Genomic DNA, 72,089 nt, shown 5'->3' on the forward strand with positions numbered 1-72,089 from the left:
TTACTTCTCTCGTCGACAGACCTGTTAAACAATAAAGCAGAGCATAGTTTATATCATGGTATGTTAACAAAGAAGTATATGTTATAGTAAGACAAAGTATTATAAAGTATAGAAATTATTTCTCTTTAAATGTTGTTTTATTTCTTTCTATGGTTGTATGTGACTGTATATGGTATATTTGATCTCTTTGTTTTTACAATAATACGGACCGTCTTTTTAAAAGGACACTTGACTTAATTTTGAACTATTAATATGATTAATACAAATCTTAATGAACAAATCATCGATTAAATATTTAAAATTAAATACGTGATAAAAGTAAACACATTTTTTGTTTAAATCACTAAAAAATAAAAAAAAAGTTCTCATTTCAATAACATGTTATATACCACAATTATAAAGCATACATGTACTTGATTAAGCTAAAAAGATATTTCAGACGCTGTTTTACAAGTTAGCTTGTTTTTATCTATCAAAACTCGAACAGAGATACACACAAATGAATTTGAATAACTATCTAAAATTCTTATCCCAGTTTTCTCTCAAAGTTTCATATGCAGATTTAGCTGTACAATAAACTTGCATTAGCTAAGCGAAACATGTCTTTTTCATTTTTTAAAAAAAATATCCGTTTGATCAAAACTATTTCGTATGCCTTATTAACGCAGCAAAGAAAAGCAGTGAAAAAAATATCAGGTGCTTTCATCTTGTATGGCTATCATACTTTTAAAACCCTAGAGTTTGATATCCCGACAAAAAAACCAATATGACTTACTTATTTTAACAAATTGACAATTCTAAGAGAAAAATACTGACAAACACAATATACAAAATAAGCAATAGAAACCGGAGACTAAGCCACTACAACCCAACAGTCAACCATGTACATATGTCCAACGCTCTGGAAAGGGATCATTTCCCACATTGCGCACACAAAGCGCTGTTCTTTTATTTACACATTTTGATAAATGTCATTTGTGTATACACCAATTGGTGAAAAGAAGACAAATCGTATTGGCTGTCGTATAATTATTACTTGGCATTCTTGCATGAATTGCTTTCATGTGCATTCTGACAGGGAACGCAATCCCTGAAAGATTGTCTAACTTGAAAATACATACTCAAATTGTAGGCATTTGAAATATTGCTACAATAATGGAAAAAAAGTAAACCATACACTATAGAATGTCAACAAAACGCTTTCGTCTGTTGTTAAACACATTGACAATTAAACTTGTACAAAAAGTAAGTAAGAAATGAACAATATATTTCATTTCGTTGGAAATCGGGGGTTTTCTATTGATATTTTTTTTAACAATTCATAGATTGCATCTAGTATATCTAGCAAAAGGAACCGGTCAAGATTCTGAAGATGGGGATTTCTTGTACTACATAACGTTTGGCATTGATATGAACTAGTCTCGAATGTGATCGTAGTTACGTCGAATCGAGCATGTTGAAATAAGTGACTTTACTATATACAGCAACTTTACTAAATTTCTGCAACGCTGATTATATGTATGTTTTTACAGGTTTCTTAATAAGTATTTGAAGTCATTGGTTTTCAAAATGCAATTCAAAAACCTGTAAGTTTGTTTGAAAAAAAAAAGATATATCGCAAGAAAAAATGATATTTTACTGGAAACAACTAGTTATATTTATGTAATTGTTTTGTTGAAAGCGAATTATATTAAGAGTAGAAATGCATTTAAATTCTGACTAGCAGGCGAGGAAGAATCTACCTACAATTACAATTATGGCTTCAATAAATTAACTTAAAATAGCAATTGTTAATAGGAGAGGTTTAAATAAGACCACAACGATGAATGATAATCTGTAACCTAACAATATATCAATGTTTGATTGATCCGATCAGTTTGCCGCACTTGCAATAAAGTTATTATTATGACATGTACATGAAATATCTGTTTGATGGATATCGACATTTATTAAGTCTGAATGAGGGTCTCTAATGAAAGGATATCGTGCCTACCTTCATCAATTCTGTCATTTCATCCGTGATGTTTAATAAATAATATTTGTTACCTTTAATATTTGAATTTTCCCTGAACAAAACACTGGATTGCACTAACGTCTGACTTGTGTATGATACGTGTTGTGAGGTTAATGTTGGCGCTTCCACAGTGACTAATGAATAAAAATTAGTAACAATGATATTAACAAGTCGATCCTAATTTTGAATGTTATTAGCCGACTATCAAACCAGGTTCAATACATCATTTTTTTCATAAGAAGATGTTGTTGCTTGTAAGAAGTATTTCAATTGGTATCCATTTGTTTGATGTCTTTAAGCTTTTTGCCATTTGATTATGGACTTTCCGTTTATAATTGTTCTTGGGGGTCATTTGTTAATTGTAAATTTATAAAAACCATAAAAATATTTGCAAATTGTAGGCATTTCGTTAAGGATATTTGTTGATTATTTGGACATGGTCTTGAAGACATTTGATCGATTAACAATAGTTTACGAATGTTTAAATCCCACAAAAGGAAGGCAAATCTAGGTAGCACACACAAATCCACTGATTCGCCCGATTTAAAAAAAGAATCGAGTGTTGTTTGATATTTCATGCATCCAATATCCGCAATCTAAAGTCAATATTTGTTAAAATGTCACAATCGGTTTAAGTAAGTTAAGACAACAAGTCAGCTGGTATCAACAAATCTAAAACTCGAAAGACACACATTCTGTATCGATCATTCAACTTGTACAGGCGGTCATAAAGTTCTTAAGTATCAATTTCTATCATTCTTTGATGACTTTTATGGACTTCTTCAATGTTAATTAATTCAATGATAAGAAGTGGTATCAGTGTCAATGAGAGAACTCTCCATCTAAGTCACAATGTGCAAATATTAAAATGGAGTCCTGGCTTACACCTAACAAAAGCTTTAAAGGTTCACACAATGACTCATATAAATCAATTCAAACAGGAAAACTAAAAGGCGCCAACGTTTGTTTTAACCTAGAACATATAGCTAGATATATATAGTTATACGATCTATTTACCTTGTGCTGATGATTTGTCAAGTTCTAATACACTAGACTGGTGTTGGTTGAAACTAGTGGAAAAAACTGTGCGAATAGTGTCTACTGATGCTGAAATAATTTAATGGTATTCATGTATATTATTGCATGCAGTTAAATAAATTACAATCAATGCAATTTATATCTGGTTATATCTTAGATATCAAATTGTCATTTCGTCGATACATTATTAATATTGTTGTAAAAACATGTTTAAAGTAATCATTATGAACAATGTGAAATGAGAAAAATTCACACTGTAAACTTAGTTTTCAGAAGCTGAATGGGTTCATCATTCATCTATCCACTAATAGATTATACAGGCATAGCTATCAGTTACTGCGAGTACCCAGACATGAACTTATTGGATTTGTTTATTGTTTAATATCCATCCAAGTCCGCTCTGTGTTTTTGTTAACTGTATTTTATTTGTATCCAGTTGATGAGTTATGTCGTTATCAACTGATTTGATAGTTCATGCTCCTGTTGTACTATTACACCACTATCCAAGGTGAAGGTATATGTTTGGCACGTACGAACATGTTTAATTAATTATCAAAAGTACCAGGATTATAATTTTATACGCCAGACGCGCGTTTAACCTCATAACACATTATGTATGTGCTTGTCCAAAGCCAAGAGCCTGTAGATCAGTGGTTCATGTCTGTCATATTTGTTTTTCGTAAATTATATTGTTATAAATTAGTGCGTTTTTCTCTCAATTTAATCGGGGCCAGATAAAGGTGACCATATAGTACAAGGTTTTCTCATTTTCAAAGTCCGTATGGTTTCCCATAATTTATAACATCCTCTTAATTTGTTGGGATTTGTCTGATTGGCAGTCATACCATATCTACTTTTTATATATGACAAACAAAAAAAATAGTATATAGGATTTAATAACGAAAGATATCAATCACTAATATCAACGGTGTTTCTATGAAATAACTGATGTATTATGACTGAAAAAAATTGTTAACCAACTTTTGGAATCCAACTTTTTCCTTTATCGCGAACACTATGGTACCTCCATATATAATCAAAACAATATATTAGTAAATAAAGGCAACAATAGTAAACCGCTCTTGGAAAATCACAAAGCGATTGAGAAAAATATGGGACGATTGCAATAATGATATCATAAATATGATTTCAGATCTGAAAACAAATTGAGGTATTGCTACATAATAAGCCTATTCACACGACATACATTATTTCTCTCAAAATTGAAATATTTCATAAATCTCGATTGATTGGTATCTGCTATTCCAAAAACAAAAATTAGGAATATACTATCTTTCTTTTAGATTAATAATTAAGCAGAGTAATATATCGATAGATATATAAATAATAAATAAATATAGATAGATAGGTAGATAGATAGATCAATAGATAGCTTGATAAGTAATGAATATATAGAAAGATAGATAAATGGATACACAGACAGTGGCACAGACGGACATACAAATATTCAATCAATATATAGTAAAACGTACACAATCTGAATTCAGTGGTTATTAAATTGTCCTTCAATTGGCAACCTTCCAACCTTTCACATCTGAAAAAAAAGACAATTATTCTCTTTTCTTTAGAATATTTCCGACTGTTGTTTAATAACAAAACATTCGGACGCTTACTTTTAATTGAAAGATAAATACACTAGTACACAATACTGTCCATGCTAGGATTCTTTTTCCTACATACGTTGGGTTCTAAGCTATAATTCAATACGGACACAACATAATGATACTGAAGTAATTACTAAACCTTTACAAAAATGTTAAAAAAAACAAAATTTCAGTGATGCTCAAATATCATAAATCAATTTAAAAGATACAATAAGCGTTATAAACTAAACAAAGCACATCTAATGAACTCAAAAGAGAAGTAAACAGCTGTCTCGTCGTAGGATATGAACAACCTCATCAAAGTTATCAGGATTATTTTAAACGCCAGTAGACGCACGTTTTGTCTACAAAAGTAACATCAGTGAATCTCCTATAAAAAGTTAAAAAAACCGAATCAAGAAGCAAGTTGGAAGTTTGTGAAGTTTGTGAAGTAAAACAAAAGACCGTGAAATAAGCTATTGTTTGACCCCTGAGTTTTGGTTTGGTTTCTATGGCTCATTCTTTAGTCTTATTTACTCTGTTTTTTACACTAAAGTTTGTCTTTTCGTTCTTGTTAGTGTATTTGTGATTGTAATTTTAGTTTGCGTTCGACGTTTTATGCTGGTTCACACTATCTTATAGTTAAGAAAAGAACATAACCGGTACATAAACAGATCAGGCAAATCGTCTAATAGATTATACAGATCTAACACTACACACACTTCGCAATAAAGAACTATGAGACAGTTCAATATTTTATCGGTGGAGGAAACAGGGATATAATGGAAAAAAACTAACAATCCTGTTATAAGTAAATCAAAAGCAAACTAACATAACTGTTATATACATATGCTCTTTCATGAATCAACAGTCTGTCGATTCCTGTTTCTTGGCATTGCACATGGTAAAGTTTTTCGTAAATGTTTATGACGTCGTTACACCAAATCCATTGAAAGTTGAATGTATGCTGATTTAGTCTTAGATGCATTATTGTTTATACTAGTTGTAATTGGCATTGAACTAGCTATCAGTACCTGTCAGTACTATCAAATCTGTACTTAGTGTTTTTTTTCAACTAATGTTAATATTTTGTACTGTTACAACACTGTACCAAATTAGGAAGAAGGTTTTGATATCACTAACATATATCCTTTATGTATGTACCTGTATCAAGTCCGGAACCGGTGATATAGTGGTTGTAATTGTTACATAATTGTTTATCGTTCATCTTTTTGTACATTGATTAGGCCGTTAGTTTTCGGTTGAATTATTTTATATTTGGTGATTTTGGAGCCATGTATAGCTGACTATACGGTATGGGCTATGCTCATTGTCGAGGGCCAAACGGTGACCTATAGCTGTTAATAATTTTTTGGTCTATTGTGGAGAGTTGTCTGATTGACAGTCATATCACATTTTTTTGTATCATCCTAACCAATTTAGATTGTAGTTGACTACACCTGCACCGTGAGGAATTTGAACTCACAACCTACGTTTTGACTATCCAACGATATTGTAATGCGACTACATAGATCATTAGACACCGAAGCTATGATTTTAGTTTTTGAATACGTCAATCTAAAGAATATAAGGGAAATTAAGAAGAATTACAGTATGCTTAATCTAAAGTTCACTTATGAGTTTTAATGTCCATTTGAATTTGTTTGCCTCTATATCACTACGATGTATAAATGTTTAAAAGAGTTTTTGTTGTATGATTTTGATAGTATCGAAGTGTTTTTGTAAGTTATTTTTATTTTGTCAATTAAATCACCTACTAACAACCTGCTACCTATGATTTTTTGTACAATGTGCTTCAGAAGTGTTATCTCGATCGTATAGTGAAATCGATTATAATTGGTTTGTTACATGTATGCATTTATTTATTATTCATCTAACATGGTTTTAGTTGTAGTGCGGTATTCCTGTTTGAATATTGATAAATGTACTTCTCGTTTATTTTACAGTCACAATAATGTCCACAGTGAAAGCCATATCTTCCTCTGCTGCATGGTTGGCATGGTTGTTCATTTAAAGAACTTGTTCCAGGTTTACACTCTAAAATTGCAAACAATTATGGCAAACTCTTGATATAGTGATTTTATCACAGGTTAGCCCTTTATTCTAAGTTTTTTTTCCACGATCGATAATAAATTGTAAAATGTCCGTGGTTGATCCGATACAATACTTAGACATATATATTCTTAAGGCAAATCTTTCGGACTGACATAAAAGACGACACAAACTGAAATAGTTTTACGCTAAAAACGTAAGAACATAATAAGACAAATTTACAAAAAAATTAAACATGTCAAATGACTATGAAAATTTATTTACCAGCTTAGTGCATCATGGATGAAACTGTTCTTTAATTAGAAAAAAGCAAAATTTGTCATGGACCATTACAGACAAATATGACATAGATGGAGAGCTATTACGAATAAAGAAAATTATTTTGAATAAACATGGTCACTATGAAAAAATACGGCTAATATAGAAAAACGGGGCCATTTTCAATATTAAGGACTATCACGGATTTTCAATCGTAATCCAGTCATATACATTTCTTAGAAACACATGGAAAAGAAACCAAATTGTCAAACTAAAATTAATATAACACAGTATATGATGTGTATAAAGTTATTAAATCTATGCTTTAAACCCAGAATGATTTTTTTTTGTTTCGTACGCCATAGATTGCTTTAAATTGAACAATATGTTTACATTTTCATGTACTAGTTCAATCGCATCTCTTTAAAATTTCCTTTTCTTTAATATTGCATTTGCTATAATCAAATGTATACATACATGTTCGCTCCTCTTGAGAAACAACGATAGTCCGACGGAAAGGGAAGATACAAGGCTGACCGGTATCAAGGGAGAGCAATTTGGTAATTCATTGATAATTGATTTCAGTTGTTCATTTAATATATAGGCATCAATGATATGTTTGAAAGAATATTATTTTCAACGTAGACTTATCGAATTTTATCACTGCAACATTTGTAACACGACGCTGTATGCAACATATACTGACTATCCCGAAATAACGTTATCAGGAGTTATCAGCGTCTTATAAATACACACACTCAATAATCAAATTTTGATTTTACTGATTTTTATTCAAAGGTTGAATGAAGTACATATATGTGTTCACTTGATTATAGTAACTAGGGCATTGCAGTCATGTTCAGTCATTATGAGGAAGTTAAATATGAGGACTCGTATAGAGAGTACCACACTCGCTGCACTTTTAGAGCCATTGCAAAAGCTTGTTGAGGGGTTTCATGTTGCAGAGTTAAATATCTATCCCTATACATGCTATACAATACTAGTATACGATAATTTTCAAGTTTCAGTTCAAATTTACATAACCTCCAACCCGAAGCCTCTTTAAAATACTTATCTATTATATGTTATTGATATTGGATTTCATACTAAACATTCGTTTAAATGAATGTGATTTAAAAACCTGAAGGGACAATTCCCCTTATGTTAAACAATGTTAATATACTTGCCAGAAGTAACTGCTTGATAATTTCGAACAGCAATTGAAATATACAACTCATTATATTAAAGTGAATCCAATTCAACTCATCAGATCATACGCTAAAGTTTCCGATTTTTTTAATAATTATCATAAAGAGAGAAAAACGTTATGTTTCAACATTATCATGATAATGGGAACTTTTAGTGTTTCTGTTGATGCAATACAAACAAAAGTCATAGAAATGTAGCTTTACGTTGAAAAAGCATAACTAAGATATTGTCGAGACGACGAGAAACATTGACTTTTTGATTGAAGTAGTCTTTTTTTTTCGTCTTGACGCACATTTGTTAGCCGTTAGAAAGGATCAAATTTCAAAAGTGTCGAATTTTTTATGCATCTTTAGTTTAATACGTACCAACACAATCACCATTTACTCTTACATAATTCTCACAACAGAAACGATCAAAACCTCCTCTAAAATAAAAATTAACGTATTGAAAATCAAGTAGGTTTACATATTTTGATTTAAAAGTACTATTTAGAATCCCTACTTGTAATGGTCCAATTATCGTTATTGAATCGTTGTATAAAAAGAAGAAGATTAAACTTCGTACGATAATCTATTATCCTTATTTCCTTTGCCAGCATGTGTCTGGATGAGAGTTTTATAAACAATTGTGTGATCAACCTGCAGTATGTTTTTGTGAAAAATCATTCTTAATTTATAGTTTTAAAAATCGTTTCCTGCCGACATTTTCGTTGTTTTTGTTTCTAATTTTATACATGCTCAGTTTTGTCGTTTGTCCAAATTGTAATGTTAAAAGAAATATTTTTTAATTTCAGTGTCTGTAGGCACAAAAATTCTGCGATTCAAAATCATCTTCGTACTTGAAATAGTTTGTGTTAGTAATACAACAATATATATTAGAAATGTAAATAGGTACGATTGTATTCAATCGTTATTTTTTTAATGTAAAACTTGTATAAAGTATGCGTAGCAAGCAAAACACATTTAAAGCCCTTGATTATTATGGAATGACATAATTGTAAATAAGGTAATAGAAGTGAAGAATATAACAAAAAACATAAATTACCTAGAATTTACTCGGTAGCATTCTTTTTGTGATAAAAAAGTTCGTATACAAAGGCTGAAAATAAACAGATGATGTGTTCTCTGTAAAACCATTTTCAATCCAATTTCAAAAGTAATTAAACAAACAAAATAGTTTAATAATTTTTTCCTCATTGAATACTGACAGGAAAAGAAAAAAATCAAACACATATATGATACTTCATAAAATCAATATAAATGAAAATCAATCGGATACATTAATTAAAAAATGCAAATCAATCCTTATTTGGTTAAATGGCAAATGTAAATTTATTCAGAATGTTTACATGCATTAATCATCATTGAAAACATTTCCTACATTAATCAACTGATTATATACGGAACAGAGGGTAAAACATTATTATGCAAATTAAAATTATGGTGCTATTTAAACATACATTAAATTATCAAACAACATACGTGTACATCCATCAGGTTGACTATCCTAAGAATAGAATTTTAGGCGCTACAATTTGTTTCTATACTGGTAATATTCCCAAGTGATGTCTCTATGAGAAAAACACAGAGATCATAATTTGGAACCTGTACGTTAACACCATAACATATCCATGAGTATTATATATCTTGGTTTGAGAAACATCTTGTTTTTAACAAAATGCAGCCTTTAAAGAGATGGAACAAATTATATAGAAATTATCTGTGAAAAAGGTGTGTCCATGAAAATGTTTCCTGTGATATTTATTCAAATAAATTTTCTTTCTTCACAAGAACAAAGTTTGACTAACACTTCCATATCATATCATATCTCTCAGTGTACTTAAGATTGTTAATATAGAAAGTGGAAGATTTATGCCAAAGCTTTATATTGATCTCAATATTGATACAGGTAAAGGGATTCAAAGTTTAATCCATGTCGCATAGAATAATTTCAACAAACCAACTGTCAACTTCCGTTTTGTAGCAGTTATATATCCTCTGTTCTTTCGTATAGTTCTTAACCCACGTGTATGCTTATACTTGACGGACTTTATCATCCGGTCTGAGTTCATTGAAAGAATTAATCGACACTTAATGGGTTACCCAATTAAAGATTGGTACGATACGAGATTGTCCACATCTACCTGGTCTGAGTAGGTACCAACATGGTCGTCTGTTCAGTAAGATTGAAATTATTGTGTTTTTTCGAATGTGAAATATTGCCTGTGTTTGGATTTGTATGGCGGTAGATGAGTTAACATTTTCTATTGTGTTTGACATATTCTTGTTGAATACAGAAAGCAGCGCTAATAGTTGTCGTCTTTAAAAAGAATATTTACGTTTAGGTTTAAAACTGCTTAATTAGAATGTTTTGAATAAGTTATATATTTTTACCGACTTACGATTTAAAGATTACGCATGCAGTTTCACCATAACATTAATCTCGTTCAAATAAGAACTTGTTGTGTATGTTACGTTATTTAAACCGTTTCTTCGTTTGTCAAAGTTTACAACCTATGTTTTCATAATAATACTGATTATTTTTAAGAGAAAATACGTGTAGACTGTCACCTTTTATACAACGTTACATACACTTTTGTAAATGCAGTATGAGTCAGACATCAGAATACATGTTTGTAAATCATTATTAATTGATAAATAAAACGAATGTACTACGATTTCTATGTCAATGCTCACTAAATAGAATAGAATTAGAAAACAAGGATAAAAGAAATAAAAAATTAAGTATTGCGATTCTAATTATAACTACAACAATTAGAATCGTATAGCAACACGATGTTCAAAACATGAATACGTCATCATAATATATAATACATTGATTTTGTGATAATATGGTTAATGTTTGTGACTAAACAATATTATCAAGTATCCTGCAGTGCAATATACAGATAGTAAATGTACAAAAAAATGTGTGTGTCACATTTTAAGTCAAGACATAACCAATAAAAGAAAGAGTTCGGTCCTATAATTGAGCAATACAAATGAAATGGTAATGAAAGAAATGCTATCGTCATCTAACGAACCAAAGCACAACATCTTGTAATGCTTTTATTTACTCCTTCAAAATTATATTGATATTTTGATATTTTGGTATTTTGGTAAACTTTAAAAATTTATGTTTAGAATACATAATAAGTTATTGATCACTTTAATAGTTTGCATTTATTTTGATGTTTGACGCATATTTATTCCTCTTGCATCACTATTGACTTAGTGTTCAATAATGTAAAAACATTGACGAAACCACCACGAAGAAAAGAAAACATAAATCACTTTAATTTATAAAATCTCAAATTCGTTTTAATATGTTAAATATGGATAAATGAGTGTGTTGTGAGCAATTTCTCAGCTATGATATGACGAGAAGAAGTTATATTTGATAAAATGATATGCAACCTGCGTAGCACTATATAGACTGACACGCTGAATTTTTTTGTTTGCACACTTGACATTTTCTTCAACTCGAATCGAGTATATTAAATTAAAGCCATCTAGCCCATTTTTTTCTGACTCCATACTTCTCCGTGCAAAGCGGATGATTAGCAAATTAGAACTGTATTTATTTTTTGTTAGACATGACTAAAAATCAAAACCGATCTCTAACATGCGAAGCTAGTACGCTAACCACTACACCACACCTCATACGATAGAGTTCTTACTTCAGACCACCGCATTTAGCTGGTATACACTATCACACTTAATCGTTTCATTAAAGTCAACTTCATAGTTAGACCATCGCACTGCAGCATAATCACCATCGCACTTCAGCGTAACCACTTTCGCACTTCAGGGTAGATATCAACAAGTTAACGTCACAATGTTACCATCGCACTTCAGCGTTTTAACTAACGCATTTCAGAGTGTTAATTACCGCACTTCAGTGCACACCATCGGAGTACCATCCGAGTCCTACATATATACAGTCAAGCCTGCGTGAGAGACCAGGTGTATTAAGCAAAAACTCTGTCTTAAGATACCACTTTTTAGCTCACCCTTAAATGACCTCTTTAACATGTTTTACTGTACTGTATATAAATAAATAAAGAATTTGAATTTAAGATGACTGTTTTGCCTATGCTGTTAAGAAACATACCAACTGTAATCAATTATGAATATGGCCTTAATAAATCGGTAGATAATGCTAATGCTAAATAATTTTTCGCGACGTAAAACTGGAACATACCAGGAAAAGATGCTTTTATTCGGGTGATATAAATCGTTCGCTTGAAAACGATTATACGGGCGCTTAATTTTCTAATTAACATCAAACTTGATTATGTATGGCGATTGTTTGGTCTAATTTTTAGAAAACCGATGCGATTTTTAAGAAAGATGAATTTAAGGCAAAACATGCGGGTATTTAAAAAATAATTTTAATTATACCAATTGAAAATTATTTATTCCCAAGGAATTGTATCTTAAATCTAGATATAAAAAAGAAGAAGTAGTATGATTTCCACAAGAGACCAAAATTAAACTGAATTTAACAACTATAGGTCACCATATGCCTTCAACAATGAGAAAAGTTCATACCGCATAGTCAGCTATAAAAGACCCCGAAACGAAAATGTAAAAAAGTTCAAACGAGAAAACTAACGGCCTTATTTATATATAATAAATGAACGAAAAACGATATGTAACACTTATAATCAAACGACAACCACTGAATTACAGGCTCCTGACTTAAGACAAGCCCATACATACATAATGTGGCGGGGTTAACCATGTTAGTGGGGACCAACCCTCCTATAACCTAGGACAGTGGTATAACAGTACAACATAAGAACGAACTATAAAAATCAGTTGAAAAAGGCTTTACTCATCAGATGGCCAAACATACAAGTGGATAGAGCATACTTTTGTTAAGAAGATATTACAAATTTGAACAAATATCCAAATGTTTAAAATTTAAACCCCCTGTATCTCGATATGTAGCACACGAACGTCTATGTTGTAAGCATTAAGATTAAAAAGGTGCAAAATATCTTGTAAGAAAATGTTCACAACAAAATCTGTATCGTATGCCTTTAATTACTTCTAAATTTAAATGATTCAAATCTTATTTCAATAGCTCTGCCATTAATGATTATTTTGCAACTTTAAAATGTGTACTGACAATACAAAGTATATAATTTTATAAATAGCAAACATAAAACGTTTAATGTTTAAATATTTTGATTGTAAAATCTTACACAAAAACTTTGGTAGACCATAATATTATTTGAATAGTTGAGGCATGCCCTTTTGTGCTGATAGTAAGATAAAAATCGATTGAAAACAATGAAGATGTTGTCCGAACAAAGAACTTTAAAAAACTTAACTTTGCTAGTCTATGCATGAAAACCAATATACGCATTATTCATGTAGTCGATCTGTTACAAGGAAAATGGCGTAGTTCTGTAAAACTTCATCACAATTTTATGAAACGGAGGTACTAATCGTCATGTTATTTACATCGTACACGGTTATCTTATATCAGCACATACAGGAATGTGAGTATACTTTTAATACTTCTTATTGTCATTAAATAAAATATTACTTGAGTATATTCAAGGTTAAACATATTTGGAGAGACCCTTTCCCCTCCGAAAAAAACAACACAAAAACAAAGCTAACACATTGTATGCACACATTTATAACTCTTTGTAACACGATGTAGTCCTGCATCCATAACCGTGTATTTTTAGCTCACCTGGCCTGAAGGGCCAAGTGAACTTTTCTCATCACTTGTGGGGTATCTAGTTTGAAAAATGGGTATCATGATCCGGCCAACCTACCAAGATGGCCGCCATGGCTCAAAATAGAACATACATTGTAGGTGTTAAATGTAGATTTTGGTTTATATCTCTGAAACCAAAGCATTAAGAGCAAATCTGACAGGGGGTAAAACTGTTTTTGAGGTCAAGATTTATCTTCCCTAAAATTTTTAGACAAATAAGACAACCCACTGTTGGGTTGCTGCCACTGAATTAGTAATTTTAAGGAAATTTTGCAGTTTTTAGTTATTGGTTTGAATAATATTTTAGATGGAGATAGACTGTAAACAGAAGTATATACAGCAAAGTAAGATCAACAAATAAGTCAACATGACCAAAATTGACAGTTGACCCCTTGATGATTTATTGCCCTTTATAGTAAATGTTTAACCATTTTTTTTTTAAATTTTAGTAAACTTTTTAAAAAATCTTCTCCTCTGAAACTACTAAGACAAATTTAACCAAACCTGACCACAGTCATCATTGGGGTATCTTGTTTTTAAAAAAATTGTTCCATTACCTCGCCCACCAACCAAGATGGCCAACATGGCTAAAATAGTATATAGGGGTAAAATGCAGTTTTTGTCTCATATGTCTGAAACCAAAGTATTTAGAGCAAATATGACAGTAGTAAAATTGTTCATTAAGTCAAGATCTAACTGCCCTGAAATTTGAGACAAATCAGGCAACCCGTTGTTGGGTTGCTGCCTCTGAATTGGTAAATTTATGAAAATTTTGCAGTTTTTGGTTAGTATCTTCAGTTTATTTTAAATTTATGAGTTTGACTGTCCCTTTGGTATCTTTCGTCCCTCTTTTTCAATATTATCTTACATATAGATAGAGATAAACAGTAAACAACAATTATGTTAAGCAAAGTAAGATCTATAAATAAGTCAACTTTATGAAAATGGTCAATGGTCAACTTTATGAGTTATTGCTTCTTATAGTAAATTTTAAACAATGCTCGTAAATTAAAACAAATTGTTTTCCTTTAAAACTTCTGAGCCAAGTTCATTATAGATAGAGAAAATTGTAAATAGCAAGAATGTTCAGTAAAGTGAGATCGACAAACACATCATCATCACCATAACACAATTTTATCATGAATTATATTCTTGTCACTGTATAATTTATGTCCTTTGTTTAATATGCTGATTGCACATAGACCAAGGTGAGCTACATAAGATTTTTAAAGCCACTAGTTCCGTATAAAATTCATATTGAAAGGTTAACAAATAAATAAAACATTTTGTTTAATGCACTTGTACTTAAATCAGTAAAATAGCCATAATTTTTTTTTCATCCACCTTACCAGATATATATTTTTTTCATTGACGTACTTACAATAATGTAATGATTTTTCATGCAATTTGAACACTGACATTCAATTTGTTCAGATACATGCTTGCTCTGTTATTCAATATGTAAACCACCACAGCTCTTTCATTGTGTGCAAATTTCATAGTCTTTATTTTCAGTAAATTGAAATATTGTTTAAATTGTCTTACATGTAATGTTTTCATAAAAAAAAAAACAAGTAGATGAACCATCCTGTATCAATGAAGTTATCGGCAGACACCACAACAAAATTCAAAATAACTTCTATATAACAACTTTTATATTCTAATTGGAATTAAGTAGTAGCACCTTATCATTAATATACTACACATCACTAACGTCTATTCTATTCAAAGTAAAGCCAAAACAAATAAATAATAATGAAAGAAAATTCGGTGGCCCTCTAAACTACATATTTCTGACTAGTTAAAACGAAAAGAAGAAATAATTATTACTGTATTCTGATAAATAAAATATAACAAGTTGTATTCGACTCAGACAAGGAATTTCTCAATATGTTAATTATTTTTTCCATTTATAAACGAGGGACGAAATAAACCAGGGGGACATTCAAACTCATAGATCGAAAATAAAATGACACAACCATGGCTAAGAAAGACAAAGACAAACAGACAAATAGTAGTACAAAAGACAAACCATAAAAAACTAAAGATTAAGCAATACAAATCCCATCAAAAACTGGGGGTGATCTCACTCCACTGTTATATGTTCATCAGCATGTGAAAGGCATAACACATTTGGATTATGTAGTTCCGCAGTGAAACATTCATGACAATCCATTCTTGGCACAACTTAAGTCATATTTTTAGAAGCAGAAATAATTGACAACTAAAAAGAATCCAACATAAAAAATATCCTGATATTTTATGCACATAGATTTAAATACTAGTAGATATCAAACATTGCGAATAATATTTCAAACAGTAAGATCACATTGATAAGTTTGAAGCGATATATGAAGAATATTATTTTTTATACATGTTAACTAACACTAAGAACGGTTTTAGTTGATTTTACATTGTTTATGGCAAAATTAGATAAATCATCTATTTTTAAAGTTTGAATCAGTGAACACAAATGTATTGTTAGATTTTCTTCCCTATTAAATATGATAACTCTTGGTGAAGATAAAAAGCACATTGTTAGACCGTTTATGTGCAGATAGCCTGAAGGTTCATTCAAATTTAACAATACTTACTAATCAACTTAAATGTAGAGGTGAAAAACGACACCTGAAGCCAAGTCATAGTAATAGTTTTTTCTTATTCTTTTTCATCGACGTTTTAGCTTAGCATATACATTAAGTTACGTGTTGATGAATCAAAATCAATAATTAAAAAACCCATCTTACTTCACTGTTAACTTGACATAATCTAAGAGAAACGTTTATTAAATTAACAACTTTTTCGTAAATTTTAAGATGTCATATTTTGTTTGTTCCATTTAAAGTTTTAAGTCAAGAATACAGCAAATGCAGTAACGCCTACATCCTCTGTTGACTTACAACTTTTACAATTGACAATCATGGTCAGTTGAGAACAAAAAATATACAACAACAGCAATAATCTAAAATTCCTAATAATGAACTTTCAATTAATATTTGGCATTATCCAAGCAACACTTATATATCAGGTACATATGTCTTAGTTGATACGATATATCAGAACTTGTTTTTGTATAATTATTTCCTTAATAAAAAGGAAGCTATAGTTCAAAAAATTATAAGTGGTCAAACTATCCTTGACAGGCTTCATTTCGAGTTGGTTGACCGTTAGACAATATCTATTTCATAGATGACAATGGATACGTTCCAGTTGTTGTTACCAAAATCCGGTCAATATAATAAATGTGACCTATTGAATAAGACTTGTATTTACACGACCACCACAAAGAAGCAGGATTTGCTTACACTTCTAGAGAACCTGATATCATCCCTAATTTTTGGGTGGTGATCATGTTAACCAATCTTTATTTTTGGATGATCTGTATCGTGTGCTGTTGTTTTTTTGTTCTGTCGATTTTCCTTTTTTGTCCTAACATGATCACTTTTTTTAACTGCTGAGTTTAAATACAACCTAAGTATTTCACATATAAGAAGATGAAAAAAATGTTTTATTAGGTAATGAAATACAAACAGAACTAAGAAACAAAATTTTGGATCATTGGAAGAAAACTGTTCTGTTATAGTTTGTGATCATATACTTCATCAATAAACACCATCACAAGTAAATAAATTGGGGTCTTACATTAAAACCTTTTAGGACACTGCAATGTGTAGTGTTGTAAAATGTTCGTGATTTTCAGTTATATTGATCCGTGTATAAATGCGGCCATTCTTATTTCATTTTGAATTATCAAAAACAAGAGAAATATCTCAAAAAAACGAGAGTGTTTCCATTTTTCATTTTTGATTTCTGGAAAACCAAAAAAAAACAACAAAAAACAATGTTTTCATTTATCGTTTTTGATTTCTCGAAAACCGTTTTTTTTATTTTGCGAAAGAAGAATGCCTGTAACAAGTCAGGAATATGACTGTTCTTGTCCATTCGTTTTTGATTTGTTTTGCCATGTGATTATGGCCTTTCCGATTAGATTTTCCTATAAGTTCAGTATTTTTGTGATTTTACTTTTTTGTATTTAATTCTAATCATTTCTCGATTTACAATGTTAAATGTTTCCTTTCTTGTTTCACAGTCATTGATAGTAAACGTTGCAAATTTGAACACCAGGGTAATTTTTCAACAGAATGTAGACACAATAGACCGCTGAACTTCTGAATTGAACTACAGTGATAACGTAATCAAAGATTTTCAAATTACAATGTTTTTATCTTTGATAAAGAATAAATAATTATATTTAAATATGAAATGAATCACAAATATGAATTGTACAATATTATGTTATATAAGGAAGGTACAAATAAATAGATTGATGAAAACATCATACTGACAAGGGATAACTACTTTTAAAACTGACAAGAAACCAAGCCCGTTCGTTAAAGTATACATGCACAGCGATTGTCAGATCAACACTTCTTAAATCAAAGATAATGTCGACGGATGCAAAAGTCTTTAACAATCTGAACAATGAGGGTGCGTGAACTTTTTTTTTAAGTTTAGAAAGATCGATCTAAGAGAATCAAAATTGACGACTAAGGCCCATCTGCCAGTATTTCACGAACATCGAGGACGATAATGTGTTTTGCTTGATCAAATAATTAAAAAAATCCGCAATTTCACATTTCAAAATGGGATAAGCATTTAATGATTTTGCAATTCGGAGCCCATTCGGAAGGCTACATGGTGACCTTAACTAGAGGGCGTTGATTTGAGGTTATGGAATTGAGAACAGTGGACAAAAAAAATAATAGAGACATTGGACCAAGAAATAAATGAAATGGTAGAATAATGGTGTTAAGATATAAAGCGAAGAGAAAAATGGCCTAAAATATCGAAGAATACAGAAATTAAGAACCCCGAATCTAGACCATTATACTAGTTGCCCTAATGAAAGTTGGTTTGTCTCTGGGAGACATTTTTTTGGTTATCATCCGGTTTCTCTTTATTTCTATGTCTATTAATGCGTGCTTTCATTATTTGCCAACACATTACATATCACATTATAAAAATACAATTATTTTGCAAATTTCCATAGTTAACTAATTTCTACAGCAATACTTTTGTCTGCACAATGTGTTAAGGGGAGCTACGTAGCTGATGACTTCTGAAGAGAAAGAAATCAAGATTACTGCTCGGCTTATTTTTGTTTTAAAGAAAGGTTCAAAGTTGGGGTCGGACATCCAATCCCACCCTTTATCGAAAATATAATAAAAAATGTCCGCACTAGCTGCAAAGGGAAGCTGGGTAGCTGAAGTCTACAGTAGAAAAAAATCCAGGGTGTTGTTCTGCTTAGTTTTATTTTCTGAAGTAGGTCTTCAGTTGAGATCGGGTTCCCTACCCAACCCTTACCGGACAGTTAGTAATTAAAATGATGTGGCAATACTTTTATCTGTACTAGATGAAAAAGTAAGCTAGAGATCTAGGGCCTACCTGATCAAAATTATAAATTTGGGTATAGAACGGATTAATCGTTTTTAAGCTAACAAATAATTTCCTTGTCAATATACTTTGAAAACAAAAAATAAACCTGTCTTTCAATCAAAATTAAGGGAAATCCACTAGTTCAGAGGTAGAATGTTTTGTAAAAACATTTTTGTGTGGCAAAACAAAAATGTTAAAACATGAGTGCAACTTTCAATTCTTATAATGCAGAACAATTATTACTTTTCATGAACTATTTGACAAGATGCCGATAATATTGAAAGCTATTTCACACAATAGTGCAGTTTTGCCATCTTTAAACAAATTCATAATTATTTACGATTCTATTAACACACAAACGTGTTGAACTTACTAATGCAAACAAACTAACTAAGGATACTACCTATGCGTAAACACTCAATGCAATCGGCTGTAACGTCTTTACATTACAAGTTGCAACACCTTGCCAAATTATTGGGTTCAAATAAACGTTTGGAAAATTATTACAATGTGCTTTCCTCTAGGGATTTATGCTGAATAATTACCGGAAATCTATTATGGAAGTTTGCAAAAACCAATGACAAAATAGAAATCTAACTGAACAAAGAAGTTATTCACATTAAAAACGGTTGAAACATTGGAGGCTAAATAAGATTTCATATTTCACATTCCTGCGTGTCTTATTGTAAACAGACGATCATTGCATGTAGTGTTTACAAAGTACTTAAATACTAAGGCAATAATTAATGTAGAGTCTCATTTGTAAAATCAAGAAATTAAAGAATTCTCAAATAATCATGACTTTTGTTTCAAGTAAAATGAAAAAAACCCACAATCAATCAATCAATCAATCAATCAATCAATCAACAAATAAGGCGGGGTTAAACATGCTTTGTAAGATCTCAATCCTCCTACTAAACAACTATAGCTAGCCAATGTAGAATAAACAAACACCAAACAATATGCACAGTAAAACTCAGTTTAAAAGAAATCCGGTTTCGATGTCAGAATAGGTAACAAAATAAACTACGCAAAATGAAAATGATTCATAAATTGACAAAGGACTACTAGCAGTTACTAACATGCCAGCTCCAGATCCTTATTAAACCGATCGAAAGATAATATAGATATAAGAAGATGTGGTATGAGTGCCAAGGAGACAACTCTTCATCAAAGTCACAATTTTAAAAAGTAAACTACCCCGCCGCATTTTTGCGCCTGTCCCAAGTCAGGAGCCTCTGGCCTTTGTTAGTCTTGTTTTAGTTTCTTGTGTACAATTTGGAAATTAGTATGGCGTTCATTATCACTGGACTAGTATATATTTGTTTAGGGTCCAGCTGAAGGACGCCTCCGGGTGCGGGAATTTCTCGCTACATTGAAGACCTGTTGGTGACCCTCTGCTGTTGTTTTTTAGTTGGTCGGGTTGTTGTCTCTTTGACACATTCCCCATTCACATTCTCAATTTTATTGTCAAAGTACTATTTTCGACACGGAGCCTTGGCTCACACCGAAAAGCAAGTTATAAAGGTCCCCAAAATGAATAGTTAAAACCATTCAATCGGAAAAAAAAAACCACCGGTCTGAAGTATATAAAAAACGAGAAGCGAAAACCACACCAACAAACGACAACTGCTGAACATTACTATTCCGATGTTTTCATCACACGAACATCAAACTCAATACCTATGGTGAGGGGTTGAGCATCATACCACCATGAAATATATGAGAAGAAAATAACCCGTATCATGCTTACAACTGGCTTTAGAATTAATGTGTTTATTTCCTATGCAAAAACCTAATACGTGAATCAATAATAATAACAACATATACCATATTTAATGAGCATTCTGATGGGGTTGTTGATCGTGTGATTACTTAACTGTTGTTGTTTTTGTGATTATTTGATTACACAATGTTTAGTTCGTTTCGGTATGTGTTACATGTTTTTGTTGTGTTTCTGTTGTGTCGTTGTTCTACTTTTATATTTGATGAGTATCCCTCAGTTTTGGTTTGTAACCCGAATTCGTTTTTTTTTTCTGTCGATTTATGACTTTCGAACAGCGGTATAATACTGTTACCTTTATTCATCATCTTAGATCAACCTCTCTAAACTTTAAAGTAAAGGTCATGCACACTTTAGAGACTTTTGCATCCGTCGACATTTTCATCAATTAAAATAATAGTGATCTGAAGACTGCTGTGCATGTATACTTCACAAAAAAGTAAAATCACAAAAAACTGAACTCAGAGAAAAATCTAATCGGAAAGTCCGTAATCACATGGCAAAATCAAATGACGAAACACATCAAAAACGAATGGACAAGAACTATTCATATTCCTGACTTAGTACAGGGATTTTATGGACAAGAACTATCATATATCTGACTTGGTACAGGCATTTTCAAATGTAGAAAAGAGTGGATTACACCTAGTTTTATAGCGCTAAACCTTTCACTTTATTGACAGTCTCATCAAGTTCCGTTATATTTAAAATGATGCATGAACTAAACAGACATAATAAATAAAACAGTCACAAAATGGGTACAGCAGTTAAAAGCTGGGCTAATTTTCTTGTCAGTTTTAAAAGTAGTTACCTTTTTGTTAATGTGATGTTGTCATCAGTTTATTTCTATGTACCATCATTATATAATATTATATTGTACAATTTAAATTTGTGATTCATTTAATATCTAAATATAATAATGTATTCTTTATCAAAGATATAAACAAGGTAATTATAAAGTATTTGATCACTTTATTACCGTAGTTCAATTCAGAAGTCATGCGCTCTAATTTGTCTACATTATGTCGAAAGAACACCGGGGAATTACATTGGCAATATTTATTATCAATGACTGTGATAATGAAATAATAAAAACTAAATACAAAATTTTTGTTTTGTAAAACAAAAACCAAGAATGAAAACACTTTTGTATTCTGTTTTTGTTTTGGAGAAGTAAAAACGAAAAAACGGAAACACTTTTGTTTTTAATTATGGTTTTCTAGAAATCAAAAACGAAAAATGAAAACACTCACGCTTTTTGTTTTTTGTTTTTTATATTACAAAATAAGAAACGGATGGCAACAAATATACCCGGACCTATATTGCCCACTTTTTGTATTTATTATAAAAAAAATTAATTCTGTATCTATCGCAAACTTGAAAATTTATCTTGCAATCAGTCTTTGAATTTTGTAGCTTTTGTCAAGGCAAAACATTCAGGTATTTAAAAAAATATTGAAGAATGAATTGCCAAATAATTTTATCTCATCAAATGTAGAGCATACTTTTGATAAGAAATTATTACAAATCTTTGAACAAATATCCACAAATGTATATTTGTTATAACGAATAGGTAATGATTCCTGTCCAAAGTATAGAAATGTTGAAAATTGATATATTTTAGAAAATATCTAAAATTCATACCCCCTTTATCTCAAAATGTAGCACACAAAAGTCTATTTTTTGCGCATTTAAATTAAGAAGGTGCAAAATAGCCTGTAAGAAAATATTCACAACAAAATCGTTGATCAAAGCTGTATCGTAGGCCTTTAATTAGTTCTAAATTAAAACGATTAAAATCTTATTTCAATAGCCCAGCCAATCAATGATTCTTTTGAAGCTGTACAATTTGAACTGACAATACAAAGTATTTAACTTTAAAATAGCAAACAGAAAATGTTCAATGTTTAAATATCTAAATTGTAAAATTTTACACAAAAACCTTAGTAGACTAAAATATTATTTGGATAGTCGAGGCCTGCACTATTGTGCTGATAGTATGATAAAAATCGATTTAAGTCAATGAAAATGTGTTCCAAACAAAGAACTTTAAAAAACGTAACCTTGCTAGTTTATAAATTTAAACTAAAATACACATTATGCATGTACTAGTTGAGTTGTTACAATGGAACACACAAATAACCCTGGCGTAGTTCTGAAAAAAGTCATCACAATTTCATCAAACGGAGGCATTAATCTTACACGTTTATACTGTAACGGCACATAATGGAGTGTGAGTACACTTGCATTACTTCTAAAAGTCTTTAAATAGAATATCACTTTAGCATATTCAAAATTAAACATACTTGGAGAGATCCTTTCCCCTTTGAAAAAAAACAACAAAAAAAGCTGACACATTGTATTCACACATTTACTTCACTTGGTAACATAATAGAGTCTTGTACCCATAACCTCGTATTTGTCCTTATAATATTGATGTTGAAAGGTGAAAAAATAAGTCAAACATTTTGTTTTCACTTGTACTTAAATCAGTAAAATAAGCCAGAATTTTGAAACATCATTTTTGATCATTCTTACAAGGAATATTTTTTTTTCTTTGAAATAATGTTATGAGTTTGTATGCGATGTAAACAATTATATTTTTCTGTAAAGGCTTGCTCTATTACACGTTACTTAAACCATCACATCCGTTTCTTTGATTGCAAATTTCATACACTTTGTTTTCAGTAAAATGAAATATTTTTAGATTATCTTACATGCATTTTTAATTTTTTTATGAGAAAAAAAAACCAAGCAGATGAATACCATTTATAACTCAGACAAAGACAGTTATGGACAGACATCACAACAAAAACAAGAACGCTCATAATTAACAACTTCTATATCTATCATGCATCAATAAACTAACCACATTTTAAAAACAGATATATAAAAACTACAGTCAGGTATTGCGATTTAAATCATCAACTATACAAAATAGATTCAGGTAGTAGCACGACAACATTATATAATAAACAGAGTTAACGTCTACTCTATTCACAGTAAGGCCAAAACAATTAAAAAAGAATTAAAACGAATTCTTGATAGGTTCAAACGAAACGAAGAAGTTATTTTTTTACTGTAATCTGATGAAAAAAATATATAAAGATTTGATGGACTCATACGACGGATTTTCTAATATGTAGTTATTTTTTTATCTATAAAAGAGGAGCAAAAGATACCAGAGGGAAATTCAAACTCATAGATATGGCTAAAAAAGACAAACACACAAAATATACTCTTTAGTAAATTTGGCTGTACCTGTAGAACACTCATTAAAAATGGTATTTCACATCCTAGTATTTACGGTAATATTGTACTGAAAGCGTGGAAATCACTAAATGTATGTGATCCGTGTTAACTCATCGATTTCGTCATTAGCAAATTAAATAAAACAAAATTGTATTTTCTTTTCAAACGGGATGTAAAGAGTCACACACATGTTCATTTGTATCTATAAAGAAGTCACTCCTAACTATCCTACTACCTGTCGATACATTTATCTTTGGCATTGCACAAGTCATGTCTTCTCTGACTGTTCATGACGTTAAAATACTTAATCCCTAGGATGTGTTTTAGTTTGATTTTAGTCTCTGGTGCATGATTTTTTATTATTGATTGTTTTTGCTTTTAACTAGCTGTAAGTAACTGCGAGTACTCTCAAATTGTAAGTCCCGTTCCTTGACCTAAAATGGTTAACTTTTATAAATTGTTATTTTGATTGAGAGCTGTCTCATTGGTAAATTTTCATATATCTAAATTATAGTTCACAAGACGCACCATAGAAAAATTAAAGACTAAGCAACACGAACCCCACCAAAAACTGTGGGTGATCTCAGGTGCTCAATATAACTTTCATTTTGCGATATTGTGAAAATTCCCAAAACAATTTTTATATTGATGAAAAACACACATGAAAACTGAGATATGGATGAGAAGCTGCTTATTATTTCACTCAGTCTCTAATTGTTTCATTGGTGTGTTTCCTTCTGATTGAATAACGATATTCTCACATCTCTACATTCAGTTTGATTTACCAGGTATAATGACTGCATTTTCATGCTTTCTGGACCTTGCATTGAACATTGATTTTTTTCTTTGTTGTCTCGTGTACGAAATTCCATCTTGGTAATCGGTTTTTTTCAGACATTTCAATCAATTCCTTTTAATGTATCAAACATTAACAAACTTAGATCTAATACACATTTTTTGAAAGATGTCTTTTTCGTGTCAAAATACCCGAAAACTAGCTTACAATTTTAACAATGTGCACAAGCCTCGTTCACAATGACAATTTAATAAAACTTATATTTACACATAATGCAAAATATGATAACAAGGATAAACATAAATATATATATGCCATATGTATCGTTTTGAGGCAAAGGATTATTCTATATCACCAGTTCAGTTAAATTTTCATGTATGAAAGCTGTTATACATGTATTAGGATAATAGTGGTATAACAAATGTTTGGGTTCAAATAACACATTGTACTTGAAGTCAAGAAATTTTTAAAGCGAATTGATTTAAGTGTAAATTCAATTTTTTTTCTTTCTTATTGTCAAACTATCTTGCAAAAAAAATGCATCAATGACAATATTCTGTTTCTTTAAACTGCATGCCTTTAATAATCTTAATATCTGTGAAAAAGTTAATTTCTTATTCTAGGAGTCTACCTGGTAAACAGATGAAATGAAGATTGGGCTTATAGTTCTAGTATTGGTTCGTAATTAATTGTGCAATTACTCAAACATATTGTTCATGTGTCGTATTTAAGATATAGTTACACCTTATATAAGAACGCCGGAAATCTCTCTCTGTCGTAGCATTTGTTATTTTGGATATTCCTTATTTACCTTCGCGAGCTCCTCCCCGCTTAAATTATTCGGAACTTTTCTCACTGTATCCCGATTATTAAGACAACATGGTCAAGCACTATTGAGTTTATAAACCGAAAAAATGTCAGATATATATATATATATATATATGAAGTGGAAAAAAAAGTTTATACAAATGCACGATTTAATGATGGAATGACAATGACATTAACACATAGATACCATGACATTACAAAATGACAACACTAACGCGTGCATAAAAACATGCACACTTCCCGCGATACTACGATTTCCATTCACCTGTACAGACAGTTTCAATCAAAATATATTCGGTGTAGTTAAACAGATATATCATGTTTTTGAGGGGTATTCAAATACCAGTCTTGGGACCAAATTTCCCTTGCCTAAAAGCTTTGGAAATTTCACAGTCCTGATTTTTTCGCAAATACTTCTCCATAACATGATATATCTGACTACAATGTATAAGCGATCAACATGGAAATGATAGCTTGTCAACGTACTAACTCTTCTCCATTTTGTCTCGTATTTTAGATATAATTGGGACGACTTTTCTCAATTATATTCTACACTAACGGAATTCAGATAACCACGTTTTTAAAAAAAAATGTCTGAAACTATTTTACATGACAACGTGTTCACAAAAACGGAGCCGCTGAAAGTATTGAACAACACAATAGTGTCATATATAATGAGTACTGAATACTCTTTCATTTTAAAAATGATAGAACAAAATCTTGTGAATTATCTGGATACCCATATATACTGAATATGACGTTAATATTGTAATTTTGTAAACTGTTACAAATTACTCCTTTGTTGCCATTATACAACTCATCGGTAAACTAATCAATTAGCTTTTAAATGATTCTGAGCACTACAACCACATTTGGATAATCTCGACCATTACTCATTAAGTTATATCAATAAGTTTTATGATAGAACACTAAACGTTAAAAAAATCACAGTTTCGCAAACATAGAATTTCAGTTTGCGGAATTTAATAGCAAGTGTGACGACCTCTTGCAGCAACCATAGCCTCACACCTACGACGCATAGATCTGATTAAATTCGAATTCATGTTATATTGTGGTATATTGTTTCACTCCTGTATGAGAGCTACACGCTAATCTTGTAGCGTTTCCAGTGGATTTTTGCCTTTCTCGAACACGTCTACGAAGTTCATCCTATAAATGTTCTATAGAAGAAAGAACCGGTTGAAATGCTGGTCACGGAATAACTCGAATATGATTTTGTTCAAGATACTACATAAAAATCTTTGCTACATGACATCTAGCGTTTTCCTGTAGGAAAACATAGTTGAAACTGCTTTGTCGAGTAAAAAACAGAACAATAGGGCAAAACCTTCATTCCTATATCTCAACGCGTTCAAAATACAATCAATGATTTTAACTTTAAGCGACCGTTGTAAAATATTTCACCTATATCATCACATTTTTGCTTCCAAAGCGATATATTTCCATGACACAAGGATAAAAAATGAATTCCAAGCACTCTAAGTCTTCGACGAACCGTCTGACCCAAAATTATGCTGTTGTGACGAGCGGGAGTTACTCGGTCGTATTTTCTGCATTTAAAGTACGGTTGCGCAAATGCAAACGACGTATATTGGTCTTGATATTGTGACGTCGCACGGAGTCAGCCGCTATGTTGTCTTTCATTTGTTGAACCAGTTTGCCTCAGACGAATTATCAGTCTCGATATTGTTATTCTTGACACATAAAAATGATTTGATACGTAAGCGTGCGTCATCCCACCTCTGACTATGCCAACAAGTTGTTCACGCTGATTGTGAAGTAACCGTGGACTTAATTTCTGGATTTGTTTCCAATTTGCTAAAATGGCAGATCATTTACCTGATTCAGTAGCCTAACTATTGACACAAAACAATTTAAATGCTTCATTTATTCACAGTGAACTTGATTACCGACTTTCTCGATTTTTGTCGTATTCGTTTTAAAATTTAAAAAAAAAAGAAAAATAATCAAAAATACATTTTGGCGTTCAGTAATGTTATTTTAACCGTTTGAAGTAACTGAATTAGATTGGAGTTAATTTCTTCTAGTTGTCTATCCATAGACCGGTATTTGTACTCCCACGATTCATGTGATATAAACATTCAGCACGACATGGCCTACTCGATTTGACGTGTTTCCCACTTAATTTTTTTATCTTGCTTATGTGCATTTGTTTGTTGTTATATTTAATTTTAAGGTTTTGATTTCAGTAGTAATTATAAATTATTGACTATATATTTTTCGACATGATATTATGTATCATAATGTACCTTAAAAATTTAGCACAAGGCACTGTCGTATGGTTATTTAAGGTGCACTTTAGATTGGTATTTATTAGTGATATGTGTATATAGATTTGTAGTTTATGGGCGTTTGTAATTGTAGAAGAACAGGATTAAATTTATACAGACACTTTAAATTGAAAATATAAATTTTTGAAAAGTTTCATCCTGTTTTCGTTTGTTGACTAGTACATCACGAATATAAGACCAAAGAGACTAAAGCGGTGTAAGCATTGTTGAGACATGCTAATATTTCTTTCTTAAAAAGAAAATAAGACCGGTGCACTTATATCTGAAATCAGTCATCTCAAATTCATTTACGTAAATTATACTATGCAAAATTCATTTAAACTGAGGATAAACATGTTAAAAATTGTGTGTTTGATAAGAGTGTCAAACAAGCACTGTCAGAGGTTAGACTAATTATTGACATCACGTTAGATTGATACTTACATTTTGTTTGCAATGTTTATAATTGTCTGTATTTTTTTTCTATCAAAAATGATGCTGAGTTATTTGTAATCAAAGTTCTAAATGTATCTAGGTACGCTTTTTTAATTTAATTTTGATTAAAATATCACAATGCTATCAGGTTACTTAACTTTGTTTTGCGTTGAATAAGAGTGTACTCTTATTATAAATGAAAAGAGGGACGAAAGATACCAGAGGAACAGTCAACCTCATACATCAAAAACAAACTAACAACGCCATGGCTAAAATATAAAATGACAAAAAGACAATTAATAGTACACAAGACGCAACATAGAAAACTAAAGACTAAGTAACACGAATCCCACCTAAATACACAATGTATGAACCTAAATAGGTTTTTAGGACGTATGTGAATCAATTTGGATTGGTTTATTTTTCTTTCATGCATTCTTTAGTTTATAAATTATTAATCGGAAGTTCAAGGTTTATCACTCTATAACAACCTTAGGTTGGCAATTTTTCATTTCTCGTTGAGTTCTGGGAGATTGTGTATTTTCAAGCGACGGTTCAGAATATCCAATGTCTTATGGTGCATAATCCATTATTAATGAGAGAGTGTAATCATAAACACAACAAGTTGGAAAGTGACATCACGATATCATGACCCAAATTCTTTTTACTATTTTTGTCTTGCAGTTTAATGCGTTTTGCAATGCATTTTCGTACTGGAACATGCGTTGTCCATCTCAGTCAGAATGGGGAGTTATATCATCTTGGGTCTGCAATGGTACAGAAACAAAGAAGTACACCTGCCTATATAATGCCATTCGAAGACAATACGAAGAATCTTGCAAGTTTCAACCAGTTATATCAGGAAACGGTATGCTCTATGACATTGTTTATTGTGTATCCTTTGTTAAAAACACATTGTTGGAGTTCGTATTGTTAAAAAGATGAGATCAGTTCTTAAAAGTCATTCATTGCACAATGATGAGAGGTGTCCTTTAATATTCGACGACTTTTAGTTCGATATCAAAATGTACCTGTGTACCTGTGTACATTCAGATCGAACACTTTCATAGGGATATAACTACCATTTGTTAGTAAGAGTAACCACATTCTTTAACAGTTAAGTTTTGTTGACATTTCGTACAAAGGTCTTATTTCGGCCTTAGTCGTATTTGGCATATTTTTTTTTGAGGAATTTTGAATCCTCAATGCTCTTCAACTTTGTACTTCTTTGGTTTTATACATTTTTTTATATGAACGTCACTACTGGGTCTTATATGACGACACGCGCGTCTGGCATACTAAATTATAATCCTGGTACCTTTGATAACTGATACACCTCGCCAAAAGTTAAACAACACCTTAATGGTTTTGTTTCTATTTTTTGTTTTTGAATTAAATTTGATACCGCTTTGTTCCCATACATTTTGTTTATCTATTGTCAATCGACAGGTAAGAGTTCAGGAATCGACTTTATTCCTAGGTATCTTAAAAACCGGTTTTCGAACGCTGCATACAAGTTTTTCCCTTGCAAGTTTCTGCAGAAAAGAGTAAGGTGTCTCACGTGCTGTTTTGTCAGTGTATACGATAAATATTCTCTTTTGGAAGATGCTTAGTCTGCGTAGAATAGCTGTTCAATTTTGTGAATCATATAGTGTAATCTCGAGATTATTAAAGCGCCATAGAGAAAGTGGGACCGATGATGAACGTGAACGTTCTGGTAGACCACGTAAAACATCTGCGAAAGATTACAGTGCTCTTTCACAGTCAGCTCGTCGACATCCATTCACTACTGCTCGCCGCTTACGCGAGAACTGGGGAATACATTGTCACGTAAGTTTACGAACGGTTAACTCAGACTAAATTGTGCCATTTAACGTGCCCGTAAGGCAGTCAAAAGACCATTACTGACTCTCATGCATCGTAAAGCTCGACATCAGTGGTCACGTGATAACCGGAATTGGACATTGTTGCTCTCGTCAGAGTTCATTGGTCTGACGAGAGCAGATTCCTCCTACATCATATTGATGGGCGCATGTGCGTGTGGCGTCCATCGGAATACAGAGAACAGCACATCCTAGGAACTACAGCGTTTGGTGGTGGGGGTTTGACAGTTTGGGGATGCTTTTCATTGGACTGTAAAATGAACCTGTATGTTCTGGATGGTACTTTGACGGGTCAAACATATCGCGATAAGATGATTCGGGATATCGTTGTTCCACATTTTGACAATCATAATCTCGCATCGAGACCAATATTCATCGACGATAATGCTAGGCCACACAGAGCACCCATTGTTGCAGATTATTTACGTCAGGAGCGGTTGACACTATTCTTTGGCCAGCCATGTCACCAGATATGAACCCCATCGAGCATGTCTGGGATGATATTGGTAGAAAAATCAACAACAGGGTTCCAGCTTGTCATAATTTACAAGAATTATGAGCAGCCTTTATTGAAGAATGGCAAAAAAATCCTGATAGGACATTGCGACACTTAGTTCAAAGCATGAGACGGCGTGTAGATGAATTTCTTCGGAAGCGTGGAGGATACACTCGCTACTGACAACAATAGTAATTTAATTTATCGTACCTCCTATACATTTCTAGGAATATGATTGGTTAAAAGCGTCCTCGTGGAGACCATGTATATTTGAGATAAGATTAGTAGAGAGGCGGGTCTTATTTCATACACGGTTAGTAGTGGTGTTACCTCCCTTTATATTCCATATTAGGTAAAAGGGATGCGGGGCTTATTTCATACACGGTTAGTAGTGGTGTTACTTCCCTTTATAAAAAAAAACGGTACTGAGTAAAAAATCTTAAAGGTTTCAACAGACGAGGAAATTGATGATTAAGATGTAAATAAATTCATAAAACGCATTTAAACCTAACAAGTTGTTATTGTTGGCATCTGTTTTTGTAGGGTCAATAAAAGAAGCTAGTTTCTTAATGCTAACAGTATTTATAAAAGTATTTATAAAAGACTTCCTCATTTTGATAGGTCACTAGTCTAAATTTCACATGTGAAGATAGTCGGTAAGATAAATTCGTTACATGGTGTGCTAATGACCCAAGACGGTATATATGGGGTCAGTAAATTCCATATGGGAATTCGAGCTTCTTATGCACTACGATCTCATAGCGAAGTTATAACGACCTCACTACGAGCATCACGTTCTCACTGCGACCCAATTACGCTTCCACCACGACTATACCACGTTTACACAACGCTGTTCAAAACCATAGTACGATTCTAGCACGCCCTTGCCATCCTCATCACGCTCTTCTTACGACTTGACTACGTTCATACTACGCTATCATTCTCGTTGTCATTTTCACATAAAATATATTAAATATATCTCCAGTTTTTTTTGTCTGTATGTAGTTCTTGTCTTTTTCTCTAACGGCTTAACCATGCTTCTCGTTCATGTAAATTAGAATTAGAATTTCCATTTGAATGGTTTTACACCGGTAATTTTTGGGTCCCTGTTCGGTGCGAGCTAAGGCTCCTGTTTAAAGGCCGAACCTTGGCCTATAATTCAAGGTCAAATGACGATATTTTAGTGAACGATAGCAGGGATGACACAGATGTGTCAATAGATATAAGAAGATGTGTTCAAAACCATAGTACGATTCTAGCACGCCCTTGCCATCCTCATCACGCTCTTCTTACGACTTGACTACGTTTTATGTGTAAACGTGGTATAGTCGTGGTGGAAGCATACCACATCTTCTTATATCTATTGACACATCTGTGTCATCCCTGCTATCGTTCACTAAAATATCGTCATTTGAGCTTTATGGACCAGCAAAAGGTTGTAATTTAGGTTGCCTTGGTCGGTCCGAAATCTCTGCTTGATCTGCCTCTTCATCAACCCCTTACCACCACGCCCACGTGTACTAGAAGATGTTTGGTGGCATGACTGTATTGTTTCCGAGAAATCCATGTATTAATCAGAAATAGAAGGAAAGGAATTATATTGACATGTAACACGATGTTAACGTTATTACTGATAACGTAGTAAGATCGCGGTATGAACGTAGTATAATCGCATTAAAAGCGTGGTAAGATCGTGTTGCAATCGGATAACTCGTAGTATGGTCGTAGTGAGAACGCGTTGAGCGTAGTGAGGTCGTAGAATATTTACATTTTTATGCCGCTCATACCGCGACCTCACCACGATCTGAATTTATTTTAGATCGTGGTGAGCGTAGTGCGATCTTGGTCTAGTTGGACTGGGGCTTAAAGGTTTTCATCTTTAAACTCATTGTTTTCTAGTTTTAAACCAGATCTTGTGAAAAAATATATCTTACTTCCTTTCCTTATCTGATTAAGATGTCAGATAAGAAAATCAGTATATAATGATGGGCAGATTAAAGAAAGTACATGCCTGATTTCATTGCATTTGATTTCAAATTATTTATCTAAAAACAACATTCATGTTCTGCCTAAAAACTTTGAAACTATTGTCATTGAAGTCTTATATTTTCAGGTTCACAATATGTTATAAGTGTTTACCCTAATTCTGAACCTTGCAGAAACTATGACAGATACCAACCCTTTCCACTTGGTTCAAATGCTGGCAGTGACTGTGTTTTTCAGAAATCAACATGCAGTGAGGAAGGGAACATTTTATTTCACCACGGTTCGCCGAAAACGGATCTTTCTTGTCGTTGTAATTTTCAAAAAGGATTTGGTTTTGTTAATGAAATACCAAATAGATGTGATTGTATTCCGTCACAAGAGGACTGTTCTTGTTACTTGAAACAGTGTCCACTAGGACACAGGCTTATATCTGGTAGGTATGCAGATTGAAGATATCCCATACTATTATATACACTGTCAACAATCTTTTACTTACAAATGAAAGTAATTGTTGAATAAATTATGTTGAAAAACATGGATAATTAACATCATGAAAAAGTTCCCAATGCAAACCAGTAATGTTGACTATAAAACAAAAGTATATTATGATCAATACATATGAAAACACAATTTCATTTAAGGTCATAGATAGTCTTGTGTGTACTTATTTGTTAAAAATCGCCCATATTTATGAGAAAACGCGTAAATTAGACTGACAAAAAAAAAAAAAAAACACAAAAAAACCGGAATAAGCATTGTGCGAGCAGTTCACATTTTCGAAAATTTTCAGGTGACTTTGGTATATGTTCAGTTCTAAATCATTCCTTATACGTAAATGTAAATCAAACACTAACCACGAAAGTCATGCTTTCAATAAAGACATCTTTAAATAACAGAGAGAAAAATGAACACTATTTATATTCGACTATGAGTAAACGTGTTTTTCTTTCATCTCAACCGTGAATCATTTTAGTCGTATTATTCATGTCGAATTGGAAAGTGTCGGAAAAGTATTTTTCCTTTAAACTGTGACTAGCATTTTAAATTTGTAATTAGAAGTCGAATGGTTTATAAAAAATGCATTATATATTCAATATTCACATTAAGAAACAGTATATTATAAAGTATGTGGAAACCACGATTCAACTTTTTACTGTGAACTAATTCTAAAGTAATTAAGTCTAGAAATGTCGGTGGAACCTGTATATGCAAATGTGTTACCGGATACTTATGCTCGTTATGAAATAATTTCACAAAGATTTAAAACTGAAATACATGTGCATGAAATTTAAATTGAGCAAACAATATAAAACCGTATTTTAAAAATATGATCATCGCAATAAACATTGTTTTATATCCACTACTCTAACTGTAGTTGGAGTAAGAATATTTTTGATTTGAGCAAAGTTCATAACTGCAACCAACACAAATCATGGTCACTTGCACACTAAAGCCATAAACCATTTCACCTTGTTCACATGCATCCACCAATGCTACGCGTTTTATTTGTATATGAACTGACTTATACATGCAACATTAGTGAATTAATAGTGCTTTACATGATATAAGTGACTACTATATAAAGGAATTCCTAGAACTTCAAGTGACAATACTTGTGACTTAAATACAGGAGCATACGTGTAATTCTATTGTGACTCAGTTTTGACTGCTAGACATTTACATTGCTCTAATGACTTTCATCATTATTTAGACTATGCCTGTCTCCATGAAGACGACAGGAAACACATCGTGAAATGTCCTGAAATGGGCCCTGAGAAGTGAGTAAACTTGTTTATTTTTAATAAAAGAACATATTTTGTAAATGTATATGATCATACGGAAAATTTAGTATTCATTCTCCGTTAATGGAATCTACCCAATACGGTTGATCACTACATGAAAGTTAACTATTATTAATTATTTAAGTGTCACGATCAACTTTTTAAAATAAAAAAAAAACATAATACGACATCAAACTATTGTTAAATGTTAAACAGTTTATTACTTTGACTTGCAATTGATCTAACTCCGGTTTTATCCCTTATGAATTTTACTAACTGTCTATGGATCCGTAGGGGTTGTAAGGGAACCATATAACTTATAGTATTCGTCTTATTATATTTAGTTTTGTGATTAGTTACAAAATGGATGACCGTTTGCCATTCATGAATTCCCTTGTCCTCATATTCATGCTTCAACTGTCTTTTGTTTAAGTTTGCATGACAAAATATAGACATTTGAACTGTTTCATTTGCGGTTAATATTGTTTGTTTGAGTCAACAATTATTTGTCATATTTTTTATTGTGATATGAGCTAGGCTATCTTTATTAGTTTGAATTTACTACATGTAAAAATGTAAGAGCTGTTTCCGCTAAAGATTATAAAAACTGTACAAACCCAGGAAAACAGCTTTGAAGATAACAATGGCTAATATGGTCTCAACTTTCTGCTATATGTGGAACAATAACCTATTATCGTCATTTATGTGAATCTATTGTCATTTTAGTTCGAGAAAGATGACTACACATTTACGACAGCTGTCTAGCAAAGAACTAAAAAATATAGGTAAGTAATGTTGATTCAAATGACAAGTAAAGCTTTAATGTATCAGAATATAATTTTCAAATTATTTGTATGGTTCAACATAGGGAGGTTGCACGTGAATTGCGTTAGTTTGGTCTTTCCGTATTTAACATTGAATAGTTCATTTTACAAACAGGATTTATTTATAAGAATGACACTAGCACATTGCACCTAGTCAATGTTGTGTGTGTCATCCTAATATTAATGCTATTTAAGTTTTTAAGAAAAATGTATGTCTTGCTGAGTTGTCATCCATCACAATAATTAAGATTAGCAACATACATGATCTTTCCGTATACATTTTTGTTTTCTATAAAAGAAAATCTCATTGGAATCATAAGGCTACCCCGTTCATGTTTCAAGTCACAAACGGTTTCCACAGTTCATGCTCAGACAATTGCCTTTTAAATTTTACATACAATATACATTTATATAACATAGTCGTGCTTTTTTTACGCTTGGAATATCACGGATTGTTAGAAAGTACAAAAAGAGTCAAATATTGCTTTCAGTATCACTGTAGATTAATGAAAAAAAAAAAAAGATTTCAGGAAAGGCATTTCTCTGACTTGATAACGTTCAATACGAGGTAATTAGTTTTTCTATCAGATACACTTCTTGGCTCTGCGTAAATGTAACAATGTCACTAATTTACTGAGAAAAACTACGGCGGGGTTACTTGTGTCATCAAATTGGTTTTCCCAGCTCAGATGAGGCGTGCATCTCTTTATAGTCTCTTGTGATGTCCAGAAACAGGTTTCTACATGTATAGACAATCTTCTTAACACTAATAAAATTATATTACACTTTTTTTTTAATTTATTTCCAGAATTTTTAAACAGACGTATTGACTTCATTGGTTTGACTTGTCTGACAGGTATCTGCATTGTTTATGGTATGTGAATATAGTGGAAGTTAAGTTTCATACACTCAGAAAAGATTTCTTATTAGAAATTTGCTGACATAGATATAATGTCGTTTAGACAATATTGAAATTGTTTTCATTTAGAGTGATTATAAACTGTCCAATACACGTATGACGCTGCCAGGGTGGGATATGTGTATACTAAATTGTAGCGTGTACCAACACTAAACATCAAAAGTAAGTTAACCTATAGGTTGCACATTGTAATTACAGCTGCTATTTTGCTTAACATCTTTTAGGGAATCACCTAATATTGATTGATGTTTGGTTCACCTAGTAAAGCTAAGATGTGATTGCAATGTGTTATCTCGAAGCGACACAGCGTAAAAAATTACCGGTTTAAATGCAGTTGGAAATTTGTTAAATTGATTTATAATAAAGACTCACTGTAATTGGAGCGCAACATATTATTTGAGTATAAGCCTAGAGGGGTTTTATGCGTATATAAATTGAAAATTACGCTGCACAGCTCCATGCATTCACTTTAAGAAAAAACCTATATACTTTGGTGTGTCTAAAAAATGGCCAAACTATTGTTATGACATTACCTACATGTAGCAAGTTAATGTGGCTTCAGTTAGGAAGAAGAGGATACATGAAGATAACGGGATGCATTAAATTATATACTATTGTTTACTTAATGTTATTGCTGAACCAAGTCAAGAATATGACAGTTGCTTTCAATATGTTAAATTTGATGTGTTTGAGCTTTAGATTTTGCGATTTGATACAAGATTTTCTGTTTTTAATTTTCCATTGTATTGTTGCTACTTTACTCTTTGAACACTTCATATTAGAAAATATTCGGTGTTCATTACAGAATATTCAGGGTTGTCACAGTCGAGGTAAACTTGTTGTTTAAGCTTTCTCGTTGACACCAACCCTCTGTCCAGGAAATCATAATAGAAAATTGACGCTCTTGAATATTGCATGAAATATGGAAATGTTTATTACAATTGAAGACTCTTTAATAGTTATGCCTCAAATGCACATCTAATCAGACGAAAACTAGTATATTCTCAAACTTCCTATAGATCTTTTCTGTAGCAAATTTTTTAAGAAAACTACATCCGTATTATCTTGCCTCGAATGCACAGCTAATATACTCGGATGGATATATCATCATGAACGCACAGTCCAATAGCATGATAGACGCAACACTTCTTTCTTTTGTTGTAGAGAACATGTTTCATGTTGAAAACTCACGTATTTTAACCAAAACAAAGTAAATTTCAGCAGGTTTCTTTTCAACATGTCAAATTTGTTTCTGTTATTTTTGTAATCCTATATAATGTCTGAGTTAATGGCCAGGCACAACACATATGACATAGTCTTTTATTGAATATTTATGTTTCCTACGATGTATCTTTTTGTATTTCATTGTACATGTTGTATTGTTATGTATTGTTGTTGAACATTTATGTTTCTCACGCTGTCTCTTTTTGTATTTCATTGTACATGTTGCATTGTTATGCTACTGTCTGGTTGTTAAATGTGCAATTGGACGTTATATTCGTATTGTTTATTTTTTCTATTGTAACTATTTTCAGCTATTGTTGCATCACTTTTGATCATCACAAACAAAATACCAAAAATGTGTTATATCGATATATGTAAGTACTCATGTTTCAAATATTTGCATGTATATTTAGGCGTTTCACATCCAGCTGTGAAATTGAATGCTTGAATTGTGAATAATAATCGTTAGTTTATTTCAATTACATTTCTTTCCGGTGGTTGTCTCATTAACAAATGTACCAAATCAAAAAGGGACATTATACATTATGTCCCGTGCGTGAGGGAGATATGAAGATTTGTTCGCCCAAAAAAAAAATCATATTTCACGAAGGCATAACCCAAACGAAAAATGACTTTTCGAGGGTGAGCATATCTGCATATATCCCTAATGGACGACATCAATAGTTCAATGAAGTATAAAAACTTAATTCACATAGTTTTTTTTTCATTTTCTCCCCACCCTCACCCCCCTCTTAACTTATTTTGGGAAATTTTTATTGACCAATATGGATATATGTAAAATCGATTTTTGGTATACAAAATCTGCAGAAATGTTTACCCCCACTCCCCTCTAAACTATTTGATTTTAAGTTTTTCTTTATCCTTAATTGATCTTTTGATATATATTTGATTCAACTGTCTATACTTTTGTTTTACTTCTAAACATGAAATATTTATATATAATTTTTCTTATCCGTTAGGTTTTTCATAACTAAACACAATATATGCAATGATAATCAGTACCGATTAAAAGTTAATTATTTATTCATTTATGTTTGTTGTTAGAAACAAGGATTTGTATAAAAGGCAATATACTAACTTTAAAATACGATCAAAACGTTTTAAAACATTAAGCACCGGAAACGTCGCACAAGGCCATCACGCCGTTCTGAGGGGAATCTGATACTCTGAAGGGAATATGAAGTTTTGTTCGACGTCACGTGGGGTAGTTTTAACCAATCAAATGTTGATTTCGCTATCAAAATTAACACGCAGTGCAATTATACCAATTGGCAATAAAAAAAAATATTTGTAACTGTATATGATGTCAACGTAAAAATATCAAACGAATAAAATCGAGTCACATATTTAGAAAAAGAAACGATATGGATTAAAAAGATTAACATCAATAAAAATTAGCCTATAGTTACCAACACATCATAATATAATAGTATATTTGGTTTATTTGTTACACGAATGTAATGTATATTAAATGATGTATCTCAGGATTTTTCTTCTTCTAAAATTGATAATTGAAATTTTCAGTATTGACCTAAAATTAGAAGCAACAAACATTTACGTGTAAATCAATTGGGCAAATTGTTGAACTCTGATATGTTGGTCTTTCAAATTATAATGTAGCCATATTTAACTATCCAAAGGTCGGACATGTTTGCAAATATTATTAAAAATTGGTCATGACGTGTATATCTATGGCGTACCGACGCTGATGTTTCTTATATGGTTTTCAATTTTTTAACTTCATAGTGCTGCATTTATGGTTGAACATTACTTAGCTTTTATCTTGTTTTACCTAGTTTTGATATTCATAGGTTAGTAAAATCAACTTATGGTAAAACAAAGATCAAGTATTATGATTTTTACTTTTAAATCTCCCTTTCACTGTTTTCCTGATCAGAAATTGAAAAACATGCAAAACTTTGCTCTCAATCATGATAATGCCTGAAAATTATTGGCTATTTCAAAAAATGTTTTTTTAGAATTCATGTTTTTTTAAAATGGTCTAACACGTTTGTGATTGCTATGTTTTGCAGGTCCATTTAATTTGGAAATAACACCAGATGGAAGTTCACTACGGATATCATGGTCAATATCTGATAAAGTACCTACTATAGACATATTTGGTTACAACATTTATTTTACCTATAACGGACAATGGGAGCAGTTGGAAGTCAGAAAACCATCCAAACAGTATTCATTTTATAAACCTAAGCCGAGTAAAACTTACAGATTTAAAGTATCAACCGTTTTAAGGAATATGGTTGAAAGTAAATGTACTGAAGAAAACACATTCAACACAGAATGTAAGTTTTCCTAAACATCGATAAAACCTACCCTTAATTTACAGACTAATTAATTTCTAGCAACTGTACGTCCAAAATTCGTGGGCTTCTGCCAACATATAATACGTGATTCATATTATTACCTCTATTGTCAGTTTTAAACTAATAACGGATAAGTGCCAATATATACAAAGTCATATAAAGTTGTGTACACATATGGATATATTTATTTAAAATTGTAGGCACATATCCCTACCTGACAATAAAAAAAAAAAAAACTCACTATGAAAGTTCGCTAACGTTTTCATGCCTTGTGGCAATACTCATTGTCTACACCTCATGGTGCGATGTTTAAAAAAGGAGTATTTAAAAATTGAACAATTAAGATTTTATCTTTTGTTGAGCCAATTTATCTTCGAAGTCACTAGTACTAGTTAAATTGATCAACTTTGTAGAAAATAGAAACGTTGAATTAACCTCACATATATAAGTATTTAGTGAGATATATTTGTACAACTGTTCACTCATTGATGGATGAAAACTCGTGAATCATTCTTTTAATGAAATCTGGATATCTTAAAAAATTCATGTACCCATGGTAACAGTCATAACTAGTTCCTAGTAACGAATGTATTCAAATAATCAAGATAACAAAGCATAATGGAAGGATTGATAAATAATCGAAAGAGTGTTCACAAACCTATCGGGATATGTATGTATGGCAACCAACCAAACAGAAGACAGGTAATAAAATGTTGAATTTCTGCAAATGATACAAAAACTTCAACTTATATTTTGCACAAAACGAAAACGAAACGAATATTTATTAATACTAGAATAAATTAATATCTAACATATAATGCTTCCTTTTTTTGCAGTGCCCATAACACCGAAAGTTGGAACTCCGAAAGGGGAAAACAGTAAGATTGTTCTGACGTGGAATTCACCACGAAATACTTTGATACAGATAGAAGGATACGAGATACAGTGGTCTATTGACGATTGGCTTACTATTGCTGATAAAAAAAATGTTGCGTCCAATGTCTTAAGACATGAAATAGAAACAGCAACAGAAGGTGTAACTTACCAGATTGAAATCTGTTCCTTTAGCAATTCAGTGAAAAGTTTATATGAAATTTTTGAGCCATTTTCGACTAGACGTAAGATTAAACTAAACTCTCTACTTCTTTTTCGCAATCTATGTATACTCAAATTTATACAAATTTAGTCTCTATAATTCAAATAATTTGTTTTGACTACATAATGAGAGTATACATATTCTGTGTTTACTATATGGGAATGTAAAAAAAAAATCAGCATAGAGAAATAACACATGTATGGTCAAGGTTAGGTACAGTCTTGCAAACGTGTTTGGCAAATTAATTCGTCATCAAATAAAACTAAGGTTGAATGAATCGTAAAGAGACTAATCAACTTTTTTCCTGATGATTAGTATACCTTGTTTCGCATTAGATAATACATATATACAACTCGTCTAAACATACGCCCTACAATATTCATGATATTAGACCTGTAAATTTGCAACAAATGTGCGAAAGTTGTTCTCCCTCGCCGGGATTCAAACTCCTGCTAATGTGGTTTCTTGGCACCAAATCGCCTTGCACTATACCTGACACGCTAGACAATTTGAACACCTAGGCTCTACAAATAATAAAGCTTTCGATGGCCGATTGTTACCTTTCCTCGTCAATTTTAATCTAGCGTCGGAACACAGTACATGATGCATAAAGCAATAGCCTTTCAATACCATAATATTCGGGATAATTGTGAAACTATTCATAAAAATTTCAAGATTATACATAAATTACACAATGACGTCACTCTTTGTGATGTCATGTGTTTTCGTTTATTGAAAATGTTCGTTGCTATTTTGGCATTTACATATTGTAACATCTCTTTTATTATTAATTTGTGCGTTTCTCTGTGCAGAGTTGTCTTGTGTATGTTTGTGCTGTATTTCTATATCGATATGTTTTTATTTAAGCGAAAGGTTTTGGTAAACCTAAAACCAGGTTTAGCCAACTATATTTCTTAAAATACCCTGTACCAAGTCAGGAGTATTGCAGTTGTTATCGTATATGTATGTTTGCGTTTGTGTTTGATGGACTATAATTTTTCTGTTGTTGCGTTGTTGATTTTTTTTTATAGTTGATGTGTTTCTTTCGGTTTTAATTTGTTACCCAGATGTTGGTTCTCTCCATCGATTTATGACTTTTGAACAGCGGTATAATGCCTTTATTTAATTGATTTAATTGTACAGTAATTGTAACTGTATAGCGTAATATAATCTGCTTTTATTTCATTAACAGATGATACGTTTACAATGGAAGTAGCATATGACACTTATGATCAGAAAGACAAAGTTCTAGTGCAAAACAACGTTAATGAAAGATTTAAACGCACCTGTAATGGATTTCCAGGCGATCAGAAAAAAATTCACCAATCTGAAAGGTGTGTTAGGGGAGGGTTGGTTCTGCTTCAAACTAGTTTTATCTCGTCATATATTGCCTGTGTCTGTCCAAATCAGGAGCCTTTCAACTCATGCTTACAAGCGGATATTATATTTTATCGCTTTCACACGTCCGTACATCCATCCCGTGCCAAAGTCATCTTAACTCTAAAAATTATATATTTAATTATGGTTTGACCCTGTTTAGGTGGTTTGATGGTTTAATAGATATGAGAATTAAAACATATTTCGGGGAAAGAGAAAGTTTTAAATGGACCTTTATTCTTTTCAATGTTTTGAACATGTATGTACAAATTAAATTTTCATTACCGCCTTAAGTGCAAGAGTTTGTTGGTCTGATTATTGCCGGGTAAAATAAAAGATTAACGGTTTTCGTCAATTAACTGAGATAACAAAAACTCGGAGTCAGACTATTGTGTACGGGTTGGCTTATATAATATTAATTATAATAAATTCTTTATCTAAATAGGGTAACTTGACTAATTTTCATTGAGGCCTCAGACAAAATACATGCATACAGTTAACATTTATACATTCATACATTAAAATACAATATATATTACAAAATATATTACTAGTATATACACAATTTAATCATGCAAACATACAAATGGCAATAAATGGCAATAGTTGATAAAGTTCTTGTGCACAGTGACCTTGGGAAATTTGTGACCTAGAATGTTTGAGATCCGTCTTAGCATATTAGTAAAGTACAAAGCAGTGTTCATAATCATATTAAAGTAACATGTGGTAGTCCTGATCACTGTGTGCTGAACAAGCATTCATCAATTGAAGGTTCGTTTAGCTAAAAATACCATATTTAAACCACATAGAGATTATGCCATGTTCAGACATGCAGAGTCATTCGTTATGAAGAAGAAAGTCTCTGGTACAGACGAAAAAAAGGACGTAAAATTATTTACAAGAGGGTTTAACCACAGGACGAGGTGGATACAGTGACCGAATGTTACACCGTCAAGACAATATTTTAATGAAGAAATGAAGGATTCCTAATGCTTTCAAGAGGAAATAATAAAGAGGATAATGTCACACGACACTGCAGATCGTGCCGTACATGCCAACTTGTTAGTAAGCAATAAATGAATTGTGCTGCTCCACTCTTGCCAATTCCAGACTTTAAAGAATATCTCAGCTGATAAGTAATTGATTTGCATTTGCACTTTCCCGAAGCCCTTGAGTTAAGGAATACCAAGACACCATCTATGGTCAGCAGTTGTACAAAAAGAAACATTCAACTTTTTTTCAAAAAGTTCGAACAATTATAATATTGGGAATGCATGTTTGAAATAATGTCGCATTAAAACACACTGTTCTGCTCATATTCTACTTTTCTAAACACATATATTTTAGCACACACTTTCATGAGTTTAACTGATGTGTGGTCAACAGTATACATTTTACGCACATGGAAGTGTGCCCACTCTATAAATCAAGTTATATTCAATTATATCAAATTGTTTGCCATGAATATTTTGTGCTAAAAGGGAGAACGAGACCACCAAGTATTCAAAACATTAGAAATGGGTAACTGTTTTCATATTGTAAAAGGGTTTTAGAACAACAGTAGACTACTTATGACCTGCAATGTATGTTGGAGATCATTGAACATATAGTTATCCCACTCTTAATATTGTTGTAAGGATAGCTTATATCCTGTGTTCGAGTGTAATCATTCTATTTTTTTGTATCTAATCTTACATAAAAAAAATATGTTTCAGTGAAGGCAGCATAGTTGTTACAATTATGTTTATATCTGAAGGATTTACTGATGAGAAGGTGTTACATGATACCTTTAAGAATACATTTCAAAAGAAGATGATTGGATCTGACACAATAAAATTTAAAAGTTTTTGGCTAAAACGAATGAACGGTAAGTTGCAAAGTCTAACGAAATAACTATGAAAGTACAAGTTGAAAGTAACAAAGTTATTTCTTTCATATTAATTGGTATGATAATAGTTTTTTGTCATTTCTATTTATTGTTGGAATATTCAAAAATGTTTTTCAGCTGCCCTATTTTTGTAAACAATGTACAAAAAAAACATGTCTAAAGAAAATTGCAGACACTGAACGATTTGTAGTTTACAACCTAAACGCATGCAAAGACGTAATTTTGTTTTTTAGATCACAAGTTGGCTACAAATAACACTTTTTCCGATTTGTAACGTTTTACATTGACTTCTCGTATTTTATAAATTATCAATACAAATATAATTAATGTCACTGCTGGTAGACGTTTTGTGTCAAAGGGCATCACCAGCCCAGTAGTCAGCACATACATATCAATTATATGGTCTTTGTTATACATTAAATGTTTGCAATAGTATGAACTAATCGCAATAATACGATTTTTTTTATTCAATGCAAAGATTACCTTACCCGTATTGGGCACAACATTTTGAAATTGCGGGTCCTCAATGCTCTATAACTTTATACTCATTTGACTTTTGAACTAATTTGATCTGTGCGTCACTTTTGAGTCTTTTGTAAATGAAATGCGCCTATGGCGTATCAAATTATGAGCATGGTTCCTGGGATAACTTTTACCACCACTGGGTCGATGCCACTGTTGGTGGACGTTTTGTCCCCGAGTGTATCACCAGCCAAGTCGTCAGCACTTCGGGTTTGACATGAATTTTATTTATATTGTCCTTTTTATAAATTGTAGATGACCTTGGATATATTCCGCACAACTTTGTGGACATTTTGGTCTTCAATGTTTTACTTGTTTAGCTTTCTTACTATTTCGATCTGGGCGTCACTGGTTACTCTTATGTAGACGAAACGCGCGTTTGGTGTATTTAAGCCTGGTACATTCGTTCACTATATACACTGTTTACAAAAAAGAGACTCATAATTCATTGTATTTCTTTTATAGTTATCAAACCACTCAAAAAACGGACTACCTAAAGTCAATTATTGTTTATCCGGTAATAGAATTTAACGAGAACACAGATGTACATTGTTTTTTTTTAATTATACTATTTTGTAAGTTTTAAATCAAAAGTGTCTGCCTACTCTGGCTCACATTTAGGAACGGTTTGTTTTCTTCTCCAAGATAGCAGCTTGTTTGCCTATACCAGATATAAACACATGCATAACTAAAAATGCATGGAAAAACACGTGCAATTTTAGTAAGAGTATATGTCTAGGTCAGTGTGATTTCATTTTCCAAAAAAAAGGAAATACTTGTATTTTATATTATTTCAATTTATTATCGATCTATGAGTTTGACTGTCCTTCTACATGTTCTAGTATATTTCGCCCCTCTTTTATCGATTTTATATGTATCAGCATAATTTTGTTGCCGGGATGCGTCAGTCAATAAAAGGGTTCTTAACAATGGTTTTCTTGTTTCACATTTCAGCGTTTAGATTTTTTATTATAACTGCGCCTGATTAGCGAATGCGCTATCCTTCTCAAGTCTAGGTCAACTAAAGGTCAATTTAGGTTGAATTATCGACTTGCAAGTTAATATGCTATCAAATATGATTTTGAGCTGATTTGAACAAAATTGAATCAAACTGAATCATAATGTTCGATTGTTATTCTAATTCTGCATTTATAAATGTTTGAAACAAAAATATCATATTTCAATAATTAGCCTAAATTGTGTGAGCTTGTGAGTAACTCTCTCACTTTGTTTGTCGTAAATTTTGGCGCTTTAGAATCACTAGTTCATAGCATATTATTAATTTGTTGCTTATGTCACATACAATATATGATTTCAAAGATTAAAAGCTCTTCGTAGCGCTAGTGAATAGTCAATATTTTGAGGTAAGACAAATCAATGTTATGCTTGCTAACGTTTTTTTTCTCTCATTTTGACATGGTTTAATTTACGTTATGATTTTTTAATGTTTAAGTGATATCTTTTCCCTCATTCAAATCAAGAGGAAAATACTTATCCTTTTACTATATTGAGAAATAATGTCACTGGTAAATAAACAACAGTTAATACTTTGAATTGTAATCTTGGCATATTGGAAACGGAAATTCAAATAATTCATGTTTTTTGACATACAACAGAACGCAACAAATTAACTCTACATTATTGTTTAGCTACATATTATTTAAATGTGACGGCAACCCTTTCATTTGACAGATGTCATCAGCCCTACCAAAATATTCCATGGTTCTTGGATAAAAGCAGAATTTTGATGGTCCTAGTTGAAGCATTGATATGTTTAAAAATTCCCCAAGATATATTAAAACCACTAATTATATGCAAGACATTTCTGTTTGTTTGCAAATACAATTGGTGTGTACTTTTTTTTGTTTAATTATATATGAGACAATATCTGAAAAAGTATAATTTCCATGTCCCATCTTTCACCAGCAATTATTTTTTATTCAGGCATCTTTTTGGAAAATATTATATTTCAGTATTGACTAGTGTATATAATGCACCAACTGCACCAAATTTCTTTCAATACAATATTTAATTTAAGTGGTCAACTCCCTAAAAAATCATGTTGTCCCCTATTATTTTCTGAAAATTAAATCACTCAAAGAATATTTAAATTAAGTAAACAGCCTTCCGATTTTCACAAATCTGATAGATTATATAAAAAGCTTCTCAATTAATGGTCTGATTTTGTTATAACTAAAGCATGTTAGAAAATTTTGCATTTTTAAGGGTCTATTAATTTACCTCCTGTTACCACTGGGTTTTTCCACCTGTGGATACGTTTGAAAGACCAACAATTTATTTCTTGGAATGCAATGCGAAGAGAATCATTTCCTGAATGTATGACTCCATATGTTTAGGTGAATAACAGCCAGTTTAAAAAAATATGAACTCTCCAAAGATCAGAATTTGGAGAAAAATAATTATGTTGTTCTCTCCTGTTAGACCCTTTTTGTGTACCTTCTAAGAATATTACATCGTCAGCACTGTATGTTTTTATAATATCTTATCAAATTGATATGTAGATGGAAGTAAACTTCTTCACAATTCGAGGAAATGAAAAAAAAGTACTGCGTAATTCCTTTCTGTTACGTTCTGTAATGTTACCTGAGAAAAAGTAACAGCATAACCATAATCAGTAACAGGAAGGATGTTCAAGACAATTAGACTGATGAATCAAAAAGTTAATCTACTATATGCGAACCATTTCATTTAATAGAAGTTATCATTACCATATTAAATGAATTTCAATATGATATACAGTATATCTAATAAAAAAAGAGGTTTTTTGTTTTTGATTACAGCAGAGAACATTGTGCAATACTAGATAGTAACAGAAAGGAATTTATTGTAGAATTTTCATTACCTAGTCAGAGTTGTCATCTTGCCAATACAGTTTCAAAGGATACATGACATTGTTTGCTGTTATCTTCCAATTGTGACCAATCTGAAATAATGTATTTTTCTTAAATTTATTTTTTTTTGAGAAAAAAATCCTTTCTGTCACAAACTCTGTCCTGTTACCGTTGTCCTGATACTCAAGATCATTCCATGTTACCGACATATCTGACTATATTTAAGTATATTTCTAAACCTTTTGTATTGCAAATGCTAAAATCAATAATTGGCGTTTGGTAAACTATTGCAGGATATACTAGTAAACCACAAATAGTGTCTTGAACTTATTCCTCATTCCCATTAGAAACTAATAAAGTTGATTCATTTTGGTAACAGGAAAGAACTAGATAGTTTTTATACCATTTTTAGAATAGCAATTGTTACCACTTTTAACAATTGTTTGTATTACAGACAACAGTTCCTAGATCCTCAATGTGTGTTCTTCGAGTTGTGCTTTTAAAATACCGGGTCTTAAGAATTTTTTTTAATGTTTTTTTCTTATTGCCAAAAATTAGACTTTTTCAGATATTGTCTCATATATATTCTTTTCTTTCCATTTTATTTCGTATTTGTATAATGATTACATTGATGAAAATGAAAAACAAAGTTTGATTATTGAGATTCACTGTTTTAGATCCATCACCTCCACAAAACGTAAAAGCATCAAGTGTCAATAATGGTGTATTAGTTTCATGGAAAGAACCTTTTATCACTTTTTTCAAAACCAAAAAGTACGTTGTTGAATATATGGAAGATGGTTGGAAATACCCAGGAATCATTGTTGTACCAGATGACGAGAATTCATGCTTCATTACAAAGGTGTTACCATCCGCAAATATTCGAGTTAAAGTCTACACTTGTATTTGCCACAAATGTAAAAGTTCTAAGAGTCCTGCTGTCAGCACAGTTGTTAAAGGTATAATTATTATGATGTTACTACGAGCAGTAAAACTTCATAATTCTATTCTAGAAAATGACAAAGAATTAATTAACAATAGATAATTACTTTAGATTATACCAATAGGAAATTGACAATTGTCACGAACGTTGTATTTTCATAGAAATGGTATCCCATTAAAAACAATTAAACCACATAAAGCGAAATTTGTATTACTGTTGAAAAGTTAGGAGTTTTCTTCGTTTTAATCATAAATTAATTCGGGTCACATATATGTAAAATTTGTTTAATTTGTCAAATATTACAGCACATGCAAATCATCAGATTCCTTGTGACATGGTATTATTAACTAAAAGTTATAAAAAAAAATGGTTGAGCTCTATCGCATTTTTAAATAAGTTTAATAAATATGCATCTTTTCCTATTGTAGGGTTTAATCAGATATAATCGTGTCATTACTGATTAACTAAATGAATAAGAAAATTCTTGCCATTGACTGAATTATAGACATCTACGAAACAAATGCATCTCAATATCTATGATTATGTATAAAAAAAGATATATATTGCTTAATGGGCAACACCGTCTGGTAGAAGCTGTCTATGATAGCTTAAATTTGGAGAACTATACACACTAAAAGAAAAGAAAAACCAATGAGACTTAGGTCTGAATGCGACAAGTCCAAATTGTCGATCTTCAATGTACGTTGACATTTAGAATAATAAATCAAAAAGCATACATGAATAGACAAAGCAATTTAACAAATTTGAAAGACAAGAATACAACAAGTAACCATGATAGCACAATAACACAATGATATGATGTATGAGTACATGCAACGTTAAATGTAACAAAGAAATACAAGGCATATAGACAAAGCAAATTAGGAAAAACATGAAAAATGGAAGACCAGATTTGTTTTTACCACAAAACAATAACACAATGACGGAGTGTATAAGTTCAGAGCCAATCAAATCGATATCACAAAACAAGACTTTATGGATACAGATAATTTAAAGAATACTATAACACGTTATTTAGATGATACAAAACGTCTGTATTCATAATATATAGTTCAAGACCCTCATGTATTATTTGTGAAATTGATACGGAATATTTATCAACAAGTTTATATAAAAAAAAGAGTTGGTATGATCGCTAATGAGACAATATTCCACAAAAGACAAAAAAGACACAGGAATTAACAATTATAGGTCACCGTACGGACTTCAACAATGAGCAAAAGTCCATACCCGTATAGTCAGCTCTAAAGGCCCCGAAATGACAATGGGAAACAATTTTAACGACAAAACTAACTTCCTAATTAATGTACAAATAATGAACAAACAACAAATATGTCGCACATAAACAAACGACAACCACTGAATTACAGGGTCCTCATTTGGGACAGGCACATACATATAGAATGTGGCGGGGTTAAACATGTTAGCGGGATCCCAACCCTCCCCTCACCTATGACAGTGGTATTAGAGTACAACATAAGAAGGAACTATACAAAAGGTCTAAATACCTTCAAATGAAATTTATTAGAAAAAGAATGAGACGTTTAATAACTTTTTATTCAGACATTAGTGATTTTTTACTAAGTATGAATAGCAGCTGCAAACTCTTGAATGCGGAATAAGTTAGGGAAATGTATATCCCAACAGAAAAGTTTTGATTGTTAATCGAAAAAGCATCATCAATATATATATCTGAATGTGAAATTAAATTTTCTGGTTTCTTTTATCTTCTTGTTTTGACAAGTGTCTGAAGGAAATCCGACTCATATAAAAATAAAAAGAAGTCGGCAAGGAGAGGAACACAACTCGTTTGCACATGTACAATGATCCAAGGTGCACTTCCTATAATTGTAAAACTTTAAATATGATAAAATCCCGAAAATACACATTTACTTACTTATTTACGGTGGATTTTATTTAATAAGTTTCAGTCACCAATGATATCTAGATATATCAAGACAAACGTTTTAATTTCGTCATTCATTGATTTTTTTCTTGTCTGGGTACCTGCTTATCTAAAAGAATATATTTGAGTGTTCTTATTGAAAGATACACATGTGTCGCACTTTGGAGGTGATTCTTTTGAATACTGAAATTTGACATCACCTTACGAGCAATACAAAACATTTAATCGCGTATGAATTAAACACTTATCAACCCATTCGAGTAAAAACAAACACTTGTGTTTATCCTTGTGTTCATATTCTACTCAATTTGTTTTTTCCCCTCAGGATAATGCACACTATTACGGAATTAGGTTGGATTATTTTTCATGAGCTGTCAACTTCAAAAGTAGTTTTTTGTTGACGTTCTTATAATGATTTCTATCAACTACAATAATTTTTTTAAGGTGTATTCATCAGATTTTGTCTACTCAGGATGTAGATTTGTTTGACATTTTTAGTCAGTTGTGTTAACACAGTTTTGGCTGCTGAATTCCAATCATTGTCAAATTTACCAATTATGTTTGTTTCGGTTGCTAACCCAAAGTTCATATAACAAAACAATTATTGTTCAAGTCGGAGATTTACTTAGCTATCAAACTACGCTTAAACGAATTGGACTTTTGAAGTTGTGAAGAAATCTGGTTTATGTTCTTCGTGATGTTAAAGTTTGCCGTAACACTTTTTTTCAATTGATTTGTAAGTCTGTTCTAAATTTGTATTTATGCTTTCTATTTCAGGGCTCATGTTTTCTAATTTAGTTGCCAATATTTCAAAGACTGGGGCTTGAATGGTATTTTCAAGTGATGAAATTTTCTCCTGTAATGGTTTTAGGTGATTAATAACTGTTACTTTGTCTTTTTTAATTTGTTCACTGATCTTTGTTACTTCTTCAGATGTACATCTTGTAGAGATCAAGTCTTTACTCTCGTGCATTACTTGTTTCAAATCTTCTAACTTTTTTTCAACACCTTCAATTGATTTAGAGTTTGATTTCGTGATTTGAAGTTCATATTGCAAGTTGTTGATTTTCTCATCTTGATTTGATTGATTGAGTGATGTTATTGCTTGCACTACACTATTTTCTATTCGAGAAACAATTTCAAGAGTCTTGTTACTCAAGTTTGGGTTGTCGGATGGTTCTACTGCTCCTTTGTTTGTCCATTTTTCATAGAAAGAAGTCGTTACATTAGAACAAGTCTCACAAGTATATCTACGGGAGGTATGGACTAGTAAGTAAAGTTGGTAGACAGGGAGCTTTGTACAAACATAATGTGTCCATCCCTGGCACCTATTACATTGCATCATATGTTCACTAGTTTCATACTTGCAGGATTGGGTACATGTAGTTTTGTTAGATGTAGCTTTCTGTTTTGATTCAACTTTAGGGTCATTGTTATTGGACTGTTGTTGTGTCTCGTCAGAATTTACTTGAGACTGCATATCAGTGGTACATGTATCAGTGTTTGAGGATAACTGTGCAATTTGTTTTACTGCAGTTTCGTTTTCGTCCTTAATAGAAGGATCACTAGTACTACACATGTTGGAGTCTTCTTCCAATATTGATAAATCAAGATTTTCTGTATTACATAATTTACTATCGCAATTGTGGCCATAATCCTTAGGGGATTTAGTGGTAGTTGTTTCGTCATATACTGGTATGGAATTGCATGATTTATAAGTTCCGTCTGCCATTAAAAAGACAATAGCTTGGTCAATATTATGAAAACCTTTAAAAACAGCATGGTGAAATTTGTGAACGCTTGTCTCACATTTGTTCCATAAAGTAAATATGCCAGTATTTGTACCTTTGGCAACACTGTAAAAGTTTTTTCGGGACATTTTGGGATGTTTATATTGTATTAGATTACTGATTTATGACAGGATTCTGTTCATTTAGTCCATTTTTTTTGGAGCTGAAAAAATTCCGCCATGCTGCCAGACCCAGAAGTAAGAAGGTATTGTCAAACTTTTAATATTACTTTTCAGAAAATACTTCAACATTGACTAGAAGGTCGACCATCGAAAGAGAACTAATCTACCATACCACTCATGCAGCTTCCGATTTGGCTATGGAAATCCCCATAATTGAGAAAGCATCTTCAAATACGGACACCGCCATGGTATTATATAGAAAGGACATAATTTCCAAAATTGAATCTCCAAGTAAAGCAGTGGGAGAAAAGACAACGATAGAAAACATCACCAACTCATCTAGAAGAAATGGTTTGTACATTGGAAATCAACATACTGGCATTCAGTCCAGTGTATCAAAAATAACTGTGCTGTTTTATTTTTATAGCCATATAAACGTCAATTTATATATAACAGAACTGAGAATAAAAACTGGGAAAGAGACAACAACCCAACAAAAGAGTTGAAAACAGCCGACAAAACATAATAGGGTTTTCATAACATTGATCCAAAGCGAAATGTATTACGGTTGCGGAGGAGTTGTGAGCACAAGGAAAACAGTGTTTGGGGAGATAACTCCTACAAAGAAAAGTATTCGGTTACGCAGGGTAAATTTCAAAAGTGCATAAACTGTTCGATATCATATACCAAATATCAAAGTGACATATTGCGAAACAAATGTTTATTGCAAGAACAAAATTAGGCGGAAGAAAAAAAAATAATCAGAAGAAAAACAATAGGTCTTTCCACAGAAAAGTGGAAAGACCGAATAATAATAATAATAATAATAATAATAATAATAATAATAATAATAATAATAATAATAATAATAATAATATATTTATTTAAAGAGAGTAACTCATTTGAATTAAACCAATTTTCAATAAGGCTCTCTACATACAATGTTAACAATATGAATAAAAAATAAACTTGGGAGTTGGAGTTATAAAATCTTTGTATTGTGCTACTTTAAGTAAGATTAAATCAAATAGTCAAACAAAACTACTACACGAACTAACGCTTTCTTGTCGGAAAATAGACACAAAAGGTGCATCTGTGTCGAAGCGATGTTTATAAAGTGCTTGCTAAAAGAAGAGGAACGTATAATAATAATAATAATAATAATAATAATAATAATAATAATAATAATAATAATAATAATAATAATTAAAAACCAATTGTTCAGAGAACAATTGAAGGTCTTTCCATCAAAACAATGTATTTTGATATGAAAGTTGTGAAACTAAGTTTAAAATGTCATTTCAATCGTCAAAGGATAGCTTCTAGTACGCTGATTCCAAAAATATTTGGTTTCCATACATTTTTTTTAAATAAGGGAGATAATTTGTTACTTCCGGTTTGAAAAATGTTACTTACCATTATATTTGAATATTTACTTGGGTCTTTCCATCAAAACAATGTATTTTGATATGAAAGTTGTGAAACTAAGTTTAAAATGTCATTTCAATCGTCAAAGGATAGCTTCTAGTACGCTGATTCCAAAAATATTTGGTTTCCATACATTTTTTTTAAATAAGGGAGATAATTTGTTACTTCCGGTTTGAAAAATGTTACTTACCATTATATTTGAATATTTACTTGGGTCTTTCCATCAAAACAATGTATTTTGATATGAAAGTTGTGAAACTAAGTTTAAAATGTCATTTCAATCGTCAAAGGATAGCTTCTAGTACGCTGATTCCAAAAATATTTGGTTTCCATACATTTTTTTTAAATAAGGGAGATAATTTGTTACTTCCGGTTTGAAAAATGTTACTTACCATTATATTTGAATATTTACTTGACACTGATTCCAAAAATATCTGGTTCTATATACTTTCATATTAATAAAGTACAAAAAATAGCTACTTCCGGTTTACAAAAGGTCACTTCCGGTTGTTTCTTTCAAGGTTAAATGGTTTGATACCTTTTTCCAAAAGTTTCATAGCTTTACCATGTATACATATAAAATAAAAGCAAAGGTCAAAATCTAGAACGTCAAATTAAGCTATGACCTTGAGATCAATTTCAAGGTCATGAACTAAGGACCTCAAATCTAAAGACCATAGGTCTTAATTATATTTGGTTAATGACTTATATCACCAAACACGTATTTTTAAATACAAGAGGGGAGAAAACTCCCTTTTATGTTCAACGTGCCCTTGCAATAAAAATTTATGTGTTACGACATGTCGCAACTAACAATTTAGTAAAAATTATTGTTGATATCTTATACGGTTTTTGGATATAAGTGAAAACAAGCCAAATTCAAATATTAGAATATGACCTTGACCTTTGACCTTGACCTAATTTTCATTTTTTTGGACCAAGCACCTCAAATCAAAAGATCCTAGGTCTCTATCACTTATGGTTTATAAGATAGAAATGCATATCACTTATATCAGATGCATAAGGGGAAATAACTCTCATATGGAGCGGTCATATTGCTTATGTCAAAATAGGACAAATCATGCAAAGGATATAACGAGCAATTTTGTAAAATAAATTTGTCGTTATCTTTTACGGTTGCGGAGGAGTTGTGAGCACAAGGAAAACAGTGTTTGGGGAGATAACTCCTACAAAGAAAAGTATTCGGTAACGCAGGGTAAATTTCAAAAGTGCATAAACTGTTCGATATCATATACCAAATATCAAAGCGACATATTGCGAAACAAATGTTTATTGCAAGAACAAAATTAGGCGGAAGAAAAAAAAATAATCAGAAGAATAATAATAATAATATCTTTATTTAAAGAGAGTAACTCATTTGAATTAAACCAATTTTCAATAAGGCTCTCTACATACAATGTTAACAATATGAATAAAAAATAATTAAACTACTATTACACACATGTAAACAATAGACGTATATAAAGTAATATAACAACAACAACAAAAACAACTATGGTATACATTGTGGCTTAACTTATAAATTCAACACTTTTAAAAATAAAATGACTTGTAAGAGTTTTTGAATGCAGATATACTTTTTGATTTTTTAATTTCACTGAACAGTGAATTCCACACTTTTGGACCACTAAAAGAAAAACTTGATTTGTATAATTCTGTATTTGATTTAGGAACAATAAAATTATCCGATGATGAAAGTCGAGTATTGTACGATTATTTACTACTTGTAAGCACAATAAGATTGGATAAATATTTTGGTGCTAGTTGGTGTTTTGATTTATACATTAATAATGATTTGTGGTAAAATATTCTCTTAGTAACAGGAATAATTCCAGATTCCTTAAATAGTTCAATAGATGGTTTACGAATATCGTGTTCGTTTAAAATAATTCTAGCTGCCCCTTTTTGCAATTTTAGTAAACTGTCAACTAAAAACTTGTTACAGTTTCCCCATACTGAACAACAGTAATCCAAATGTGGAAGAATATAATATTGTATGTATTCGTGTATCTTAAATACTGGAAAGTAAAATCAAAATGTTTGTTAAATAAATCTTTCAAACAATACTTGACGAATTAAGAAGGATCGTTTAAAACATTTAAACTTGCGACAGTGCCAAATTCAACCATTTTTCTACCCTACACAAAAATTAAGAATACACGTGTTTAATAAAAGAGAGAGCGAAACACAAAATGTTAACAAAAAGACCATCTGCATCTTTTTTTACCAAAAGTTGCAATGGATTTGAAAACGGAGAGATGTATAACATTTGAACTTCTGAAAATAGCGTTTTCAAAAACTATTCAAACATTGTCCAATGTGATGGTAAAAAATTCTTAGAGTTTTTATTGATAAAGTCAGAAATTGTCTTTTGTCATCCATAATTATACCAACCTTTATAAGCACATGTAAAGGTTAAGATAGATTTCAAGTCGCAAAGATTTAATGATTTTTAATAAGGACAAATTAGTGAATCATCGCTTTTATTTTTACAAAAGCTGGCCCCTTATCAAACATGTGTATAAGTTCAATGAACAAATATTTCATACTAAACTTCGAAACATAAAAATAAACTGAATTTAAAAGATAATCAAAACTAACAAAGCCCAGATGCTCTAAACTCGGAACATGCGCAAATATGCGCTGGGGTTAAACTTAGCTTTAATATCTCAACCCTCCCCTTTTCACCTCTATCTAATGTAGAATAAACAAACACACATCAACACGCAAATTGAAACCCAGTATAATGGAGGCCCAGTCGGACATCAGAACAGGTAGAAAAATAAACTACCCAATGTAACTACTTGCAGTTACTTATATATAAAGATCTTCGTACAATGTTTATAATTTGATACCATTTATTTCTCAATTCAGAAATAATACAGGAGACAACTCGCACAAGGAATGGACAGCACATTAATCATATTTATTTTGTTTGAATATTCAAGCAAAAAATCGTTCAAATATATAAATATTGGAATCAAAAGGAAAGCATATATTTTACAACCTTCTAAACATGAGGGTGCATAGCTTCGTTTTTAAATAAAAAAGGATAAAGATGGCATAAAAATTTAAGATATCAAACAGGGACTTTTCTACATGCGCATGTGGGTAATGCTTCAAAAATAGTTTAATTCTAAAGCAAGAGTATTGCAATGCAATTTGTCTGTTCACATTCGATAAACCAATTAACAAGATTGAAATAGATTAAAAAAATAACCCTAAAAGGTAGTGTCGACAAAGTATGATTATATTGCCGTTGGTGTATCACCATCAATGGTAGTCCACGCTTAGAAACATACAAAGAATTTTTAACAGATCGGATGAATATTGCGGTATCTGAGACAGCCGTGAAAATACATGATATAAGTGAATTAAGACATTGTCACGTCTAACAAGTCAACCAATTCATATTATTGTTCAATTTATTCTTTAAATAGTTTGATGCGTTAGGAGTGCATATATAAGAGTTTTGAACAGCGGTATACTACTGTTGCCTTTATTTACATTTACAAGGACTTCCACCACATGAGGTGGCTACGTGTTAGCCGAGATGCATAAATGTTATGCAATGGGATTCGTGCGTGAAACTGATTTGAAATGCTAGTGTGACAATTGGGAAATTCAGATCAGACCTTTGGTCAATTACAAAAAACATGATTAAAGTTAAAAACAGTCCTTGGATGGTAAAAACTTCCCACTTACACCATACACCATTATATCATTCACCATACACCATTAAAATATACACCCTGCACCCTTACATCATACACGTTACACCTTTACATCATACACATTACACATTCTTTCTAAGTCATTCGAAATTACCCATAATCCAAATTACAAAAACGTCATACAATAATTACAATATTGTGATCAAAATTCGTTTTGGATCACAATATTTTAAATTAATGTATAAAATTAAAATCCAGTTGTTATCTATAATTTGCATAGTTTTAAACTTTGACAACAACACTTTATATACATGTTACACAATCACACCACTCCTCACACACCAACGCAACATTTACCTTACACCATACTTCATAGCACCATACAAATTCTACCATTGCACCATATGCCATACACCATTACACCATATACTTTTTTTAGGGAAGGTTTTACCATCAAGGGACTGTAGAAGCATGAGCAAGAACAATTAAGTAAAGTAATAGTCATTTCACAAAAACAAAATGTATTATTAGTTTTTTTTTCTTTTTTTGTAGTAGTAAAGGAGGAAATGCATTGTCAAGAATTGACTATACTGGCTATAATCAAGATGATAATGGTATGCACACATTTATATATATATATTATAATTTTAATTCAGTAACTGTATCAGTTTATTTTCACAAACTGATCCACGCTTAATTAGATTAAATGTTGATTGTTGCTATTTTTAGACATTATATATATATATATATATATATATATATATATATATATATATATATATATATTATTTTCAGACTTATATAAATATAACATGTACATGAATAGATTTATAAATTAAATGCTAGAGATTCAATTTGACCAATTAACAAATGTTGCCCGAAACGACACCTTGAATACTAGGTTGCAAAAACAAATATGACAAGAAAAAAAGGCAAAAATATAGGTTAAATAAGTATTGGTTACCATATAAACTCTTCGGTGCATTTTCAGACTTTTCGAAAATTTTTGCTTTTGCTAGTGAACGATGCTGATTTGATGGGATTGTGCCGTATCCGCAGAGAGTATAATATTTCAGCGCAAAGTGCAGATACTCGTCAACGTCAATATAAACTTTTTTATTTGGATTCTACACTTTCATATATTTAACTGAATAAGAAAGACATGTAAGATGTGAAACCACAAATTAGCAAGAACATGTATTTCCTTTCAGTTTGATTAAGTACAAAAATTAAAGGTGAAATCATTTCTTTTTATATTGTGACGTTTACAGTAATATAAGACAACTTTATTCTGATTTTTTGATAAATGAGAATATAAATTTACAAATTTAAATGATATTGATGACATTTCGTTTATACTAATCCAAGATCACACATGTGCGTAAATAAGCCTTTATCTTTTTAAGAACAGTCTATAAATCTGGTGACAGGGGACTTTTGAAATAGTACTTGTTTATGTATGAATATACATAATCTTGATGCTAATGTCTGATTTTATTTTTTATGTTGTGACAAATGCTATAATTGTGTCATGTAATTGCAATACATATTTGAATTCATTATAATTGTTAATTACTAATATTGCTATTGCCTCGTTCTTGCATAGGTTTTTATTCTTTTACATTGGTATAAGTAGAAATAATGAGATGTGGCAAGAGAACCGAACGAATCAATTCTCCATCCAAGTAAAATGTGTAAACAATTGTAGGTCAAAGTACGGCCTTCAACACATAGCCTTTGCCCAATCCACATATGGAAGTGATTTATCATTTGAATTCATTACAAATTTATTCAGGAGAAAACGCAATTTCGTACAAGTTTATTATTATTTCCGTAATTAAGAAAATATGTTTATAAAAAATACGCGATAAAAAAAAGAAAGTATTTCTCATTTCATAGGTAGCAATTGGTATGCACAGGTATATTCGACTTCTTCACGACAATAACCTCAATGACAACCAAACGATGCAAATAGCAGACAACAAATATATTTCAACAAGTAGAGATCAAGGTAAATTATTTCTTTAAAACGATAAGTACGAATTCAAGTTATTATACAAGATAATGCATCATAAGGCAAACAAGTTTGATATACTTTCAAATCAAAATTATATGTTTTCGATAATTTTGCCTCACACATTTGTAGAAAGTATTTTACAATGTCGCACAAAACTACATTTTAAATGTACTTATTGTGTGGTATTGTAAGTCATATTTCACATATAAACACATTTTGATTCAGCTTCACATGTGAACACAGTTGTGTTGTTCACGTTTTTCAAACCAGTCAGGGCTTGGAAAGGTTACAGCCGGCCACCGAAAGCTTCATTTTGTAATCATTCGTGTGGTCTAGTTGGACGGCTACTGTGCAGGCGAATTAGAGTCACGATATCTCAGGAGCATGGGTTCGAATCCCGGCGAGGGAGGAACAATAAATTTGCGAAAGGAAATTTACAGATCTTACATTGTTGGGTTGATGTTTATACTAAAAAGTAAAATCACAAAAATACTTAACTTAGAGGAAGATCAATTTGGGAAGTCCATAATCACATGGCAAAATCAAAAAACAAAACGCATCAAAAACGAATGGACAAAAACTGTCATATTCCTGACTTGGTACAGGCATTTTCAAATGTAGAAAATGGTGGATTAAACCTGGTTCTATAGCGCTAACCCTCTCATTTTAATGACAGTCTCATCAATTTCCGATATTTTTAAATTGATGCGTTAAATAAACAGACACAATAAATATAATAGTCAAAATATGGGTACATCAGTCATCATCGTTTAACAATTTTAAAAGGAACAATTTAACAGAACACAAAAACATCTACTATCTACGAACACATTTATTGATTTGAGTGTCTGACGTCAGAAATTTTTTATACGTCACATAAATTTGTCGTTCAATGTACGTTCAAACAATTTTAAAATTTTCATGGGAATGTTAGCATACAGGGTTAAAAAATCAAAAGTATGGAAGAATAAATTTAAGAAATAGACCGAGATTTAAACTAGTCCAAAAGTCATATATAGAATTTATAAGAATCCAAAAATAGTTAATTCCACTACACTACTAAATGTTTATATATATATACATATACATATGTGGTCATATGACCATTTTCATGAAAAAATATATATTGGTTATGTTTCTTCTATAAATACATGTACGTGCCGACCATAATGACTATTTCATACAAAATATATACTGTGACTTTTTTCTGTGACCTGTTTGGTGATTTCTTTACCTGTGACTTTTTTACTTGGTTTAAAATGCCTTCACTCTATTATCTGACTGAAGTTTGTATTATTTGAGAAGTTTGTATTATTTCACTATTAGACGTCATGAATAAATAGAAACTAAATGAAGTTAAACAGTAGAAAAGGCAAAAGTCGTTAAAATGTAACAATCGCATGCGTTGAAGTCTTAGTAAAATTACCAAACCCAAAAATGAGTCAATCAACAAAAGCTGCGTAAAAATGTTAACTTTAAGATTTGATTGATGTTTAATCAATTTGTACATCTCCTAAAACGTAATTTGACAATTATTAACAGTTGGCTTTAATATATACAATTTTAATCCTGGTATCTATGATGAGTTTATTTACAACCACTGGGTCCATGCCACTGTTGGTGGAGATTCATTTCCTCGAGGGTGTCACCAGCCCAGTAGTCAGCACTTTTGTGTTGACTTGAGTTAATAATGATATATTCATGATAGTAAATTAATTGTTAACAAAAACTTGAATTTTTGAAATACAATTGCTTTTCTACCTTAGGAATAGATTATCTTAGGTGTATTTAAAACACTTTTAATGAATTTTTGTCCTCAATGCTCTTTAACTTCGTACTTTGTTTGGCCTGTAAACAAATTTTGATGCGAGCGTCACTGGTTAGTCTTTTGTAGACGAAACGCGCGTATGTCGTATATATTAAATTTTAATCCGGGTATCTATGATGAGTTTATTGGTTACCATTGATATTACATTTGATAACAATTATGCGACGCAAATTAGGACAGCAACAATACCAAACAAAACAAAGATCCGTGCAAAAGACCAAAAAAAAAGAACAAAAACACTGAAAACTAATTATTTGTGAACTCGAAGCTCACCTAAATCTTATTCGTTCTGCACTTGTTTTAGGTGTCATACCACCAATTAAAAGTCCCTATCTGTTCAACCAAATTTTACAATTTTCACAGCTTTCTAAATATTTTACCTTAAGGTTAACTTCATAGAAACCAGGTATATCCTGAATTGTACATGTATCAGCTATCTACATGCCAATTTTCAACAGGTGTTCAAAATCATATAAAAAAGAAAAGGTCTTCCGAATAGAGGTACCACTAAAAATAACCCCTGGTTTTCTGGAAATCTTAAATTAGTATACTATGGGGTGCATTAATCCTCAATTTTGAATGCAAACTCATAAACAAGTAAATTTTAGCTCAAAATGGTCTTAATATATTTCTCTTTCAGCAAAAGTTTCATTTCTGCCAATTTGTTGGTTAGTTTAAGTAAACAGTGACATCAAATGTACTTTTTTTTGTCCGAGTAGGCCTACTTTCACATACGTTCTAAATTTAAGGGCGTAATTGGTGGTATGACACCTAAAGAGACAAAAAAGTTGAGTAGAAATCTTTTTTTTTGCTTTTTTCTTAATCCGTAGTCAATTTGTAGTTCAAAACAGCCTATCTGAGCATTATGCGACTTATATTAAAAGTTTCACAGCTCAATTTAAACTGACTGTAATGTATGACTTTGATAGAAAATACTTGAAAATTTCATTTTGGGCTACAGGAACATAAACTTTCAATATCAAGATCAGTTTTTGCTGATTTTTCCTTGTTTGCTCTACATCTTTAAAGACTTTCCACAATTTTTGCAATGAATTAAGTAAAAAATCCAAGGTATTGAAGTGTCAAGGAATATTGACCTCCCTTTTTTTCATCTTGTGTCAGTAAAGTACTACAAATTGATCAAAAGTGCAGTCATGGTCATTTAACTGTGTTTATTTACGTCAGTTAATAAAATTTAAGATATAAAAATTTCATTTGGAATAATAAATGGTACTTTTGTGAGTTTCAGCAGTGTTTACATTAGGCTATGCTATCTGCCAAGTACATAGTATGACGCAATGATATAAGGGGTAAAAATCAAATAATTTCATTAAATCTGCATGACAAAATTTGTTTGGGGGTAGTAAACAACCTATGTTTCGATGTTAAACACCACAGAATAATTTTCTGTGCATTTATAACATTATTTAGGACATTTTTTTTATATAAAAGCATATTGTCAGGATGGGAAAAGCTAAAAATAGCACAAACTCAAGTTTTAGGCTCTAAATTTGCAATTTGTGACATTTTGCCCCCAAAAAGATTGAAATGTGGCTACTATTATCTCAAATGATAAGTTAAGACAAAAAAAAAACAATTGATTTCTGATTTTGATGTTTCACCGCATTTTGCTTAAAGGTGTCATACCACCAATTGAAAGTCCCTATCTGTTCAACCAAATTTTACAATTTTCACAGCTTTCTAAATATTTTTCCTTAAGTTTAACTTCATAGAAACCAGGTATATCCTGAATTGTACATGTATCAGCTATCTACATGCCAATTTTCAACAGGTGTTCAAAATCATATAAAAAAGAAAAGGTCTTCCGAATAGAGGTACCACTAAAAATAACCCCTGGTTTTCTGGAAATCTTAAATTAGTATACTATGGGGTGCATTAATCCTCAATTTTGAATGCAAACTCATAAACAAGTAAATTTTAGCTCAAAATGGTCTTAATATATTTCTCTTTCAGCAAAAGTTTCATTTCTGCCAATTTGTTGGTTAGTTTAAGTAAACAGTGACATCAAATGCACTATTTTTTGTCCGAGTAGGCCTACTTTCACATACGTTCTAAATTTAAGGGCGTAATTGGTGGTATGACACCTTTTAAACGTCATATGATACATGTATACAGGTCTGATGAAAGCATTCATGTGTTCTAAAGTGTATGTAAACAATTAGGAATAAGACTTAACACTGAAAATTATATCCACTATATTGGTCTCTAATTTTATGTTTGCGTAAGACATTTTCCATAAAGATGATTCTAATATTATACAATACTATAGTATATGATGTAAGCATGCATCCAGTTTTAAAATTGGACTTTTACTGTGGAATGATATAAAGTTAAGCAGCTGAAAGGTCAATCATCGTCTAAAATATATTTTGTTAGGAGAAGTGAAACAAACTCATGCGACGATGTCATCGGTTAAGGAGAAAACCTGGATTAGGACAATCAAAGACAAAGGCAACGAAAAGGAACGACAGGAAGGTAAAGAATTTAAAATTAGAATTGCAAATGTTTATTTCATTTACACGATTATATTAAATAGTTATTTTGCCACTGGTTTTTGCTATGCATGACAATAATTCTTCTGATTAAAACAACAACAGCAGTATTGACAAAAAGAGTCAAACCCTTACAAACAAATATACTAAAAACTAGAAATATGGCACCATGAACCTCACTTAAGTCAGGTAATGCAAATAGGTGTTCCCAAAGATCAGAGTTCTTTATACCCGTTGAAGAAAAATAGACATTTATTGTGTCTTGAATTTTGAATTAAAATTCATATACTGTAACTAGTAATTGACGAATAAAAGCTTGCATACTCATATATTCTTACCCTCATACACCAATTGATGAATTATGGATTGCTGTGTCATTTATGTATATCTATTATTTCCTTATATCGATTTACATACAACAGTTGTACTGCGAGTGTTTGCTATAATGATAAGTCTTTTAAAATAACTGCGAAGTAAAAAGCATTCCATGGTTGTTTCGACCTTCCTTTTCTAATGTTCAAATGTACCCCAGATTTAATCGAAAAAAAATACCATTACATACAGCTTATTTCCTGTTCTGGTCGAAAACGCTAAAACAGAACAAAATATGTTTTGGAAACGCAGATGTGTTTTGATTTTGTTTTTGAAGTTCTAACAAAGATTAATAAAAACCGTGCATGCCATGATAAATAACACGGTGTCACTAAAGTATTTGAAAACATGCAACAGAAAAGTATCCCAAAGGAGATATTGATAGATTCATTTGAAATTCTTAACTGTATAGCCAGGTTAAAAGAAGTATTAGACATCTGTGATAATATGTTGGTTTTGTAAGCTTATTCAAAATAATGAAGCTGTTTTAAAGGCACCAGGTTGGGGTAAGGTTGCGCCTATTCACATGTTTAAATATCATATTTTCAATTGGCTGAGTTTTTTTTTATACATGTATGCATTGTAACCATCTTTTCAACAACACTGTATCTATAAAAAAAAAGTCAACATGAGCTTCGAGGTCAAAACGATAAGAGAACATCAGAAGTTGGTTATGTATATTGTTGTCTTATATCTGAATAATGATTGAATGTCTCTTAATTAAAATGCATTAGAACAATTATTTTCAGTCGAATGGAATGATAGCATATGGTTAGTCAAAATCCTTGATGATATTGGAGCGAATAATGAATATAGAAAGATCTGCCAAGAACAAGCCATTTTTAGCGAGATTCTTGTTACTTTCAGTACCGGCTTTACCTATTATAGAGTTGGAAATACATGCGAAGGCACAGCTACACCAGGTGATATATAATATAACGACAATTAATATACGATGTATTATTATTGATACAAAAGACCTTACGACAATCTTTAAAAAAAAACCCAAAAAAACAGGATAACAGATTGTTTTGATGGTCTAAAGTGTACGTGAGTTTTTTTGACGGATGATACATTTGTGAGAATAAAAATTTACAATTAAACAAATACTCATAGAAGTTAGATAAGAATTCCGAGTCATTTTTTTAAACAGAATTGTTCATTGGTCAGCTAATGACAGCTACCATTTGAAGGATTTTCTGGCTGCGTGGATGACCTAAAGGTGACCTTGTGCTGTATTATGTCTTAGGTCAGTTTGTTGTCTCTATGTCTTCTCCTTCTTACTCTCTATTCAAAAGAAATTTAACAGTAATATAAGTAAAGCTGCAATTAAAAATATTGATAGTTTGAAACTCTTTCACCACTTCTTATCCCAGTAAAGCATTCCTTATGTCAGAATGATGAACATGTTTATTAACTTGTAACTGTTTTACGCATGTGTAATTTGTTCTACATTATTATGGTTGTATCCTCCTTGAGTAGCCTGTGCTCATGACCGACTTTTGGGCACGTGAAATATGTGCAATATGTAAAACAATTACGACAGAGTTGGTCAAATCCTGATGATATTTCAAAACTCAGAAGAATAACAAATATGTTTTGATACAATATGAAAAATAACAAGATATAACATTAAGAAGATGTAGCTTGATTGCAAAATTAACACCCCACCACAAGAGGCACATGCATGATAAACTATAGGCTATACAAATGTAATGAGATATGTAATTGCAACGTTGACAGTGGTAAAGTTGAAAGTTCCCGTTTGCCATAACGTATAGTATGAAGTCATAAGTCACTGAGATAATATCAGATGTAAAGATTCAAAACATGTGGTGACAGGGCACCATTAATGTATAAAATAAAACCTAAAAATTACTGAACTCCTAGGAAAATTCAAAACTGAAAGTCCGTAATCAAATAGTAAAATCAAAAGCTCAAACACATGAAATGAATGGACCTGAAAGGGAAAAACGACTTTGCAAGATACATTTCATTGTGTCTTTTAAACGGTTAAGTATCATTTGAGTAGACAACCACATCGGCCAGTAGGGGTTTACAATCAGTATTTATCGGATATATTTCCGTTTCCCAAAACATATAATAACTAACCAGAGGTGACAATCGTCGTTTATATTTCTCCAACAAGCAAGATTTGTCATCGCCTTTTTCAAGGGATGTGTATCTGAGTTTCCTATTTTTAAAGAAAATACTGTATTTAATAAGACGATAAATTCAATCTTTCAATTGGTCATGGGGATATTATAGTATGTTAACACAGTATGCTTTTTTGACAGGTGAAAAATTTGAACAAATTGCCGTTCAAAGTACAGAAAAATGGCCTGTCGTCGAAGATATATCAAAAGTTGACAGAATCCGAAGTTCTTTACTAATTGTTGGAGACTCAGAAACACCATCTGGGTATGTCAAACTACAACTTGTAGTTGGTGGTGTACCATGCATGTTAAATCATTGGCCTCTCTTGTGTGCACTTTCACCTATCATTCAACATTACTTCAAAACTGACAAATTTGAAAGAATAGTTTTGTTTGATATAGTAGATATGAACAAACCAAAGGTGTTAATCGACAATCATATGTTGGATGAGGTTCAATGTTATCGATGCAAAACATGGCCTGCAGTTGCACATGAATGGCTCTTGAGAACTCGATGCAATGGATGGCCATCTGAAGAAACTATTGATGAGCTGAAAACGCTGGGATTTTTTGTTGTTAAAGAAAGTTACCCTTTTTCCCAAGAAATAAACTTACAATGGAGAATATATTTCGCTTTGCAAGAACGACAGCTCATTTTTAATCTAACTGATGTTCAATATAAATGTTATGTTATTCTGACCATGTTAAACCGGGACGTTTTACAAATAGATTGTATAACTTCGTATCATTGGAAGACATGTTTATTTTATATAATAGAAGAAAATCAAGCGATTGTTTGGGAAAGGAAACTTCTTTTCCATTGTGTTCGGTTGTGTATAAAGCGAATGTTGGTGTGGGTTAAACGTGGCTATTGTCCTGATTATTTTATTTCCACAGAAAACATGTTTAAAGGAAAAATGATATACAGTTTGAGAGTCCTTTTGGAAAATAAACTAGAGGAACTTTTAAAAGTCGGATTTGATTGTTTGCTTCAGGTACATTCAAACAATTTATGTGACTTTGTAAAATCAAGGAATATTTCCAAATGGTATGAGGAGCTTCAAGTAAAAAGGAAAAGGATCTTTCAAAATGACGTATACACGAAGAAGGTAGATATTTGTCATTGTGCAATGACTTGTTTGGGAGTAATTTGTGAACACCATAACGACCACATGAAAATAACAAATGTTATCGAGGTTCTTTGGCATATGCTTTGCTATATTAAACGTGTACATATTGTATCTGAACACACACCACAAGAAACTCGACGTGCTCTTTCGATCTTACAACCCTTAATCTATACTAGCTTGGCTAGTAACATTTCTGCGATGTGTATCCAGCAACCAAATCTTCATGTTCGAGATTTTCTTTTATTTGGATGTTACTCATTTTTCATGAAAGGTGATATACATGGACGCTTAAAATTTATATCCTTACTGTACGCTGTTGGTTGCTATAAAGAATGTAAATGGTATTTAGATCAAACAGAAAGAGAATACGCAAAGTACAACCCGTCAGTTAAACCAAGTAAAACGTATTTATTCGATAACACTTTATTTGAATTGTCACAAGTAATGATGTCTACTTGTTTGATATTTTTGCCAACGGAACTTCCAATAACACCCGACGTATTGAAGATTGAAATGTTTAGATACATTGGCATTTCATCACATAACATCAACATTAAAGACTCTTGGGCTGTAATTGACAGCAAGTTATACTATTTCTTCCTTAAATATTTAATAAACAGGAAAATAATGGGGGATGCATTCTCAATTGACACTCTGCTTGATATCAATCAGATGGCTAAATTAATGTACAAATCAAATATCAAGCATCGTGATGTATACTATAACCTGATGTCGTGGTGCTTTCGGGATATTGGGTTTACAATTATAGCGCTAGATATGTTAAGAATGTCATGGCACACACAGCGTTCTTTAGATTCAATGATTGTGTTCCGCAGAAAAAAGATGAGACAGAAACATTACCTATTCAATTCAGCAAAGATACATGCATTGGTTATTTTGTACAACATATGGTTTACAAAAAAGCCATCATGTTTCAAGTTCTGCTTCGAGTGTTTTGATATAACTCACAAGGCCATGCAAACATGTGACAGATGTAAAACCGTCACATATTGTTCAAATCAATGTAAAAACAAAAACAAATTGCTTCATAAAGCTGTTTGTGGAATTGTAAGACGATATTGTGAGGTCAAAGAAACGATATTATATGAACGGATTTGAATATAATTACTGTACCTGAACTTGGATACATTAGTTCTTTTTTTTAATTTGATATCATGTGAAAGGAAACAGATTCATGAGTAAGTCTCTATTAAAACTAGTGGCGTTTAGAAACCAATTGCATGGCTAAACAATTGCTCAAATTTGTATTAAACGAAAATATCTGCCGTAAAAATATATTTGAAAATATTCCGATGAAGAACGAAAGGAAGTTGTCCCAAACCAGATTATAACATTGCAGCGTAAGACGATAGAAGAGACACAATACATTGATATTCTAACTGATCTATTTTCACTGTATACATGTGAGTGTATCTACAATGGTATGCTAAAACGTTACTTATTCTAATAACAATTAATAATATTGTTATAAGAATAAATTAGATGTTACGCATTTAATTACAAGCTTTGTTAAAATATCTGACTGTGACAAAGTGATTCGATCGTTTTGAAAGGAGGGACGCTTTTTAATTTTCAAAGCTACCTTCTTCCTATTTCGATATCTGTTTGTTCCTCTAACATTTTCGGTTTTGTTTATCTTTAAAAATGTCCTGTACCAAGTCAGAAAAATGGCCATTGTTATATCATAGTTCGTTTCTGTGTGTGTACATTTTAGCGTTTTATCGTTTGTTTTCTCTTATATTTGAGTGTTAATTCCCATTACTATAAGACGTGTAATGGTACTTTTCTATCCCAAATTCAAGTGTTTGGTTTTGATTTTATATTTGTTATTCTCAACGGATTTTGTCCCACATTGTGTTTATATAACTGACAAAATTTAAAGGCTCTCTTAACTAAACAATGGTTTGCCATGCAGCGCTCACATATTTAGCATTATCTTTTGGTATCGGGTTTAGAAATATTTAATATTGTATAAAGATCTTTCAACTATCAAAATAAACATACTATTAAGCTATAAAAGATTCAGATTCATTATTGTATTGAATATGAAACATATATATAGACTTTTGATTTTGCCTTTTGATTTTTGATTTTCCTTTTTGAATTTTCCTCGGAGTTCAGTATTTTTGTGTTTTTACTTTTTATAGCATATATTAAACCTGACGGTCAAACATCAACAGCTTCAATACTAATTGTTTACGTATACACAAATTCATCAATTCTTTAACTTTTAGCCCTACGGCACATTTTTATTGTATATTGTAAAATAGTCATTTACTTCTTGCGTTATGGATCATTGATTTTGTTACCTGTTGACCCGGTTGATTACTAGCACGTGGCGTTGAACTCAAGAATTTTAACTAAAACATAATTTTTTAATTTACGCCATATATAAGAGGGGCGGATCCAGATTTTTTTTGAGATGAATGTATGCGTGAGTTTTTTTAGGGGAGGGGAGCTCAGATCATCATTTCTATATTTCTATATCTTTTAATTTTTTTACCTTTTATCTTTATACTGAATAATTGCCTGCCTTAAATGCATCAAATATGTGCCACTGGATGTTAAACAACGAAACAATCAATCAATATGTTCTTTATATTTCATCATCTATATATTCTTTCTATCTTTATAAATTGTGACCTATTCTTGTCCTCATACATGTACATGGTAATTGAGACAAGAAAATACACAAATTTTAGAACTGTATGCTTTTATAGAAAGACCGAGATTCTCCTCCAAAGTAGATGTTGCGACAAAAAAATAGCATTTGATTAATGGCAATTAATTTTCCTGGACCGGGTGGAATAAGAGGGGAAGGAAATACGACATTCCGTTTAAAAATAAATATTGTACATGTATGGTGTTCAAAAAAAAAAATAGCCAGTTTAATTTGTTGCTCAATAAATTCACAAAAAGACGTTTTCGAAGTAAAATAAGAAAAAAACATTCACAAATAATGTTTTTGTGAATACTAAATTTTGAAATTAAGAGATATCCAAATATAGATGTAACTACCATTATCGACATTAAACATATATGTGTACCTAATCTTTAAAAAGACAGATCAGAATTTGCACCTGTAAATCGATTTTGAGCTGTATTTTATTATAAACCGATATAAATTCGTACTATTCAAATCAACATGCATGTAAATGTATTTTACATCAAAACTTTTGCAGAGACATTACACACAGGTGTCAATATTTTCACACCCACCGATAAGTTGTCATTAATCAGGTATATAACTACACATAGATGTGGACGTTTGTATTAAACAACGGCCAATTTAGAAGTCAAATCAAGCTGAGATTAATTTCCGCTCTAGACAAGAATTGGCAAAAAAAATGTGTTATGTTGTGCCCCCGGTCAGGTTAATTTTCCACTGGTGATATATATATATATAGGGTTCGAATCCCGGCGAGGGAAGAACCAACAATTTGCGAAAGCAAATTTACAAATCTAACATTGTTGGGTTGATGTTTAGACGAGTTATATATATATATATATCATGTATATCGGTTGTGTTTTGTCATGATATGCATGATATATGTTATATCTGCTTAATCAGGTGTAATCGGATTTATTTGGTATATCTTAATGATGTTTATTTAAAATATATGCAAGTCTCATTATTTACATTATGGAAAGTGACAAAATTAAACTTATCTATGACATGTATGATGCAAGAATATAACTACAATGCATTTTCTAATATAACGTACACATATGCTGAATGTTTATTGATATGTGAAAAATATTTTGTTTTAAGAATCATTCTTAGATATATAAATTATTACTATTGAATGTCATTTCAGTATTTTTAGTATAAAAATAAATTTTGAAACTTTTCATTATAACCAACACAATGTTTAAGTCATTTGTACCAATACTGCTGTCATTTAAACAAATGTTACACAATCCATTCTGATAACCAAATTCACCTATTTATGATGCCGCCTAGTAACAAGTCCGCTGTTTATTTTAATTTGATTTAGGTACTTAAATGCATGTTTAACTGGTTTTAGCTTTAAAAAACAATCTTGAAACATTAGTTTTTTTAGAGTAATACTTTGAGTAAATTATAAGGATATTCGTATTCCAACGGAAAAGGCAAAACTGTTTAGAATATGTCCCTCAGGTGGTAAAACCGTAGCTATCAATATTTTCTGATTTT

General features: G+C 31.4%; 1 protein-coding gene across 1 annotated transcript; it reads left to right on the forward strand.

The window, feature by feature from the left end:
- The first annotated feature begins 13,547 nt into the window (after nt 1-13,547).
- Nucleotides 13,548-44,437, forward strand: LOC143052069 (uncharacterized). Its single transcript, XM_076225040.1, has 9 exons — nt 13,548-13,708; nt 25,826-25,879; nt 29,462-29,645; nt 33,270-33,575; nt 34,854-34,920; nt 35,650-35,708; nt 36,556-36,621; nt 38,202-38,264; nt 44,424-44,437. The coding sequence occupies exons 2-9, from the start codon at nt 25,850-25,852 to the stop codon at nt 44,435-44,437; spliced, it is 789 nt and encodes a 262-aa protein (XP_076081155.1). The 5' UTR covers nt 13,548-13,708; nt 25,826-25,849.
- The last annotated feature ends 27,652 nt before the right edge of the window (nt 44,438-72,089 follow it).

This window comes from Mytilus galloprovincialis, chromosome 11, assembly GCF_965363235.1.
Source record: "Mytilus galloprovincialis chromosome 11, xbMytGall1.hap1.1, whole genome shotgun sequence".
Classification (NCBI taxonomy): domain Eukaryota; kingdom Metazoa; phylum Mollusca; class Bivalvia; order Mytilida; family Mytilidae; genus Mytilus; species Mytilus galloprovincialis.

Coding starts and splice junctions, on each gene's coding strand:
- LOC143052069 (XM_076225040.1), top strand. CDS start 25,850: ATGAAGATTGGGCTTATAGTTCTAGTATTG. Junction 29,646..33,269: donor ACCAGTTATATCAGGAAACG/GTATGCTCTATG, acceptor TTATATTTTCAG/GTTCACAATATGTTATAAGT. Junction 36,622..38,201: donor AGGTATCTGCATTGTTTATG/GTATGTGAATAT, acceptor AACTATTTTCAG/CTATTGTTGCATCACTTTTG.